This window comes from Epinephelus lanceolatus, chromosome 4, assembly GCF_041903045.1.
Source record: "Epinephelus lanceolatus isolate andai-2023 chromosome 4, ASM4190304v1, whole genome shotgun sequence".
NCBI lineage: Eukaryota > Metazoa > Chordata > Actinopteri > Perciformes > Serranidae > Epinephelus > Epinephelus lanceolatus.
This window is the reverse complement of record NC_135737.1, coordinates 49729118-49792487: the sequence shown is the minus strand read 5'-3', so window position 1 is coordinate 49792487 and position 63370 is coordinate 49729118. Positions and strand designations below refer to the sequence as shown.

The window sequence follows — 63370 nt, the reverse complement described above, 5'->3', positions numbered from 1 at the left end:
GTTATAATCTTTTCAAGAGAAATTAATACCTTTGTTCTGAACAAAGTTTTCATATGTGTAGGGGTTACCTCTATCGCTAAGTACATCTAATACAAAGATTATGTTCCTATCAAACCAGTCTTTCTTGAATATGGATTTGTTTCTGGAAAGTATATGCTGATTGTTCCAAAGTATGCATGAATGTGGAGAGAAATTATGTTTGAAGGCAATCAACCAAGCTTCAAGAGCTTGTTTGTGAAAGTTAGCGAGCTTGAGGGGCAGTTTATCATATTTATAATTACAAGAGAGTAGAAAACTCAGACCGCCACACATATTAAACAACAAATTAGGAATGTAGAACCACTGACAGTTGTTCTTAGCCAAACACTGCTTAATCCAATTAATCTTAAAAATCCTATTAATAGTATGGAAATCTATTGCATTCAATCCCCCATCAGAGTAGATCCTGATGCATGTTTTTCTTTTAATATACTCTGTTTTGTTTTTCCATATGAACTTGAAGAGGAGAGAATCGATTGCTGCACATGTCTTCGGGTCAACATAAAGAGAGATGGCAGGGTATACTAATCTTGAGATACCTTTAGCCTTTGACAATAGTACACGACCTTGAATAGTAAGGTCTCTTTGCAACCAGGAGTTAAAGATTTTTTTTGCTTTTTCTATTTTGGGTAAAAAATTGTTGGAAATTCTATCAGGGGATGATTTAGTTATTGAGATACCAAGATATTTAACTGATTTTTTAACCTCTATACCACTTATTGATGTCTTAGCAGTATCATGTACTGCTAAAATTTTGCATTTACTCTGATTAATTGTAAGACCTAAGGCTTTAGAGAAATTCTTTAATGCCTCTAATATGACTGGGACTTGAATATCATTTTTTTAAAAGAGACAAGTGTCATCAGCTAACTGACTAATAATTAAATTATTCTCACCTATTTTTATGCCTTCAATATCAGTGCAGTGTACAGTGTATAAATTGAGAAGTTCAGCGGTGATTAAGAAAAGAAATGGGGATATTGGGCACCCCTGTCTAATGCCTCGTTTAATATCAAAACGTGGTGAAGTCCCATGAGGTAAAGAGACACTACTGTTAATGTTGTTATATAGATTGTGAACTATTTTTCTGAAATTTCTCCCAAAGCCAAAATGGAGTAAAGCTTCATTTATGAATGGGTGTTCCACAGTATTGAAAGCTTTGTAAAAATCTAAGAAAAGTATAATTGCTTCATTGCTACCCCACTGTAGGCTTATCCAATGTTAAGAAAACGGTTACTCTTCCTGTCTCCTAAGTGGGCGTGGTTAACTCTCCCTCCAATCAGAGCCTGCTCCCCCCCCCACCACCACCACAGTGTTGAACAGAGGCTCTGTGGATGTCTGTGTATGCGGATCGAGAAGCAGGTGGAATGAAAATACATTCTTCCTATTATTGCAGCCTATTGTTGCACAAAGCTTGGGCATTTTTTATTTATTACTAGCGGTAAATAACTGTTTGTAAGCTAACTGTGATTTTACCCCCTGTTTATCAAGATCACAAGATCTCGCGAGAACTTGTTTTGTGAGACGGACAGGGCTCAAACAAAGTTAATTTTCTCTTGATCTGTGCGGATGAAAAATGCAGCTTTAGTGTCAGAATGTTGGTAAGATGTGTGGCTTGTGGAAAATGAACCCAATATTTACTTAAGTGACTACTGGGCGAAAGAATTGACCATAAATTGTGATCACGTTCATTTTCCTCATTGACGACAATACATTCAGAGCTGCCGCAAGTCTCCTACGGGGGCGTGGCGCTGACGTCACTGAATCAGGAAGTGAGCTGAGTGGGGTATCTCGCTTCATCCAGTATCTCTGCTTAAACTGACAATGCTCGCTCATCGCTCCTAGCGCTAGCTCCTGACATTTTTTCCTAGGTGGGAGGGGCTAAACAGCTAGCAAAGTCAGCTAGATAAGATAACTAGCAGTAATTTAAGAGACTTCGGACGAACCCTTGGGACGGACCCTAGACGCCGCATCGAGTGGGTTTGCCCGCTGCTGCGATACGTCAACGTCGCCGCCATATTGGATGTGGCAAGGCTGCGCTGTAAACTAATACAAGTGAATGGACTTAATTTCATAAAGCGCCTTTCTACAAAGAGATTTACGTTAATGCCTCTCGTTTATTCATTCACACACACACTAATATACTTGGGAAACAGTTAGGCGCCAAAACAATGTATTTGATCTTCTCAGATGGCTAAGATAAGAACTTTATTAATCCCACACAGGAGCAATTCACCTTACATCAGCTATAGAGAACAAGGTAGTGCCGGAAAAAATACATCATATATACATATACATATGTACACCAGCACCCTCACACATTGCCCTCATTCCCGTCACACTCGCACCCCGCCCCCCTACCTATACTCATTCAATCCCAAACATGCCATTAACTCAGAACACTGACATTATAACAGTACATTTACTGCAGGGTCGCTACAATGTATATATATATATATATATATATATATATATATATATATTTGATGCATTTTTTCCGGCACTACCTTGTTCTCTATAGCTGATGTATGGTGAATTACTCCTGTGTGGGATCAATAAAGTTCTTATCTTAGCCATCTGAGAAGATCAAATACATTGTTTTGGTGCCTAACTGTTTCCCAAGTATATTAGTGTGTGTGTGAATGAATAAACGAGAGGCATTAACGTAAATCTCTTTGTAGAAAGGCGCTTTATGAAATTAAGTCCATTCACTTGTATTAGTTTACAGCGCAGCCTTGCCACATCCAATATGGCGGCGACGTTGACGTACGGCTCAGCGCTCGATGCGGCGTCTACGTATATGCTGCAAAGTGGCACACCGTTTTTTTGCGCAGGCGCAGTGTATCAACAGTAGGTTCACGCGGGACCTGATGCACACAGCTGAACGGTATGCATTGTTAACACTACAACGGTCTCTGGTCAAGTTCCGGTCAGTCTCCGTGAGGCCTGACGGTTCCGGTTAAAGCTCCCGGTGAACGCTCCGGTTAACCGACAGTTTCTATAGGTAAGCTGAAGCTCTAACGTGCTAACTGTTAGCCGCTAACAACACAAACACAGCGGCCTGCCACGGTCTGACCTTAGCTCAGAGGCTAACTTTAGCGTTAGCTTTAACCATCCACGTAAACGGACCTCAGGTGAGTGTTACCGTTTCACTCCAGCAGTACTGGTTATCAGTGTTTACCTGTCCCTGTTTACCTGTCGGGACTTCCGATGACTCGCAATATAAACGGTAACGAGCTAGCGTTAGCAGCTACTTAGCTCAAAGTTCCCCTGCTGTGATTTAACGCTACCCATGGAAAGTGTTGTTTGTTTGGTTGTGTTCAGTATAAACAAACAGTTTGACTCACAGGTGTGTGACATAAACATGTTGGTGTGTTTTGATAAACATCAGCTCCATGTTGTTTTCGTCATCAGACAGAGCGTTGAGACAACGTTAGAACTGGTTCTGGTTGATATCAAACCTCCACATGTTGTAACTCAGATATTATTGATTATAGATCAGTGATCACAGAATGAATATGATTGAACTGTAAACAGGAAACACAAACATGATGTAAACATAAATAAAACATTGAGCTCATCACTTTATTTCTGTTTTACAATCTGTTTACAACTTTATTGACCACAGTCATATTTACACTCAGACTTTTATCGATCAGATTGGGACCATGTTCCTGACCTCGCCGCTCAGACTCAGACTGAAGCTCAGAGAGATTCATCACATGTCAGATGTGATCAAACTCTGAGTCTAATCCTGAACTCTGACTTGACTTGACACAACATGGGCAGCTGTGTGACGGTATTTACAGAGACTTGGCTGGATAGCACTGTTCCTGATGGGGCTATCGAACTAGCAGGCCGCACTGTCTACTGAGCCGACAGGACTGCAGACTCCGGTAAGAGTAGGGGAGGAGGAGTGTGTATCCATGTAAACAACAACTGGTGTCAGGTCAAAGACGTGGCATGTCTGGTGTCCAAAGCATATTTATAATGTTAAAAATATATAAATATTTCAAAACACTACATTACGTTACTCAGCTCTTCCCTCTTTACTTACTCATATCAGTATTCACTATAAGAAATGAAAATTTAAGGAGCTATTGAGCTCAAAAGTACCAAACTGTCCTTCCTGAGTAATGTCCCCGCTTAAATCTAAGTACAAAAATGTGCCAAAAATGTCAGAAATCTTAATAAAAGCATTAGTTATCTACTGGGGCATAATTGTGATAATGTTTGCAATGACATCTGCAAATATGGTAACAATGCTAAGCTTATTTACATTTTAATGCAAGAAATACTTTTGTCTCCATATTTGGATTTCCATAATGTCCTTCCTGGGTAACAAACATAAAGTGGCTATATATTACCATATTTGGATTTGGATAGTCATGTGACAGAAGTGCAACACACACAGCCGACCCTAACCCTAACCCTAACCCTAACCCACAGCCGACGTACATAAAAGGCTTTTCTCGCTGCGCCGCCATGAGCGCCAGCCGCACTGGAAATAGAGCAATGGGCTGAAGCAGAGCGGCGCTGCGTGTCGGCCGGCGCCAGTGTGGGTTGGTTCATAGAATATAATGGAGGCGGGCGTTGTGACGCGCGGCGTACGGCGGTGGTGTGTGTTGCACTAGACTGTTGCATCAGCCAGAAGATTCTGAAGGACCCCCAAAACACATTACAAGGTCAGAAAGTCTCTCTTAAAATGTTGATATTTTGACCTTTTCGGTCACTGGTGCGATATGTCCTCAAATCATGTGTCTTTCTGGATAACGCTAATAAAACATTTATGATGTTTATATGTTTAAAAACTACCTATTTCATGTGAAATATGACATTAATGTGTTGAAGTTTAAGTTATAGTTTTCCACAGTAGGCCTAGTTAAAGCCTGATTATAAAGGGAAAATTGTTTTTTGGTCCTTCCTGGATAACGATATGTCCTTCCTGGATAACAAAGAGCTTCTGTTACCCAGGACATGTCCTCTGTTATCCAGAGTGGACATGTTTATCAATACAGATTTGTATTAGTATCTGTAGCTTTTTAGGCATTGACTTGATATTGTTATATTATATTAATAACAATATTATGTTTTGTTTTTTTTAACTTTTATGGCATTTGCTGTTATTTATCTTGAATTTATCTGATTCAATGAACACAGGCCATTATCATAGATTTTTGTGAAGTTATTGTCCAAAAATGAACCAATAATAATGCTACAATCTAATATTTATGTTTTTAATAAGGTTTTAGTATAGCTTTTGATGTTTCAGGGTCAGTTTTGTTCTTCCAGATGCAGCTGTCTAATAAAGAGAGGCAGAGACTATACAGGGCCAGGAAGAATGCTGATCAAGCTAGGGCTGAGTATCTTGAGGAAAAGAGAGCAAGGTATTGTGATTTAGTGAAGGCTGATCAGTAAAAAGGAAAAAAAAATATCAAAATAGGTTTATACTCATTACAAAAGGCTTAGATGTTTTAGTTACCCCTCCTGTTATGTTGTGGGTCAAACTGACCCGCTTCAAAGTTTAAGAACACAGAAAACATGTTTTTATTAAATTTTGGAGCATGAAACCATTACTGCTGGACTTGATTAGTGTAATGAACATGTAAATGAAAAATGACTACTGACACGACAGTAATAATGGAGGAACAGTAAAAATATCACATTTCTTGCAAATCGAGACACAAAAGAAGAGAATGACAGCCCAGGAGGCTCTGGAACATATCCTTGATCAGGATAGTGAAGTTGAGGAGGAATTGTCTGAAAATGAAGATGATCTTGAGATCAACTCTGATCATGATGATGAATTTTCAGACCAAGAGAAACATTCATATCAAAAATGCCTCATTTTTGCCAGTGTACTAAGAGAAATCAGTTTGAAAGTTATTTTTTAATGAAAAACAAGTGAATTCTCATGAGTAAACGATGATCTGTAAGGGGTGAAACACTTGATTACATTAAATAATGATTACATTAATGTCAATTGAGCTAACGATAATGTTTATAGAGATAAAAATATCCTTGACCAGGTGTACATAAACATCCTGGGATCATACAAAGCTGCACCATCTCCACACCTCGGAGTATCAGACCACATCTCTCTGATACTGACCTCATTGTATAAACCTGTAGTCTGCAGAACGAGACCAGCTGTAAAGACTGTGCAGGTATGGAGGGAGGGGGCTGCTGCTGCTGTTTTCTCAGGGAGCTGACTTGGAGGAATACACCTCTACTGTCCTGGACTACATTCACTTCTGCACCGAGGCTGTACTGGACACCAAAACCATCAGGGTGTTCCCAAACCAGAAACCCTGGTTGGATAATAACGTGAGGTCTCTGCTCAGGACAAGGGACGCAGCCTTCTGGTCAGGAGACATGCTGGCCTACAGTACTGCCCGGAGGGACCTGAAAAAAGACATCAGAGAGGCCAAGGGCAGGTACGAGCAATGCATTGAGGGTCACTTTGAGAATAACGTCCCCAGGAGCATGTGGAGAGGAATTAAAACCCTAACTGACGACAAGAGCAACACCACACAGGTCAGTAAGAACAGGGACCTTCCGGACACCCTGAACCACTTCTAAGCTCGGTTTGATAAACAGCACCGCGGAGTGAGAGCTGTAAGAACTCAGGCCGAGGAGAAGCAGGCACTCATCCTCCAGCACCATCAGGTGAGGTCTACCCTGAGGAGGATCAACATCACCAAAGCCACTGGACCAGATGGGGTGTCGGGCCGCTCACTGAAGACCTGCACCGACCAGCTGGCAGGGGTGTTCACAGACATCTTTAACCTCTCCTTGCAACAAGCTGCAGTCCCCACCTGCCTCAAATCCACCACCATTATCCCTGTGCCCAAAATGTCCGGTGTCACCTGCCTCAATGACTACCGCCCAGTCGCCCTCACTCCAGTGATCATGAAGTGCTTTGAGAGGATTATACTAGTCCACATCAAAGACAACATCCCTGCAGACCTGGACAGCCACCAATTTGCCTACTGAGCGAACAGATCTATGGAGGATGCTGTTTCCATCGCACTCCACACAGCCCTGACTCACCTGGAGCTTCCAAACACGTACGTGAGGATGTTCTTCGTGGACTTCAGCTCCGCCTTCAACACTATAATCCCCCATAAACTGGTTCATAAACTCACCGGCCTTGGTCTTTCCACCTCACTCTGTTCATGAATTATGGACTTCCTTACCAACAGACCACAGAATGTCAGGATAGGGAACTTGACATCAGCAACCATAATCCTGAACACTGATGCACCACAGGGCTGTGTGCTCAGTCCGACCCTCTTCACTCTCTTCACCCAGGACTGTGCCCCCATCCACCCCTCCACTGTGGTGGGACTCATCAATCAATCAATCAATTTTATTTATAAAGCCCAATATTACAAATCACAATTTGCCTCACAGGGCTTTACAGCATACAACATCCCTCTGTCCTTATGACCCTCACAGCTGATCAGGAAAAACTCCCCAAAAAAACCTTTAAGGGGGAAAAAAAAACGGTAGAAACCTCAGGAAGAGCAACTGAGGAGGGATCCCTCTTCCAGGACAGACAGACGTGCAATAGATGTCGTACAGAACAGATCAGCATAATAAATTAACAGTAATCTGTGTGACACAATGAGACAGAGAGAGAGAGAGAGAGAGATACAGGAAATGACAGTAGCTTACAACAACATTATTGAAAGTAATAATATTATAGTTATAGTTCTGGCTATGTATTAATATCTGACAGTATACATGTGTGATAATAGTCATATGTGTATAATAACAGTAGAAGTATGACTAATGACTAATGATGGCAGCAGCAGCAGGAGGCATCTGGCAGGACCACGGCAGCAGCACAACCACACACGTCACGCTGTCCAGGCACCGCTGTGATATGAGTTAATCTGAGAGACAGTGGAGCACAAAGGCTCCGGAGAAGAAGCCGAGTTAGTGACATCCAGAATGGCCGAGTTAGCAAGATGCAGTAATAGAATACGAGAGAGAGAGAGAGAGAAGGAGAGAAGGTGCCCGGTGTATTATAGGGGGTCCTCCGGCAGACTAGGCCTAAGTCAGCCTAACTAGGGGCTGGTACAGGGCAAGCCTGAGCCAGCCCTAACTATAAGCTTTATCAAAGAGGAAAGTCTTAAGTCTAGTCTTAAATGTGGAGACGGTGTCTGTCTCCCGGACCGTAACAGGAAGATGATTCCACAGGAGAGGAGCCTGATAGCTGAAGGCTCTGGCTCCTGATCTACTTTTGGAGACTTTAGGGACCACGAGTAACCCTGCGTTCTCAGAGCGCAGAGTTCTGGTGGGATAATATGTAGGGATGCACTGAATATTCAGTAACCGAATATATTCGGCCGAATATTGCAAAAAAACACACATTCAGTATTCGGTGGAATAAGTTAAAAGCAAGGCCGAATTATAGTGCCGTGTTTTGATAACGCAATCAAACAGCATGCCGTGACGGGCGGAATAAAATGTAGGCAGTGTGCCGAGCCGCCTGTCACGGCACTCGCATTTGCGACTAAAAATAGTTTTGAGCGAGCAAAATAGGCTTAAATCATTCAGCACGCTTTGCGAGCAGCCTACAGATTTCAATCAGCAGCAGAAATGAAAGGCGAATCCCATCGATTGTGGGTTGAACGGGGGTCGCAGACACAGACAGTAACGTTAATGTATTCCTGTCAAATACGGCGGCCATCGGCTTACCCGGCGATGGAGAAGTCGGTTCCAATAATGTCCTCTTCTTGGTGTCATGACTGCCCAGAAGTACCTGAACAGCCGAGCCAGCCGAACACAGGTATGTGACGTGTCAGAGGAGAAACAAGCCTTTCACATTTCTCTCTTTGTGTCAGTAACGGCCCACAAACCTCACCGCACTTTAGGGACTGTTCTTTACTTATGAAGGGACTTGTCAGGGGAGGAGGGTGGCTGGTTGATTTTTATTTTATTTATTTATTTTATTTTGATCCCCCATATGTTAATCACTTATTGATGCTGTTTTTGAAGTATGAATAAGTCAATAAGTAATTTATTCCATTGAAATATCATTGATGTATTATAGAAAAGTGATTTATCTTTTTATAAATGACAAAAGGCACATCTGCCTCATTTTCGCTGTGGTATCGTGATACTACTCAGAACCATGATATTTTCACTGGTATCGCACAGTGGGTCCCAATTTTGGTACCGTGAGAACACTAATCTGGAGGGGGTTCATCTGCAAAAACTAATGAAAAACTAAACAGTGATATTCGGTATTTGGTACTCGGTATTCGGCCAAGCGTTTAATAATATTCGGCTTCGGCCACAAATTTTCATTTTGGTGCATCCCTGATAATATGGCACTATGAGCTCTCTAAGATATGACGGAGCTGGACCATTTAGAGCTTTATAAGTTAACAGTAGGATTTTAAATTCAATTCTGGATTTTACAGGGAGCCAGTGCAGAGAAGCTAAAACAGGAGAAATATGATCTCGTTTCTTAGTTCCTGTTAGTACACGTGCTGCTGCATTCTGAATTAGCTGGAGAGTTTTTAAGGACTTACTAGAGCTACCTGATAATAGAGAGTTACAGTAATCCAGCCTAGAGGTAACAAAAGCGTGGACCAATTTTTCTGCATCTTTTCGGGTCAGGATAGGCCTAATTTTCACAATATTACGCAGATGAAAAAATGCAGTCTGTGAGGTTTGTTTTAAATGAGAATCAAAAGACAAATCTTGATCAAACGTTACTCCGAGGATTCTTACGGTAGTGCTAGAGGCCAGAGCAATGCCATCTAGAGAAACTGTGTCATCAGATAAAGAGTCTCTGAGTTGTTTGGGGCCAAGAACATTAACGTCAGTTTTGTCTGAATTTAACATCAGGAAATTGGTGCTCATCCAGGTTTTTATGTCTTTAAGGCAGTTATGGAGTTTAGTTAATTGATTACTTTTTTCTGACTTCATCGATAAATACAACTGTGTATCATCCGCATGACAATGGAAATTTACAGAGAGATTTCTAATGATGTTACCTAAAGGAAGCATATATAGAGTAAATAGGATTGGTCCAAGCACAGAACCTTGCGGAACTCCAAAACAAACTTTGGTACGTAAGGATGTTTCATTATGAACGTCAACAAATTGAAAATGATCAGATAAATAAGATTTAAACCAGCTTAGTGCAGAACCTTTTAGGCCAATTAAGTGTTCCAGTCTCTGCAGTAGAATTTGATGGTCAATAGTGTCAAACGCCGCACTAAGATCTAATAAAACAAGTACAGAGACAAGTCCTTTGTCTGAAGCAATCAGAAGGTCATTTGTAATTTTAACTAGTGCTGTCTCAGTGCTATGATGCACTCTAAATCCTGACTGAAATTCCTCAAATAAATTATTATCATGGAGAAAATCACACAGCTGGTCTGTGACTACTTTCTCAAGGATCTTTGACATAAAGGGAAGATTAGATATTGGTCTATAGTTGGCTAACACCTCTGGATCCAGGGTGGGCTTTTTTAGGAGAGGTTTAATTACAGCTACCTTAAAAGACTGTGGTACATAGCCTGTTACTAAGGATATATTGATCATATCTAATATATGAGTGTTAACTAAAGGTAAGACCTCCTTAAGTAGCCTAGTTGGGATGTGTAAGAGACACGTTGATGATTTAGATGAAGAAATCACTGCTGTCAGTTCTTGAAGAGAAATTGGGGAGAAGCAATCTAAATATATATTAGGTTCTACAGCTGTGTTTGAGGTTAGATAGGTACTATCTGAGGACAGGAGGTCATGAATTTTGCCTCTAATAGTTCGAATTTTAAAATCATTACTGCTAAGGGCTAAAGGAATACAAGGCTCAATAGAGCTTTGACTGTCAGTCAGCCTGGCTACAGTGCTGACTGACAGTGACAACAATGAGACCCACTACAGACAGGAGGTCCAACATCTGGCTGAGTGGTGTTTGGACAACAACCTGGTCTTAATCACCACCAAAACAAAAGAGGTCATCATGGACTTCAGGAGGTCCAGGAGGACCACACAGTACCCTCTCTTCATCAATGGAGAAGAGGTGGAAAGGGTGGAGTCCATCAAATTCCTGGGAATCCACATAACGGAGGACTTGATGTGGACACTGAAAACCTCCAGCCTGGTGAAGAGAGCCCAGCAGAGGCTCTACTTTTTACGAAAACTAAAACAGGCTGGTCTACCCCCACAACTATTCATAAACTTCCACAGGAGAACAGCTTTTTCCCCAGAGCTGTAGCCTCCATCACCCCTCCCCTCCCCCCCCCCCCCGCACTTTTTGACAATCAATGACATGGGCTGAATGTGTTATCGTGTGCAATATCTGCAATATTTTAACTCCAAAAATGCACTTTATACAGTTACTGCTCTTATCTATTTATTTTATCTACTACTATTTATTTTATATCATTTATTGCTGCCATTTTATACAGTTTGTGTCCATGTTGTTGCATTGTATTTTTTTAAATTTTTTTTTATTTTTTTTTTTTCAGTTTTTAATACACGTCTTGCCACTGAGAGTGTACCAACTAAATTTCGTTGTGGAAGCACAATGCCAGTAAAACTTCCTTCCTTCCTTCCTTCCTTACCCTGAGCTGGGAACCTCTGAGTATCCGGTTCCAGAACAGCTGATTTGAATTAGTTCAGTCAACTCTGAGTAGGTACACCTTGAGTTAAGCACGTGCACAACCACAATAAAAAGCCATCACCAGTGGAGCCCTGATACCTCGAGTCACCATGGCAACCGGAGAGAAAAAGCGATCAACTTATTTTACATCTGTGGACTTGGAGGTGCTCATGAATGCCTACAGCGAATATGAGCATATATTTCATAAACAAAGTAACAGCACTAAAGCTGCCAAGGAGAGAGAGGCAGCATGGGAAATTTAACAAGCAGGATCTTATTTGACGGGATGCTGGTGGCGTAGTAGTAGTAGTAGGCGTAGTGGGTTCGACTCCAGTCTGTGGCACCTTGCTGCATGTCACTCCCTCTGTCTTTCTCCCCCTTTTACGCTTGAGTCTAATGAAAAACGGTACCGTTCAAACAGATATTCATTGGGTAAAGACAGCACATCTAAACGGGGTCTGAAGTAGGGCTGACCTTCGAATCCATTCATTGACATTTGAAGCTTCGAAGCTCAGAATGAATCTAATTCGAAGCATTTGACGACATAAAAAATTATGGCGAAAACGTAGTTTCTTCCAACACTAGAATTAAGATAAAAATATTCACAAACGAAAAACCACTAATGGTCGGTGATAAGTAGTGTTTAACTTTTCATTGAACACTAAATTCAAACCCTCGGCGCACACTGCAGCACAATCAAACAGATGCGCAACTCAGAGCATCAGAAGTGTCTCTGACACCAGACTCAGGGCGGACCGTTGGAACTGGAAAATGCATATTTTACATCAAAAAAATCTATTTTATCATTATTTTGAGTCACATTGTTGAAAGAATTTAGTCGTCTGTGTTCAAGCAGGGTAATAGCAGGTCTCCATTGTGCGTCAGGCTTTCTATTTCCTTGTCGGAGATTTTTTTCTTTTTTAATTACATGATATATAGGCTATTCTCCCGTAACTCACCAGTAAAAAAAATACCTTTATCCATTTCAAATAACCAGTGGCAATAATATCCATGTTCTCTGATTTACTGTGCAACATTTTTAGGCAATTCATGCAAAAATCAGACTGGATGACTCCTTTACACGGCCTAATGGGGCCGGCCTTTATTTGTCAATCAATCCGAAAAACAATCAATTAAAAACACAAAGTGGAACTGGAACATGAACTCTTATAGGCCTAACACATCTGATGACTGTAGTGTAATATTTACTATAGTGTTCGTACTGTACCTTTAAACTGACCTTTAAAAGATACGTGTTGAAGCAATATAATCTGTGCAACTGACAAATTACACACTGGTTTAATATTTCATGTATTCTTATGACACACACACACTCATTGAGCACTTAAGCATTGTGGTGGAGAAGTACCTAGGACTCACTGTGAATCATTTCTAAAAATAGCATGAGGATGGGTTCAGAAAACACTAGTGGAAAGTTAGGGGAATTGCAGTTTGTCCTGATAATGACCCTAGAGGGGGAAGGACTAAAAAAGTGCTGAGTCAGCAGAAATGTGACACCGATATGGTGGGAAGGACTAAAACTCAGCAGAAATGTGACACCTTTATGATCAGCGCCCAGTGGAAAAGTTTAAGGAAAAGAGATGACTCAGCAGAAATTCTACGATAAAAGAGCGAGCGCAAACAAAGAAATTCCAGCCTTGCTCCGGAGCTTGGCTCATTGAGTTGTGATGTGTTTGTTGCCTGCGAGCACATTAAACTCAGTTGCATCTGATTCTACGTGTCTCCAGTGATTTTTTTGACCTCTGAGTATTTGAGTTTTTGATATCTAATGGAAGACAAAAAGTCCGTTTGAGAAGAGAAGAGCGAGGTCGCGAGCTTTCTGGCACGGCTCAGGACCTTGACTTTTTTTGCTTCCACATGACCTCTTGGACATGTCTGCCAGCTCTGAGTGCGCTCGTTGTCAGTATCGGACTGGTGGGGGTTAGTGTTGCGTTTAAGGCCTCCCACCAAAAAATGGAAAAAAAAAAGAAAAAAAAAGCGCAGAAGCTTAGAATTTTTTTTTTTCACAATCAAATCCCGTGCCATCGAACAAAGCTTCGAAGCTTCAAATTTTTTTTTGGGTCAGCCCTAGTCTGAAGATCCCCTCCCGGCGTAAAGCATTGTGAATTAATTCTGCCTCGATATCAAGATAAGATAAGATACACCTTTATTGATCCCATAATTGAGAAATTCCAGTGTTACAGCAGTCAAGGAAAAAAAGTCAGATTAAAGAATTCAAAATGAAACTTAAACTTAAATAACTAGGCATGCAAATAAGTAAAAAAAAATACAAGAGACGGCGATAAATAACAATAATAATAATAATAATAATAATAATAATAATGAAAATAATAGAATGTGGATAATAATGAGCAGCAGTGAATGAAAATGAGCAAAAAATGAGCAGTGGATAAAGGGAGCACATCTAGTGCAAGTGATTGTATGTGCAAAACAGCAGACAACTGTGGTGTCCATAAAGTGTCCATAGTGTCAATAAAGTGTCCATGGTGTAGTCTAGTGTGAGCAGTGCTGGTTATGTAGCCTGACAGCAGCAGGCAGGAAAGACCTGCGATAGCGTTCCTTCCTTGGGTGAATCAGTCTGTCACTGAAGGAGCGATAGATCGATCACATTTCCTACATACGAACAACCCATGTGTGTCTGCCAGCTTGCTTCAGGCTCAGCAGTAGGGAGGAGACAGGGTGAAGTCAGGGTTTCTTAAAGAAAACCTGTCAGCGAGCAGGTTAGGTTCACAGAGTCAGTTGCCATGGTGATTGACTCAGAGTTTGACTTACCTCTCTGTCTGGAACTGAAAACCCAGAGTTTCCCTCATCTCAGGGTTAACACACTCAGAGTTTTTACTAAACCCTCTTTATGGAATACCCCTTAGCTGTTAGAGCTCACTGTGACGAAATGTTTATTTCACTGACTCCTCCCCTGCATATTCGTTAACAACCACAGAAGAAGAAGAGATGGCGCCGGTGTCAGACAGAGGAGGTGGGAGGAGCAAAGGGAGGGAGCTGTCTCTGGACGACTGTCGTTGTCCGGTGTGTCTGGAGATCTTCATGGAGCCAGTGACGCTGCCCTGCACACACACCTTCTGCAAGGTAACACACACTAACACAGTCACGCACTAACACTAACACACAGAGTAACACACACAGTCCTGCAGTCTTGTTTAATGACAGGTGTGTTTTAAAGGTTGTGATGTCACAGGAAGACGAGGGCTAGGGTTAGGGTAGAGGAGTCCAGGGTGCCACGTTCAGAGAAGAAGAGTGTCAGCCTGGTCAGAGCCAATCTGAGTAGGGCTGGGCGACGTATGGATTTCCACACTGTTTATATTGATATAGGGTCAAATTGGGTTACACAAAGCATCAACAGCCCCGTCCTTCATTAACTCACAGCCCCGCCCTTCATTAACTCACAGCCCCACCCCTCATTAACTCACAGTCCCGCCAGTGTTTCCCATTAATTAACGAAACTTTGGCGGGCCGCCATAGTTTAATTTGACCCGCCATAGTTTCTAAATAAAAGATTTAGGCTGCCGAAAGTATTGACTTCTCATGATATAAATAATATCTCGAATGCCGTAGCGTTTTGTGCCGATGTGCTCAGGCTGTCAGATCCAGCGCTCGCAGTGCGAGCGTTTCACTCGACTAAAAGTACGTGTGTGCGAACTGTAAAAAATATTTAGGGGCACGTGTGCGCATAAAAAAAATCAACCGAAGCAGCCTATATTTTTGTCAATAAAAATATATGATAATCTAACCGCAAATGTTGGAGGAACTCCAGCTGCCTTCCCTCTTCCCTCTTCCCCGTGTGACATGGTTATGGGCGGTTTTCCAAGCCACTGTCGGCACAATGAATATAAGTCCCACTGTCGGCTGGGTGGAAATAAGTCAAAGGGCTCTAGTTTCCCAGTGCAGCGCAGAGTGGCGAACCCCGCACAGAGCTAGTTTCGAGCAGCGCAACCCGAGGCGCGCTCAGTTTGGTAGTTTGGCAGACCGAGGTGCGCTGAGATGGGTGTGGTGGCGCAGCAGGGGGAGGTGTCGACAGATCCAGCTTGGCACAGTGACAGTTTCGTGCCAAAAGGCTTCGCCGAAGGGGCGCTAAAAGCTCGCCAGCTGAAACCAGGTCTACTGTCAACGCAGGGGGGAGCGCAGCCGGTGTAAGCCGAAGTTTGGCTGACCGGCGGACAGCGCACACACGTCACCAAAACCTCACAGGCAGGTTTCCAAAATATCAGGCACATTAACGATGCAATAAATACCCACAAAACCACAATTCAATGCAACTGTCTGCAGTCAGCACATAAATGTATCTCTATATGGACTGTCCTGTCACATCTGATGTCAGATCAAAGGGGATTGGCACCGTTTGGCACGCGTAATGGAAACCCAACCTGATTTGATTAAACAGCTGCAAACTAGTGAGTTCACATCCCTCTCAGCCAACCACAAACAGCCACAGCATCAGATAGGGAGTATATATTCAGCATTTGTCATCTTAGAAAAATCAAAAGAAAGGAAACAGAGTGACACTGCGAGAGAGAAAGAGAGAGCGCGCGCGCACGAGAGAAACGCAACATTGATTTACAATTGTGGTGACCTCCTCCCAGGCTACCTTTGCATCATCAGCCCGTGGAGGTCTGCTCGCAGTTCCGTATATTCGGACACTGCGAGCTTGGACCTCCCGGACCAAAACATCAGTTTCCTCCTGGGAGAAGTTTGGCCGTCTGACGCTGCTGCTCTCTTCTGCAATGGCGAATTGAGTCAACGCTCATTACGACTGCGTGTGGCACATTTAAGGGCGAGGAGAGGGGCTCATTTGATTGGTGTGATGTGTGTAAAACCCACTCCACGCCTTCTCTCCTCCCTCTTTCCGACTTGCGCATGTAGGAGGGACGGAGGTGGGACAGACGAGTAGCTGCGCCAGCACGCGCAGTGTGCCAAACTTGCAAAATCCGCCTGGCCACACCCAGTTGAACAGAACTTGACCATTTAGAGCTTTATAAGTTAACAGTAGGATTTTAAACTCAGTTCTGGATTTTACAGGGAGCCAGTGCAGAGAAGCTAAAACAGGAGAAATATGATCTTGTTTCTTAGTTCCTGTTAGTACACGTGCTGCTGCATTCTGAATTAGCTGGAGAGTTTTTAAGGACTTACTAGAGCTACCTGATAATAGACAGTTACAGTAATCCAGCCTTGAGGTAACAAAAGCATGGACCAATTTTTCTGCATCTTTTCGGGTCAGGATAGGCCTAATTTTCACAATATTACGCAGATGAAAAAATGCAGTCCGTGAGGTCTGTTTTAAATGAGAATTAAAAGACAAATCTTGATCAAATATTACTCCGAGGTTTCTTACGGTAGTGCTAGAGGCCAGAGCAATGCCATCTAGAGAAACTATGTCATCAGATAAAGAGTCTCTGAGTTGTTTGGGGCCAAGAACAATAACTTCAGTTTTGTCTGAATTTAACATCAGGAAATTGGTGCTCATCCAGGTTTTTATGTCTTTAAGGCAGTTATGGAGTTTAGTTAATTGATTACTTTCTTCTGGCGTGGGGATTTTTTCCTGATCAGCTGTGAGGGTCCTAAGGACAGAGGGATGTTGTATGCTGTAAAGCCCTGTGAGGCAAATTTTGATTTGTGATATTGGGCTTTATAAATAAATTTGATTGATTGATTGATCATCATCATCAGGAGTGTTTCCTGTAGTACTGATGGTATCAAATATATTATGGGATGTGCCATCATCAGGAGTGTTTCCTATAGTACTGATGGTATCAGATATATTATGGGATGTATCATCATCAGGAGTGTTTCCTGGAGACGGTCGATAAGGCCACGCTGTGCTGCCCGATGTGCAGGAAGAGAGTTTCCACGTGGGCTCGTCTGAACAGCAGGAACAACACGCTGGTCGACCAGCAGCTGTGGACGCACATCCAGACCGCCTTCCCTCTGCAGTGTCAGCGCCGCCTTAGTGGGCAGGACGCCATCACCGAGGATGACCCTGGAGGTATCAGCACACACACATCCCATAATACTGTTACTATCTGCATATGTGAAGCTTTGTGTTTATTTAGGGTCATTCAATTAAGCTTTATTTATAAAGACCAAAATCACAAAAGACCCTTCATGATTGAAAATAACAAGAGCTGGCGTACCCGGCCCGGAGGGTAACCGGGGCCCCGCCCTGGAGCCAGGCCTGGGGCTGGGGCCCGTGGGCGAGCGCCTGGAGGCCGGGCCTTCGCCCATGGGAAGGAGCCAGAGCTTGTGGAAGAGGTTGAGCGCTACCGGCTAGATATAGTCAGCCTCACCTCGACACATAGTTCCAGCTCTGGAACCCAAGTCCTTGAGAAGGGTTGGACTCTCTTCTTTGCTGGAGTTGCTCCGGGTGAGAGGCAGAGGGCCGGGGTGGGCTTTCTGATAGCCCCCAGTCTCTCTGCCTGTATGTTGGGGTTCAACCTAGTAGACGAAAGGGTTGTGTCCCTGCGCCTTCGGGTCGGGGAACGGGTCCTGACTGCTGTCTGCGCTTATGCGCCGAACAGCAGTTCAGAGTACCCGCCCTCTTTGGAGTCCCTGGACAGTGCCCCGACCGGGGACTCCATTGTTCTGCTGGGGGACTTCAACGCTCACGTGGGCAATGACAGCAGGACCTGGAGGGGCGTGATTGGGAGGAACGGCCTGCCCGATCTGAACCCGAGTGGTGTTCAGTTATTGGACTTCTGTGCGGGTCGCAGTTTGGCCATAACTAACACCATGTTTGAGCATAAGGATGTCCATCGGTGCACGTGGCACCAGGACAGCCTAGGTTGCAGGTCAATGATTGACTTTGTAGTCGTATCATTTGACCTGCGGCCATATGTTCTGGACACTCGGGTGAAGAGAGGAGCAGAGCAGTCAACTGATCACCACCTGGTGGTGAGTTGGATCAGATGGCAGGGGAGGACGCCACGCAGACCAGGCAGACCCAAACGAGCAGTGAGGGTCTGCTGGGAGCGCCTGGCAGAAGAACCAGTCCAGATGATTTCACCTCCCACCTCCGGGAGACCTTCGACCGTGTCCCAAGGGCAGAGGGGGACATTTAGTCCGAATGGGCCTTGTTCCGCTCTGCCATTGTCGAGGCGGCTGTTGCGAGCTGTGGGCACAGTCGCGGTCGCGGCAGTAACCCCCGAACCCACTGGTAAGGGGAGCCGTCAGGCTGAAGAAGGAGGCCTACAGGGCATGGTTGGTCTGTGGGTCTCCAGAAGCAGCTGACGGGTACCAGCGGGCCAAGCGGAGCGCAGCAGCGGCGGTCGTGGAGGCAAAAACTCGGGCATGGGAGGAGTTCGAACGAGATTGCAGGTACAAGCGGCCAAAATGAGTTTCCTCCGCAGGGTGGCTGGGCTCAGCCTTAGAGATAGGGTGAGGAGCTCGGACATCTGCGAGGGACTCGGAGTAGAGCCGCTGCTCCTCCACATCGAGAGGAGCCAGTTGAGGTGGTTCAGGCATCTGGTAAGGATGCCTCCCGGACGCCTCCCTTGGGAGGTGTTTCGGGCATGTTCAACCGGGAGGAGACCTCGGGGCCGCCCCAGGACACGCTGGAGGGATTACATTGCCCGGCTGGCCTGGGAACGCCTCGGGGTTCCCTCGGAAGAGCTGGCGAAAGTGGCTGGGGAGAGGACTGTCTGGGCTTCTTTGCTGAGACTGCTGCCCCCGCGACCCGGACCTGGATAAGCGGAGGACGACGAGTACGAGACGAGCACGAGAAAATCACAAATTACAATGTGACAGAGACACATGGCAATAACAACAACAGCATACAGTGATAATAATAATGTTAATAGTAATAATAATAGAAATAATAATAATAATGATATAGTAATAGTAATGATAATAGTAATAATAATAGTAGTAATAATAGCAAAATATTAATAGTATTAATAATAATAATAGTAATGATAATAATAGTAGTAATAATAATAACAATAGTAATAATGATAGTAATAGTAATGATCATAGTAAAAATAATAGTAATGATAATAGTAATAATTATGATAATGATAATAGTAATAACAGCAATGATAATGATAATAGTAATAATGATGATAATAATAGTAATAACATTAACAATAATAGTAATTATGATAATGATAATAGTAATAACAGTAATAATAATAGTAATAATAATGATAATGAAAATAGTAATAACATTAACAATAATAGTAATAGTTATGATAATGATAATAGTAATAACAGCAATAATAATGATAATGATAATAGTAATAACAGCAATAATAATAGTAATAATTATGATAATGATAATAGTACTAACAGTAATAATAATAGTAATAGTTATGATAATGATAATAGTAATAACAGCAATAATAATGATAATGATAATAGTAATAACATTAATAATAATAGTAATAACAGTAATAATAATAATGATAATGATAATGGTAATAACAGCAATAATAATAGTAATAATAATAATAGTAATAATAATAATGATAATGCTTGACAGTATAAATATTTTATAAATATATTCTTATATGACCGTATATGTGTAGCAGCAGTAGTTGTCATCAGGCAGGACACATCCAGCTGTGATTGGAGGGAACACACAGTGACAGTGGACACAGACTCTCTGGGGGCGGAGCTTAGTGATAGGCAGTAATAAGACATGAATGAAGACAGAGAGAAGCTCCGCCCCCTGACAGACTGAGTCTATATCAGTATCATCACGAGCAGGTTCAGGTTCAGCCTGACTGTGGAGATGGCGTCTGACTGAAACAGGAAGTTGGTTCGTTCAATTTAACCTCATTGATCCTGATGATAAAAGCTGATATCATTAATCTGTTTATTGATTACAGTGACATCATCAGAACCACCAACCAGACACTGTACTCTATGAAACATGACTGTGTGTGTGTGTGTGTGTGTGTGTGTGTGTGTGTAGCGTCTGTGTGTTTTCCCAGAGTCAGTCAGCCTGGAGAGCTCAAGAGAGAATATGAGGACCAGGTGACTAAAGTAAGTTCGGTCTCCTTGTTATAATGATGATGAAGATAATGTCGATGATGATGTCAGTGTTACTGCTGTCACGTTGGTAAACAGGGTGATATTACTGATATTAAGTAAAGTTCAAATAATAAGATATCTGACAGAAGGGTCTCTCTGACAGAAAGGTCTCTCTGACAGAAAGGTCTGTCTGACAGAAATCATACATCATATGATGATTAACGTGGTGATTTACTCTCCTGGTGCTGGGCGACAGATCAGTGTTGATTGTCTTTAATGTACCACTGTGTAACTGAGACAGCTGGTGGCGTGTGTCAGTAAACAGGAAGGAGCTCTATGACATTTGTGGTCGATGATGCTGTGATGTAAACGCTGTGATCAATGTGTAATAAATGTTGTGTGATAAATGTGCAATGAATGTGTTATAAATGTGAGATAAATGTTCTGTGATAAATGTGTGATTAAATGTTGGGTGATGAATGTGTGAAATGTTGTGTGATAAGTGTGAGATAAATGTGTGATAAATGTGTGATTAAATGGTGTGTGATGAATGTGTGATAAATGTGAGATAAATGTTCTGTGATAAATGTGTGATTAAATGTTGGGTGATGAATGTGTGAAATGTGTGATAAGTGTGAGATAAATGTGTGATAAATGTGTGATTAAATGGTGTGTGATGAATGTGTGATAAATGTGAGATAAAAATGTTGGGCGATAAATGTGAGATAAATGTTGTCTGATAAATGTGTGATAAATGCATGATAAATGTGAGATAAAAATGTTGCGCGATAAATGTGAGATAAATGTTGTCTGATAAATGTGAGATAAATGTGTGATAAATGTGAGAAAAATGTTTATCAGTCTGATGAAGATTGGCTCATTAACATAACCGCTGATTGTTGTTTACACTCGTTTATGTTTACTGCTGTCAGCTGACGGAGGAGAAGCGAGCGATGGAGGAGGAGGAGCAGAGGGCCAGTGAGGAGTACATCCGGAGACTGCTGGCTGAGGAGGAGGAGCTTCTGCAGGAGGAGAGGAGGAGGCGTGAAGATGACGAGCGGCTCGCCAGACTGCTGAGTAACCAGCTGGTCAGTGTCTGGACGTTATGACATCACACGTACAACTTGTCACATGACCTCACACAGACGCTCTGAGGATTAGTTTGGCAGTGACGTCATGTCCCAGCGAGGACACAATGAACAGGACACAAACACTCTGGGTCAGAGGTCAAGACTTAACGTTAGAGTCCACCATGGTCGACCTGCTGACGTCCACCGCTCCAGTCAGAGCTCTTAAACACTTCACATTCACATGTTCACATTCACATGTTCACATTCACATGTTCACATTCACATGTTCACATTCACATGTTCACACACTGAACCTTTTTTCCACCATCTCAGCTGCTGAAGACAAAATGTCCGTCTGTAGATCAGTTGTCCCTCATGTCCTCTGAGGGACGCTGTCTGTCCTCACTGTTTAATGTCTAACCCTTCATGTCCTGTGAGGGACACTGTCTGTCCTCACTGTTTAATGTCTAACTCTTCATGTCCTCTGGGGGACGCTGTCTGACTCCACTGTTTAATGTCTAACCCTTCATGTCCTCTGGGGGACACTGTCTTTCCTCACTGTTTAATGTCTAACCCTTCATGTCCTCTGAGGGATGCTGTCTGTCCTCACTGTTTAATGTCTAACCCTTCATGTCCTCTGAGGGATGCTGTCTGTCCTCACTGTTTAATGTCTAACTCTTCATGTCCTCTGAGGGATGCTGTCTGTCCTCACTGTTTAATGTCTAACCCTTCATGTCCTCTGAGGGATGCTGTCTGTCCTCACTGTTTAATGTCTAACCCTTCATGTCCTCTGAGGGATGCTGTCTGTCCTCACTGTTTAATGTCTAACCCTTCATGTCCTCTGAGGGACACTGTCTGTCCTCACTGTTTAATGTCTAACTCTTCATGTCCTCTGAGGGATGCTGTCTGTCCTCACTGTTTAATGTCTAACCCTTCATGTCCTCTGAGGGATGCTGTCTGTCCTCACTGTTTAATGTCTAACCCTTCATGTCCTCTGAGGGACACTGTCTGTCCTCACTGTTTAATGTCTAACCCTTCATGTTCTCTGAGGGATGCTGTCTGACTCCACTGTTTAATGTCTAGCCCTTCATGTCCTCTGAGGGATGCTGTCTGTCCTCACTGTTTAATGTCTAACCCTTCATGTCCTCTGAGGGATGCTGTCTGTCCTCACTGTTTAATGTCTAACCCTTCATGTCCTCTGAGGGACACTGTCTGTCCTCACTGTTTAATGTCTAACCCTTCATGTCCTCTGGAGGATGCTGTCTGTCCTCACTGTTTAATGTCTAACTCTTCATGTCCTCTGAGGGATGCTGTCTGTCCTCACTGTTTAATGTCTAACCCTTCATGTCCTCTGAGGGATGCTGTCTGTCCTCACTGTTTAATGTCTAACCCTTCATGTCCTCTGAGGGATGCTGTCTGACTCCACTGTTTAATGTCTAGCCCTTCATGTTCTCTGAGGGACACTGTCTGTCCTCACTGTTTAATGTCTAACCCTTCATGTCCTCTGAGGGATGCTGTCTGTCCTCACTGTTTAATGTCTAACCCTTCATGTCCTCTGAGGGACGCTGTCTGTCCTCACTGTTTAATGTCTAGCCCTTCATGTCCTCTGAGGGATGCTGTCTGTCCTCACTGTTTAATGTCTAACCCTTCATGTCCTCTGAGGGATGCTGTCTGTCCTCACTGTTTAATGTCTAACCCTTCATGTCCTCTGAGGGACGCTGTCTGTCCTCACTGTTTAATGTCTAACCCTTCATGTCCTCTGAGGGATGCTGTCTGACTCCACTGTTTAATGTCTAGCCCTTCATGTCCTCTGAGGGATGCTGTCTGTCCTCACTGTTTAATGTCTAACCCTTCATGTCCTCTGAGGGATGCTGTCTGTCCTCACTGTTTAATGTCTAACTCTTCATGTTCTCTGAGGGATGCTGTCTGTCCTCACTGTTTAATGTCTAACCCTTCATGTCCTCTGAGGGACACTGTCTGTCCTCACTGTTTAATGTCTAACCCTTCATGTCCTCTGAGGGATGCTGTCTGTCCTCACTGTTTAATGTCTAACCCTTCATGTCCTCTGAGGGATGCTGTCTGTCCTCACTGTTTAATGTCTAACCCTTCATGTCCTCTGAGGGATGCTGTCTGACTCCACTGTTTAATGTCTAGCCCTTCATGTCCTCTGAGGGATGCTGTCTGTCCTCACTGTTTAATGTCTAACCCTTCATGTCCTCTGAGGGACACTGTCTGTCCTCACTGTTTAATGTCTAACCCTTCATGTCCTCTGGAGGATGCTGTCTGACTCCACTGTTTAATGTCCTCCCGCAGAACTCGAATCCCGTCTCCCAGGACAACCTCAGTCCTGCTGACGTCACTCCAGCAAAAAAGAAGAAGAAGAAGGATGTCAGCGGGGGACAGATGGACAAGTATGTCCACCTGAGGACAGACCAGTGATGACGGTGATGGTGATGGTGATGGTGATGGTTTTTTGTGTGTTTCAGGTTCTTGTGTCCTCTTCCCTCCAACAACAGCTCGTCCTCGTTCCTGTCCTCTCGCTGCAGCTTCGTGTCCAACAAGGTCAGTTTGATCCAAATGTGTTTGATCACACGTGTCATAACTGAACACGTCTAAGGACAGAGGGTTAGGGGACAGACAGAGGGTCAGGGGACAGATCGAAGGTCAGAGGATAGAGGCTCAAAGGACAGAGAGAGGGTCAGAGGATAGAGGCTCAAAGGACAGAGAGAGGGTTTGGGGACTTTGGGGACAGACTGAGGACAGACAGAGGGTATGGGGACAGAGGACAGGCAGTGTGGGGACAGACTGAGTACAGACAGGACAGATGGTATGGGGACAGACAGAGGACAGTGTCTTTAGCTGTGGTTGTTGATGTGTCTCCTGTATAAGTAAAGTTGGTCTGAATGTCTGTCTTTCAGGAGAACATAATGGTGTCTCAGGTGGAGCTGCAGGTGGAGCGTCCTCTCCCTAACCTCGACTATTATGGTCCTCAGAGGGACAGATCAGAACCTCCGTCTGTCTCCGTGGACGACCAGCTCCACCCAGGGACACACAGGAGTCACATGACTGGAGACAAGAGGAAGAGCTCTGAGCTGGATATGACAGAGGACGAGAAGGAGACGGTCACCAAACGAGGCTCGCTCCTCCCGCCCTCCCCCTCTTCCTCCTCCTCCTCCTCCTCTCTGCAGGTGGAGGTCCTTCAGGGGGCCTCTGAGTGGGAGGTGGAGCAGCTGAGGAGACGTCAGCAGGAGGAGGACGACCGGCGTCTTGCTCTGCTCCTGCAGAAGGAGTTGGACCAGGAGGAGAAGCAGAGAGCCACCGACCGACGCAAAGACTCCTCCGACCCCTACCTGCTCCGCCCAAACAGCCGGGGGAAGGTGGAGGCCACCTCCTCCTCAAGGACCTCCCCCACCTCCTCCTCTAAGACCTGCTCCACCTCCCCCTCCACAAGGACCTCCACCCCCTCCTCTAAGACCACCTCCTCTACAACGACCCCCACCACCTCCTCTAAGACTTCCTCCGCCTCCTCCTCAAGGACCTCCTCCACCCCCTCCACCTCCTCCTCAAGGACCTCCTCCACCTCCTCCAGCAGAGGCAGCAAACAGGCCACTCTGACTGAGATGTTCTCCAGCCTGATCAGCTGAATCCTCTGTGTCCTCCTGTGTCCCTGCATGTCCCTCTGTCTGTCTGTGTCTGTCCCTCTGTGTGTTTGTCCCTCAGTCTGTCCCTCTGTGTGTCTCTGTCTGTGTGTCTATCTATGTCTCTGTTTGTCCCTCTGTCTGTCTGTCCCTCTGGGTGTCTCCATCTGTCCCCCTGTGTGTCCCTCTGTCCGTCCCTCAGTCCGTCCCTTGGTGTCTGTCCTATTGTGTCGGTCCCTCTGTCTGTCCCTCTGTGTCCCTCTGCCTGTCCATCTGTGTCTCTGTCTGTCCCCTCTCTGTGTCTTTGTCTGTCCCCTCTGTGTTTGTCCCTCTGCCTGTCCATCTGTGTCTCTGTCTGTCCCTCTGCCTGTCCCCTGTGTGTCTGTCCCTCAATCTGTCCTCAGCCTGTTCCTCTGTAAGCAGACACAGACCCGTTAATCAAACCTGTTCTTTATTTTAGTCAAACTGTAACGGAGCTCTTCAGCCCTGCCTTTTTATTACAGTGGAGACACTACGAGGACAAAAGTATGTGGACATCTGAACTGTCCCTCCTGTCTCACATTACAGTTCATGGCGGACATGGTCATGAACTTCATCAACACTGACACTGGTGTGATGTCATTAAACATTTCTGATGGAGCAGTTTTGTGTTGAAACAGAGACAAAGACAAACTGTCCTCATATTGGTGTCCACCAGGGGATGTCTGTGTTTGTCCAAACAGGAAGCAGAGACACTGCGTCCTCTGAAGCTGACACACTTTTTGGTTTAAATGTTTATTTTTTGTAAACAAGTTGTTTCAAATAAAGTTTTGGAGCAGAAAGATTCACTGATGTCACTCTAAGTTTCAGTCCAGGCTGAGCTGAGTCTGTCCTCACAGGTCCTCGCATGTCCTAACAGGTCCTCACATGTCCTCACATGTCCTCACAGGCCCTCGCATGTCCTAACAGGTCCTCACAGGTCCTCGCATGTCCTAACAGGTCCTCACAGGTCCTCACAGGTCCTCGCATGTCCTAACAGGTCCTCACATGTCCTCACAGGTCCTCACATGTCCTCACAGGTCCTCACAGGTCCTCACATCAGGCATGAAAATCACTCACATTTCGGCAAAATTCGCTGTTTTGAACACAAAATAGGTGACCTACGTGAATTAGAACTGTTAGAACATACAGCCTGAGTCCTGCTGTTAGAACATGAAGCCTGGGTCCTGCTGTTAGAACATGAAGCCTGGGTCCTGCTGTTAGAACATACAGCCTGAGTCCTGCTGTTAGAACATGAAGCCTGGGTCCTGCTGTTAGAACATGAAGCCTGGGTCCTGCTGTTAGAACATGAAGCCTGGGTCCTGCTGTTAGAACATACAGCCTGAGTCCTGCTGTTAGAACATGAAGCCTGGGTCCTGCTGTTAGAACATACAGCCTGAGTCCTGCTGTTAGAACATGAAGCCTGGGTCCTGCTGTTAGAACATACAGCCTGGGTCCTGCTGTTAGAACATGAAGCCTGGGTCCTGCTGTTAGAACATACAGCCTGAGTCCTGCTGTTAGAACATGAAGGCTGGGTCCTGCTGTTAGAACATACAGCCTGAGTCCTGCTGTTAGAACATGAAGCCTGGGTCCTGCTGTTAGAACATACAGCCTGAGTCCTGCTGTTAGAACATAAAGCCTGGGTCCTGCTGTTAGAACATACAGCCTGAGTCCTGCTGTTAGAACATGAAGCCTGGGTCCTGCTGTTAGAACATGAAGCCTGAGTCCTGCTGTTAGAACATGAAGCCTGGGTCCTGCTGTTAGAACATGAAGCCTGGGTCCTGCTGTTAGAACATGAAGCCTGAGTCCTGCTGTTAGAACATGAAGGCTGGGTCCTGCTGTTAGAACATACAGCCTGAGTCCTGCTGTTAGAACATGAAGCCTGGGTCCTGCTGTTAGAACATGAAGCCTGAGTCCTGCTGTTAGAACATGAAGCCTGGGTCCTGCTGTTAGAACATGAAGCCTGGGTCCTGCTGTTAGAACATGAAGCCTGAGTCCTGCTGTTAGAACATGAAGGCTGGGTCCTGCTGTTAGAACATACAGCCTGAGTCCTGCTGTTAGAACATGAAGCCTGGGTCCTGCTGTTAGAACATGAAGCCTGAGTCCTGCTGTTAGAACATGAAGCCTGAGTCCTGCTGTTAGAACATGAAGCCTGGGTCCTGCTGTTAGAACATGAAGGCTGGGTCCTGCTGTTAGAACATACAGCCTGAGTCCTGCTGTTAGAACATGAAGCCTGGGTCCTGCTGTTAGAACATACAGCCTGAGTCCTGCTGTTAGAACATAAAGCCTGGGTCCTGCTGTTAGAACATACAGCCTGAGTCCTGCTGTTAGAACATGAAGGCTGGGTCCTGCTGTTAGAACATACAGCCTGAGTCCTGCTGTTAGAACATGAAGCCTGGGTCCTGCTGTTAGAACATGAAGCCTGGGTCCTGCTGTTAGAACATGAAGCCTGAGTCCTGCTGTTAGAACATGAAGCCTGGGTCCTGCTGTTAGAACATGAAGCCTGAGTCCTGCTGTTAGAACATGAAGCCTGGGTCCTGCTGTTAGAACATACAGCCTGAGTCCTGCTGTTAGAACATGAAGCCTGGGTCCTGCTGTTAGAACATGAAGCCTGGGTCCTGCTGTTAGAACATGAAGCCTGGGTCCTGCTGTTAGAACATACAGCCTGAGTCCTGCTGTTAGATCATGAAGCCTGAGTCCTGCTGTTAGAACATACAGCCTGAGTCCTGCTGTTAGAACATGAAGCCTGGGTCCTGCTGTTAGAACATGAAGCCTGGGTCCTGCTGTTAGAACATACAGCCTGAGTCCTGCTGTTAGAACATGAAGCCTGGGTCCTGCTGTTAGAACATGAAGCCTGGGTCCTGCTGTTAGAACATACAGCCTGAGTCCTGCTGTTAGAACATGAAGCCTGGGTCCTGCTGTTAGAACATACAGCCTGAGTCCTGCTGTTAGATCATGAAGCCTGAGTCCTGCTGTTAGAACATACAGCCTGAGTCCTGCTGTTAGAACATGAAGCCTGGGTCCTGCTGTTAGAACATGAAGCCTGGGTCCTGCTGTTAGAACATACAGCCTGAGTCCTGCTGTTAGAACATGAAGCCTGGGTCCTGCTGTTAGAACATGAAGCCTGGGTCCTGCTGTTAGAACATACAGCCTGAGTCCTGCTGTTAGAACATGAAGCCTGGGTCCTGCTGTTAGAACATGAAGCCTGGGTCCTGCTGTTAGAACATGAAGCCTGGGTCCTGCTGTTAGAACATACAGCCTGAGTCCTGCTGTTAGAACATGAAGGCTGGGTCCTGCTGTTAGAACATACAGCCTGAGTCCTGCTGTTAGAACATGAAGCCTGGGTCCTGCTGTTAGAACATACAGCCTGAGTCCTGCTGTTAGAACATAAAGCCTGGGTCCTGCTGTTAGAACATACAGCCTGAGTCCTGCTGTTAGAACATGAAGCCTGGGTCCTGCTGTTAGAACATGAAGCCTGAGTCCTGCTGTTAGAACATGAAGCCTGGGTCCTGCTGTTAGAACATGAAGCCTGGGTCCTGCTGTTAGAACATGAAGCCTGGGTCCTGCTGTTAGAACATGAAGCCTGAGTCCTGCTGTTAGAACATGAAGGCTGGGTCCTGCTGTTAGAACATACAGCCTGAGTCCTGCTGTTAGAACATGAAGCCTGGGTCCTGCTGTTAGAACATGAAGCCTGAGTCCTGCTGTTAGAACATGAAGCCTGAGTCCTGCTGTTAGAACATGAAGCCTGGGTCCTGCTGTTAGAACATGAAGGCTGGGTCCTGCTGTTAGAACATACAGCCTGAGTCCTGCTGTTAGAACATGAAGCCTGGGTCCTGCTGTTAGAACATACAGCCTGAGTCCTGCTGTTAGAACATAAAGCCTGGGTCCTGCTGTTAGAACATACAGCCTGAGTCCTGCTGTTAGAACATGAAGCCTGGGTCCTGCTGTTAGAACATGAAGCCTGAGTCCTGCTGTTAGAACATGAAGCCTGGGTCCTGCTGTTAGAACATGAAGCCTGGGTCCTGCTGTTAGAACATGAAGCCTGAGTCCTGCTGTTAGAACATGAAGGCTGGGTCCTGCTGTTAGAACATACAGCCTGAGTCCTGCTGTTAGAACATGAAGCCTGGGTCCTGCTGTTAGAACATGAAGCCTGAGTCCTGCTGTTAGAACATGAAGCCTGAGTCCTGCTGTTAGAACATGAAGCCTGGGTCCTGCTGTTAGAACATGAAGCCTGAGTCCTGCTGTTAGAACATGAAGCCTGGGTCCTGCTGTTAGAACATACAGCCTGAGTCCTGCTGTTAGAACATGAAGCCTGGGTCCTGCTGTTAGAACATGAAGCCTGGGTCCTGCTGTTAGAACATGAAGCCTGGGTCCTGCTGTTAGAACATACAGCCTGAGTCCTGCTGTTAGATCATGAAGCCTGAGTCCTGCTGTTAGAACATACAGCCTGAGTCCTGCTGTTAGAACATGAAGCCTGGGTCCTGCTGTTAGAACATGAAGCCTGGGTCCTGCTGTTAGAACATACAGCCTGAGTCCTGCTGTTAGAACATGAAGCCTGAGTCCTGCTGTTAGATCATGAAGCCTGGGTCCTGCTGTTAGAACATACAGCCTGGGTCCTGCTGTTAGATCATGAAGCCTGGGTCCTGCTGTTAGAACATACAGCCTGGGTCCTGCTGTTAGAACATGAAGCCTGGGTCCTGCTGTTAGAACATACAGCCTGAGTCCTGCTGTTAGAACATACAGCCTGGGTCCTGCTGTTAGAACATACAGCCTGAGTCCTGCTGTTAGATCATGAAGCCTGGGTCCTGCTGTTAGAACATGAAGCCTGGGTCCTGCTGTTAGAACATGAAGCCTGGGTCCTGCTGTTAGAACATACAGCCTGAGTCCTGCTGTTAGAACATGAAGCCTGGGTCCTGCTGTTAGAACATGAAGCCTGGGTCCTGCTGTTAGAACATGAAGCCTGGGTCCTGCTGTTAGAACATACAGCCTGAGTCCTGCTGTTAGATCATGAAGCCTGAGTCCTGCTGTTAGAACATACAGCCTGAGTCCTGCTGTTAGAACATGAAGCCTGGGTCCTGCTGTTAGAACATGAAGCCTGGGTCCTGCTGTTAGAACATACAGCCTGAGTCCTGCTGTTAGAACATGAAGCCTGAGTCCTGCTGTTAGATCATGAAGCCTGAGTCCTGCTGTTAGATCATGAAGCCTGAGTCCTGCTGTTAGAACATGAAGCCTGGGTCCTGCTGTTAGAACATACAGCCTGAGTCCTGCTGTTAGAACATGAAGGCTGGGTCCTGCTGTTAGAACATACAGCCTGAGTCCTGCTGTTAGAACATGAAGCCTGGGTCCTGCTGTTAGAACATACAGCCTGAGTCCTGCTGTTAGAACATACAGCCTGGGTCCTGCTGTTAGAACATGAAGCCTGGGTCCTGCTGTTAGAACATGAAGCCTGAGTCCTGCTGTTAGAACATGAAGCCTGGGTCCTGCTGTTAGAACATGAAGCCTGGGTCCTGCTGTTAGAACATGAAGCCTGGGTCCTGCTGTTAGAACATACAGCCTGAGTCCTGCTGTTAGAACATGAAGGCTGGGTCCTGCTGTTAGAACATACAGCCTGAGTCCTGCTGTTAGAACATGAAGCCTGGGTCCTGCTGTTAGAACATGAAGCCTGAGTCCTGCTGTTAGAACATGAAGCCTGGGTCCTGCTGTTAGAACATGAAGCCTGGGTCCTGCTGTTAGAACATGAAGCCTGAGTCCTGCTGTTAGAACATGAAGCCTGGGTCCTGCTGTTAGAACATGAAGCCTGGGTCCTGCTGTTAGAACATGAAGCCTGGGTCCTGCTGTTAGAACATACAGCCTGAGTCCTGCTGTTAGAACATGAAGCCTGGGTCCTGCTGTTAGAACATGAAGCCTGGGTCCTGCTGTTAGAACATGAAGCCTGGGTCCTGCTGTTAGAACATACAGCCTGAGTCCTGCTGTTAGATCATGAAGCCTGAGTCCTGCTGTTAGAACATACAGCCTGGGTCCTGCTGTTAGAACATGAAGCCTGGGTCCTGCTGTTAGAACATACAGCCTGAGTCCTGCTGTTAGAACATACAGCCTGGGTCCTGCTGTTAGAACATACAGCCTGAGTCCTGCTGTTAGAACATGAAGCCTGGGTCCTGCTGTTAGAACATGAAGCCTGGGTCCTGCTGTTAGAACATACAGCCTGAGTCCTGCTGTTAGAACATGAAGCCTGGGTCCTGCTGTTAGAACATGAAGCCTGGGTCCTGCTGTTAGAACATGAAGCCTGGGTCCTGCTGTTAGAACATACAGCCTGAGTCCTGCTGTTAGAACATGAAGGCTGGGTCCTGCTGTTAGAACATACAGCCTGGGTCCTGCTGTTAGAACATGAAGCCTTTATGTCTCTCAGTGTCTCTTGATGTCTCTCAGTGTCTCTTCAATCAATCACTCATTCAATCAATTTTATTTATAAAGCCCAATATCACAAATCACAATTTGCGTCACAGGGCTTTACAGCATACGACATCCCTCTGTCCTTATGACCCTCACAGCTGATCAGGAAAAACTCCCCAAAAAACCCTTTAGCGGGGCATGTCTTTGGACTGACGTGCTGACGTATTGCGGTAAGCGAGTTGTGTCATTTCCGGTGTTTCTGTGACAGTGTCTCTGTACTGCTCTGGTGAATTCTGCTAGCCTGCTTTCTCACCTCAGTTGCTTTAACGGTGCTTTAACGTCTACTTCAAGTCATAACCCACACTGGTTCTGTTTAAGCACTTATAGCTCTCCTTCTTTCTACGACTTTCTCGCTAATCTCTTAGCTGTTGTTTGCACGCTCTTAGCCTTGTTAGCTACTTTAGCTTAGCCATGGCTTCTCACTCTGCTCTTTCTTGCTCGGTGTGCCAAATGTTCAGTTATGCCTCTGCCTCCTTTAGCGACAGTGGTAATTGTAATAAGTGTAGCTTATTTGCTGCGTTGGAGGCGAGGCTTAGTGAATTAAAAGCGCGGCTCCGCACCATGGAAAACCATTCAGTAGCTGCGGTAGTTAGCCAGCCCCCTGTAGCCGGTGCGGAGCCACATAGCATAGCCTTAGCCTCTGCTAACTGTCCTCCGGTAACTCCCGTTCAGCCGGGAGGTTGGGTTACGGTTCGCCAGAAGCACAGCTCCAAGCAGAAGCCCACGGCTCACCACCAGCCTGTTCACGTTTCCAACCGCTTTTCCCCACTCAGCGACACACCCGCTGAGGATAAAACTCTGGTTATTGGCAGCTCTATTCTGAGAAACGTGAAGTTAGCAACACCAGCGGCCATAGTCAAATGTATCCCTGGGGCCAGAGCGGGCGACATTGAATCAAATTTAAAACTGCTGGCTAAAGCTAAACGTAGATTCAGTAAGATTGTTATTCACGTCGGCGGCAATGACACCCGGTTACGCCAATTGGAGGTCACTAAAATTAATATTGCCTCGGTGTGTGAATATGCAAAAACGATGTCGGACTACGTAGTTTTCTCTGGACCCCTCCCAAATCTGACCACTGATGACATGTTTAGCCGCATGTCATCATTTAACCGCTGGCTGTCCAGGTGGTGTCCAGCAAACGATGTGGGTTTTGTTAATAATTGGCAAACTTTCTGGGGAAAACCTGGTCTTATTAGGAGAGACGGCATTCATCCCACTTTGGATGGAGCTGCTCTCATTTCTAGGAACCTGGCAAACTTTATTAGTAAATCAAATCCCTGACAACCCAGAGTTGAGACCAGGACAGAGAGTTGCAGTCCTAAATGCCTCTCTGAGCTTCTAGTTCAGTTACCCAGCCATAGTTTTCATAGTTTTATACAAACGGTGTCTGTCCCCCGACCACCTAAATTATTTAAATCTAAAATTAAACAAAGAGGAGTTGTGCATAACAACCTCATAAAAATTAAAACCTCTTCTGTGACAGAAAGACAAAACAGGAGAATTAAATGCGGACTGTTAAATATCAGGTCTCTATCTTCTAAAGCAGTGTTTGTAAACGAATTAATATCAGATAATCATATTGATTTACTCAGTCTCACTGAAACCTGGCTGTGTCAAGATGAATATGTTAGTCTAAATGAGTCCACTCCTCCCAGTCATAATAATACCCACATTCCTCGAGGCAGCGGCCGAGGAGGGGGAGTTGCAGCCATTTTTAACTCTAGTCTGTTAATCAGCCCTAAACCTAAACTAGATTATAATTCATTTGAAAGCCTCGTTCTTAGTCTTTTACATCCGACCTGGAAAACCTCGCAGCCACTTTAATTTGTTATAGTGTACCGTGCTCCTGGCCCGTATTCTGAATTTGTATCTGAATTCTCAGAGTTTTTATCCAGTTTAGTTCTTAAATCAGATAAAGTTATTATTGTAGGCGATTTTAACATTCATGTCGACGTTGATAATGACTCCCTGGCTACCGCGTTTATCTCATTAATAGACTCCATTGGCTTCAGTCAGGGTGTACATGAACCCACTCACTGTTTTAACCATACCCTCGATCTAGTTCTGACGTATGGAATTGAAATTGATAACGTAAAAGTCTTTCCACAGAATCCCTTGCTATCACATCATTATCTGATTACTTTTGATTTCTTTTTACTCGATTACACGCCACTCAGCAACAGTTACTATACTAGATGTTTATCAGATAGTGCTGTCGCAAAATTTAAGGAAAAGATTACTTTGTCGTTAAATTCAATACCAATACCTTCAGTAACAGAGGTTTCTCGTGCCGACTTTAACCTCTCCCAAATTGATCATTTTGTTGATAGCACCGTAGGCTCGCTGCGAACAACACTTGACTCTGTAGCTCCACTTAAAAAGAAGTTAACAAAGCAAAGAAAGTTTGCTCCTTGGTATAACTCTCAAACCCGTAGGTTAAAACAAATATCGCGAAAATTTGAAAGGAATTGGCGATTAACCAAACTGGAAGAATCTCGTTTAATCTGGACAGACAGTCTCAAAACTTATAAGAGGCGCCTCCGCAATGCCAGAGCAAACTATTACTCAGCATTAATAGAAGAAAACAAGAACAACCCCAGGTTTCTTTTCAGCACTGTAGCCAGGCTGACTGAGAGTCAAAGCTCTATTGAGCCTTGTATTCCTTTAGCCCTTAGCAGTAATGATTTTATGAGCTTTTTTAATGACAAAATTCTAACTATTAGAGGCAAAATTCATGACCTCCTGCCCTCAGATGGTAGGCCTACCTATCTAACCTCAAACACAGCTGTAGAACCTAATATACAGTACAGGCCAAAAGTTTGGACACACCTTCTCATTCAATGCGTTTTCTTTATTTTCATGACTATTTACATTGTAGATTCTCACTGAAAGCATCAAAACTATGAATGAACACATGTGGAGTTATGTACTTAACAAAAAAAGGTGAAATAACTGAAAACATGTTTTATATTCTAGTTTCTTCAAAATAGCCACCCTTTGCTCTGATTACTGCTTTGCACACTCTTGGCATTCTCTCCATGAGCTTCAAGAGGTAGTCACCTGAAATGGTTTTCCAACAGTCTTGAAGGAGTTCCCAGAGGTGTTTAGCACTTGTTGGCCCCTTTGCCTTCACTCTGCGGTCCAGCTCACCCCAAACCATCTGGATTGGGTTCAGGTCCGGTGACTGTGGAGGCCAGGTCATCTGCCGCAGCACTCCATCACTCTCCTTCTTGGTCAAATAGCCCTTACACAGCCTGGAGGTGTGTTTGGGGTCATTGTCCTGTTGAAAAATAAATGATCGTCCAACTAAACACAAACCGGATGGGATGGCATGTCGCTGCAGGATGCTGTGGTAGCCATGCTGGTTCAGTGTGCCTTCAATCTTGAATAAATCCCCAACAGTGTCACCAGCAAAACACCCCCACACCATCACACCTCCTCCTCCATGCTTCACAGTGGGAACCAGGCATGTGGAATCCATCCGTTCACCTTTTCTGCGTCTCACAAAGACACGGCGGTTGGAACCAAAGATCTCAAATTTGGACTCATCAGACCAAAGCACAGATTTCCACTGGTCTAATGTCCATTCCTTGTGTTTCTTGGCCCAAACAAATCTCTTCTGCTTGTTGCCTCTCCTTAGCAGTGGTTTCCTAGCAGCTATTTGACCATGAAGGCCTGATTGGCGCAGTCTCCTCTTAACAGTTGTTCTAGAGATGGGTCTGCTGCTAGAACTCTGTGTGGCATTCATCTGGTCTCTGATCTGAGCTGCTGTTAACTTGTGATTTCTGAGGCTGGTGACTCGGATGAACTTATCCTCAGAAGCAGAGGTGACTCTTGGTCTTCCTTTCCTGGGTCGGTCCTCATGTGTGCCAGTTTCGTTGTAGCGCTTGATGGTTTTTGCGACTCCACTTGGGGACACATTTAAAGTTTTTGCAATTTTCCGGACTGACTGACCTTCATTTCTTAAAGTAATGATGGCCACTCGTTTTTCTTTAGTTAGCTGATTGGTTCTTGCCATAATATGAATTTTAACAGTTGTCCAATAGGACTGTCGGCTGTGTATTAACCTGACTTCTGCACAACACAACTGATGGTCCCAACCCCATTGATAAAGCAAGAAATTCCACTAATTAACCCTGATAAGGCACACCTGTGAAGTGGAAACCATTTCAGGTGACTACCTCTTGAAGCTCATGGAGAGAATGCCAAGAGTGTGCAAAGCAGTAATCAGAGCAAAGGGTGGCTATTTTGAAGAAACTAGAATATAAAACATGTTTTCAGTTATTTCACCTTTTTTTGTTAAGTACATAACTCCACATGTGTTCATTCATAGTTTTGATGCCTTCAGTGAGAATCTACAATGTAAATAGTCACGAAAATAAAGAAAACGCATTGAATGAGAAGGTGTGTCCAAACTTTTGGCCTGTACTGTATATTTAGATTGCTTCTCCCCAATTTCTCTTCAAGAATTGACCGCACTGATTTCTTCATCTAAATCATCAACGTGTCTCTTAGACCCCATCCCAACTAGGCTACTTAAGGAGGTCTTTCCTTTAGTTAACACTCATATATTAGATATGATCAATATATCCTCATTAACAGGCTATGTACCACAGTCTTTTAAGGTAGCTGTAATTAAACCTCTCCCAAAAAAGCCCACCCTGGATCCAGAGGTGTTAGCCAACTATAGACCAATATCTAATCTTCCCTTTATGTCAAAGATCCTTGAGAAAGTAGTCGCAGACCAGCTGTGTGATTTTCTCCATGATAATAATTTATTTGAGGAATTTCAGTCAGGATTTAGAGTGCATCATAGCACTGAGACAGCACTAGTTAAAATTACAAATGACCTTCTGATTGCTTCAGACAAAGGACTCGTCTCTCTTCTTGTTTTATTAGATCTTAGTGCGGCGTTTGACACAATTGACCATCAAATTCTACTGCAGAGACTGGATCACTTAATTGGCCTAAAAGGTTCTGCACTAAGCTGGTTTAAATCTTATTTATCTGATCGTTTTCAATTTGTTGACGTTCATAATGAATCATCCTTACGTACCAAAGTTTGTTTTGGAGTTCCGCAAGGTTCTGTGCTCGGACCAATCCTATTTACTCTATATATGCTTCCTTTAGGTAACATCATTAGAAATCACTCTATAAATTTCCATTGTTATGCGGATGATACTCAGTTGTATTTATCGATGAAGCCAGAAGAAAGTAATCAATTAACTAAACTCCATAACTGCCTTAAAGACATAAAAACTTGGATGAGCACCAATTTCCTGATGTTAAATTCAGACAAAACTGAAGTTATTGTTCTTGGCCCCAAACAACTCAGAGACTCTTTATCTGATGACACAGTTTCTCTAGATGGCATTGCTCTGGCCTCTAGCACTACCGTAAGAAACCTCGGAGTAATATTTGATCAAGATTTGTCTTTTAATTCTCATTTAAAACAAACCTCACAGACTGCATTTTTTCATCTGCGTAATATTGTGAAAATTAGGCCTATCCTGACCCGAAAAGATGCAGAAAAATTGGTCCACGCTTTTGTTACCTCAAGGCTGGATTACTGTAACTCTCTATTATCAGGTAGCTCTAGTAAGTCCTTAAAAACTCTCCAGCTAATTCAGAATGCAGCAGCACGTGTACTAACAGGAACTAAGAAACAAGATCATATTTCTCCTGTTTTAGCTTCTCTGCACTGGCTCCCTGTAAAATCCAGAATTGAATTTAAAATCCTACTGTTAACTTATAAAGCTCTAAATGGTCAAGCTCCGTCATATCTTAGAGAGCTCATAGTGCCATATTATCCCACCAGAACACTGCGCTCTGAGAACGCAGGGTTACTCGTGGTCCCTAAAGTCTCCAAAAGTAGATCAGGAGCCAGAGCCTTCAGATATCAGGCTCCTTACTAGAGCTACCTGATAATAGAGAGTTACAGTAATCCAGCCTAGAGGTAACAAAAGCGTGGACCAATTTTTCTGCATCTTTTCGGGTCAGGATAGGCCTAATTTTCACAATATTACGCAGATGAAAAAATGCAGTCCGTGAGGTTTGCTTTAAATGAGAATTAAAAGACAAATCTTGATCAAATATTACTCTGAGGTTTCTTATGGTAGTGCTAGAGGCCAGAGCAATGCCATCTAGAGAAACTATGTCATCAGATAAAGAGTCTCTGAGTTGTTTGGGGCCAAGAACAATAACTTCAGTTTTGTCTGAATTTAACATCAGGAAATTGGTGCTCATCCAAGTTTTTATGTCTTTAAGGCAGTTATGGAGTTTAGTTAATTGATTACTTTCTTCTGGCTTCATCGATAAATACAACTATGTATCATCCGCATAACAATGGAAATTTATAGAGTGATTTCTAATGATGTTACCTAAAGGAAGCATATATAGAGTAAATAGGATTGGTCCGAGCACAGAACCTTGCGGAACTCCAAAACAAACTTTGGTACGTAAGGATGATTCATTATGAACGTCAACAAACTGAAAACGATCAGATAAATAAGATTTAAACCAGCTTAGTGCTGAACCTTTTAGGCCAATTAAGTGATCCAGTCTCTGCAGTAGAATTTGATGGTCAATTGTGTCAAACGCCGCACTAAGATCTAATAAAACAAGAACAGAGACAAGTCCTTTGTCTGAAGCAATCAGAGGGTCATTTGTAATTTTAACTAGTGCTGTCTCAGTGCTATGATGCACTCTAAATCCTGACTGAAATTCCTCAAATAAATTATTATCATGGAGAAAATCACACAGCTGGTCTGCGACTACTTTCTCAAGGATCTTTGACATAAAGGGAAGATTAGATATTGGTCTATAGTTGGCTAACACCTCTGGATCCAGGGTGGGCTTTTTTAGTAGAGGTTTAATTACAGCTACCTTAAAAGACTGTGGTACATAGCCTGTTACTAAGGATATATTGATCATATCTAATATATGAGTGTTAACTGAAGGTAAGACCTCCTTAAGTAGCCTAGTTGGGATGGGGTCTAAGAGACACGTTGATGATTTAGATGAAGAAATCACTGCTGTCAATTCTTGAAGAGAAATTGGGGAGAAGCAATCTAAATATATATTAGGTCTTACAGCTGTGTTTGAGGTTAGATAGGTACTATCTGAGGACAGGAGGTCATGAATTTTGCCTCTAATAGTTAGAATTTTGTCATTAAAAAAGCTCATAAAATCATTACTGCTAAGGGCTAAAGGAATACAAGGCTCAATAGAGCTTTGACTCTCAGTCAGCCTGGCTACAGTGCTGAAAAGAAACCTGGGGTTGTTCTTGTTTTCTTCTATTAATGCTGAGTAATAGTTTGCTCTGGCATTGCGGAGGCCCCTCTTATAAGTTTTTAGACTGTCTGTCCAGATTAAACGAGATTCTTCCAGTTTGGTCAATCGCCAATTCCTTTCAAATTTTCGCGATATTTGTTTTAACTTACGGGTTTGAGAGTTATACCAAGGAGCGAACTTTCTTTGCTTTTTTAACTTCTTTTTAAGAGGAGCTACAGAGTCAAGTGTTGTTCGCAGTGAGCCTTGATGTCTCTTGGTGTCTCTTGATGTCTCTCAGTGTCTCTCGATGTCTCTCAATGTCTCTTGATGTCTCTTGGTGTCTCTTGATGTCTCTCAGTGTCTCTTGATGTCTCTTGGTGTCCTGTCTTTGTCCTGATATAGTCCTTCAGAATGTCTGCAGGTTGACACTCTGAGTGATGATGTAACTTCCTCAGAGGTTCCTGTGGTTTCTCTGAGGTCATGTGACTTTGAAGGAAGTTGACGTCCGTCCTCGTGAATCAGAGGCTTCCTGATTCCTCCATGTTGTGGTTTCTCATGTTGTGGTTTCAGGACGCGTTTGATTGTGACGAGTCATCGTGTTTGTTCTTTCATTTTCAGTGTCGGCGGCTTCTTGCTGAGATTCTTCAGTCCTGACTGTGACTCAGGATCAGAGCAGGTCGGCGGTTAGATCCCAGTCTATTCCAGTCTGCATATCCGTTCATTTCCTGTCTTCCACCAACATTAGACAGACACCAGTTTGCCTACAGGCAGAACAGATCCACAGAAGACACAGTAGCCACCGCCCTCCACGCTGCTCTGTCACATCTGGAGCAGCCAGGTACCTATGTCAGACTGCTGTTTATGGATTTTTCTTCTGCATTTAACACCATCCTCCTACACATGCTGGTGCATAAACTAACAGACCTCGGACTAACAGACTCCATCTGCCATTGGATTCTGGACTTCCTGTCAGACCGCTCCCAGAGGGTCAGGGTAGGCACCCACACCTGCTCCCTGCTCTTCACCTTGTATACGCATGACTGCAGCCCCTCTCACCTGAGCAACACCATCATCAAGTTCGCAGACGACACCACCATAGTCGGACTCATCTCTGGGGGGGACGAGTCTGCCTACCGGGACGAGGTGGAGAGGCTGACAGGATGGTGCAAGGATAACAACTTGGTACTCAACACAGCAAAGACCAAAGAGGTTGTAGCAGACTTCAGGAGGAAGAAAACAGCCATCCAGCCCCTGTTCATCAGTGGGGACTGTGTGGAGAGGGTGGCCTGCTTCAAGTTCCTGGGTGTCACCATCGAGGAGGACCTCACCTGGAGTGCTAACACCACAGCGCTTGTGAAGAAGGCCCAGCAGAGACTTTATTTTCTCAGACTCCTCAGGAAACAACAACTCTCTGAGAGCCCGCAGACAGGAAAGCTCTCCAGAGAGTCATCAACACTGCCCAGAAGATCATCGGCTGCCCTCTCCCCTCACTGGAAGAACTGTACAGTTCCCACTGCCTCAATAAAGCCAGGAACATAGTGAGGGACTCATCTCACCCTGGGCACCCTCTGTTCGAACTGCTGCCATCAGACAGGAGATACAGGACACACAAGTCAACAACAAACAGACTAAAAAACAGTTTTTATCCCAGAGCCATTGTTGCCCTGAATAATGTAATGAAGCTGCTAAGAACTTGCACAACAGCTGCAGGACAGTTGTTTGTGCGTGTGTGTGTGTGTGTGTGTGTAAGATGTATTTTTAGTATTAAGTCTAGTACTTATGTACCTTTATTTATTGCACCATGATTCCACTTAATTTCGTTGTACTCATACAATGACAGTAAAGATTCTATTCTATTCAAGTGTCCTCAGGTAGATCCTGAACGGCTCCTGACAGCTGTGATGTCAGTATGATGTCACTGTGAGTGTTCGCTGTTGTTCATCTGTCCACACTGATCAGCTGATTCAGTCTGTGACATGTTGATGACATCATTATTAAACATATGACACGTGTGCTCAAAACCAACCTGACACTTCATGATCCTCCGACTCAACCTGACCATCAAACATCTGCATCAACAGCTGCCTCCAGATCCTGTACTCAAGTAGAGTACTAAGATTACTGTGTAGAAATACTCAGTTACTCAGTTACATGCCAGAGTCCTGAACATGATCAGAAACATTCAAATATGAGAGGTTCAGTTATCCTCTGCTGAAAATAAAACTCAAACATGTTCACATTAATTATAAAACAATTTAAATGCTGATTCATTTTCTGTCACTTTGTTAATTTTGATTCATCAGCTGAAGTTTTAATTTATTATATAAACTGTTTTTATGTTAAGATCTTCACGTATCACATGAATGTACCGCAGTGACAAGTTCACACTGGACCTGGGGAGAGGACACATTTGACTGTCAGAGCCGTGTTCAAACAGCTGATGGTGTCAGAGGAGGATCATGGGTCATATTTCCCATGAGTCTTTGCTGTGAGTCACAGTGAGAAACTAAAATAAGACGATAGGACTGAAAATAGAGAAAAAGATGAAGTGGACACTCAGAGTCACCACTGGGAGACAGACTGAAGGGGACATGTGGACACTCAGTAGTCACCACTGAGGGACAGGCTGAAGGGGACATGTGGACACTCAGTAGTCACCACTGAGGGACAGGCTGAAGGGGACATGTGGACACTCAGTAGTCACCACTGGGAGACAGACTGAAGGGGACATGTGGACACTCAGTAGTCACCACTGAGGGACAGGCTGAAGGGGACATGTGGACACTCAGTAGTCACTGCTGGGAGACAGACTGAAGGGGACATGTGGACACTCAGAGTGACCGCTGGGAGACAGACTGAAGGGGACATGTGGACACTCAGTAGTCACCACCGAGGGACACACTGAAGGGGACATGTGGACACTGCTGTTTCCTCTCCCCTCACTTGGTTTCCTGGCGTCCTTGGTGGGAGGGACTAAGACGTCAGGAAAAGACACAAGTGAAGGAAACAATGAGACAATTTCAGAGACCTGGGACACACCTACTCTGTCTCCTTAAGCCCCGCCCCCCGAAAAAGTCCAGTCAGCCCTGATTGGTCAGTGTTTATCTTCATGTCTCTGCAGCTGTGACAGAGAACATGTAACACAGGCAGACACATTCCAGCAGGAGGATCATCAGAGATCACCCTCAACGAGATGTCTCCAGCAATGTTAGCATGTAGCTACATGTAGCAGTGTGTGATGTAATGTTCCCCTGATGGTAACATGTAGCTACATGTAGCAGTGTATGTAATGTAATGTTTCCCTGATGTTAGCATGTAGCTACATGTAGCAGTGTGTGATGTAATGTTCCCCTGATGTTAGCATGTAGCTACATGTAGCAGTGTGTGATGTAATGTTCCCCTGATGTTAGCATGTAGCTACACATAGCAGTGTGTGATGTAATGTTCCCCTGATGTTAGCATGTAGCTACATGTAGCAGTGTATGTAATGTAATGTTCCCCTGATGTTAGCATGTAGCTACATGTAGCAGTGTGTGATGTAATGTTCCCCTGATTTTAGCATGTAGCTACACGTAGCAGATGACTGTATAAAGAAATCTGTCATTGCTAACTGAGTATTTGGAACCATCTTATTTATTTATTTTTACCGTTAACATACATTTTTATTTTGTGTTGTTATTCATAGAGACTTTTTATGTTTCATTTTCTTAAGTTTTTTCTCCAAACAGAGCTAAAAACTGGCGGCTCAGGATGCTTCCTCTCTCCATATAAGGCAGTGGGCATGTCCTCCTCCTGGTGTTCCTCCTCTCTCCATATAAGGCAGTGGGCATGTCCTCCTCCTGGTGTTCCTCCTCTCTCCATATAAGGCAGTGTGTGTTTCTGTGTGTGTGTTATAAATGTGTGTGTGTGTGTGTTCCTCAGTCTCAGTCTGAACTGAATCATCGTCTGTCAGCGTCCTCACGGTGAGTGCATTCATGTTTTCATCAACGTATGCTGTAAAGCCCTATGAGGCAAACTGTGATTTGTGATATTGGGCTTTATAAATAAAATTGATTGAAATTGATTGAACACTGTGTGACGGGGTGATTATCGTTATTACTGTTGTTGTTGTTGTTGTTGTTGTCCTGTCTGAGCTCTGAGGGATATTTCAGGTAGGAGGTTCAACAAACTCTGAGTCTAACCCTGAACTCTGTGTTGATTTAGCCTGAGATGAAAATCTGTGAGTTACCGGTTCCAGAACAGTTGATTTGAGTTAGTTCAGCCAACTCTGAGTATGTTCACTCTGAGACTGCGGTCGGAAAGTCCCTCCTATCGTCTATTCCTATCCTATCCTATTCATAAGGACCTAGGAAAAGAGAACCGCAGAGCTGAGAAAATCCAACCACACTTACGCTGGGCTACGTCATCATGCAACGGCGGACGTCGGTGACGTAGTTCGACCGTGGTGAAACTACACTTTAGTTTAGATGGACTACAAAAAGCGCATCTCAGATACTCCGCCCCGTGCCTGCTTACCATGTTGCTTCATGCAGGCTATATAAACATGGACAGCACAGTGAAAAATATGACTTAATTACCAACGTCTGAATTGAATTAAAAAAGATAGATAGGCAGTCACAAAACTGAAACGCTGAAAATGGTTGCTCACACTCACCCTCCTGAAACATTGTGATTATTTATGACAAATGTTCAAGTGTATGCAAGAGAGGCAAATATGTTAGGCTTACAAATCTACTACTGTACATATCATTCTTACGTTGCAAACATGTTGAATTAAAAACATCATCTAAAAAACATTTCATATCCCTTTTTCTTGAAACACAAACTTCTGTGTTAACATGCCAATCAATCATCATCTGTCATTTGCTTAAAATAGTTTAAAAACGACCACAAAACTCAGTAAACACCTTGAAATGTTGACATGATTGTGCCTTGAAGTTATTTTTTATTCTATTTTATTTTTTTAATTGTGTTCATTGGTTTTTCCATTATATTAGTGACAATAACAACACAGAAAAAGGAAACAGAACAAATAACAAGAGCATACATAGGGATGAAGGTGCACCTGTGCAATTAACAGTATATCTTCTGCCTAAATGGACAGGTTTTCTGTGTTTGCTGATGTTCGTATGCAAGAAATGAGTAAACTATTCAATTCACAGAGAGAGCAGAAAGGGAAAGGGGGGGCAGGGTAGAGATGTGGGAGGCTTTATTCTAAAGTGTTTGGGTGAAATTCATTTGTGTAATAGTCTAAAAAGGGCTGCCTCCCGCTGAAGAGCTGCTCCAGCCACACACGTGCCCGTATGAGTGCAGAGATGTCAGCATCTGTGACTGAAGAAAAATTAATTCATGATATTGTTAAAAGCTGGCGATTCAACAACACTCAAATACTGACATGATTAATACACACTGAGCATATCTGACACCACAATATTAACTTGAATTGGGTAATGTTACAACAATAGCGTGACGTTTATAGTTCGCATGGGTTTAACATATTGTTGAGAGTTTGGAACATATCACGTTATGCATATTATCAAGTTATGGCATGAGATGGACAAAGCTTCATGTAACGGTGACTTACATGGTGATCTCCGTGACTTTTCAGTCATGTTGAGAGCCAGTTGTTCTTTTTCTTTACCTTTCATCACTTCTTTCGTTCTTCCTCTACTCCTACTTCTTCGGGTTTATTCATTTGTCTCCGTGAACGGTCAGTCGCTTTAAATATTGCTCCTGCAAAGCATTGTGGGATTAAATTATCTCCTTTCCTATCGCTTAGGAAGGTCCAAATGTATCCTATGTTAAAGGAGATCTGAAAGGAAGCATTGAATCTCCTTTCCTTAGTGTTTAGAGAATTCAAAAAGCTCTTATCATGGCGGCCACTAAAATACTTCTGGGTCATTTCACTCAGCTAGGAACCTTCCTAAACAAAAAGACTTTCCGACCGCAGCCTGAGTTAATCCGACAATAAAAAGCCATCATCAATGGAGCTCCGACTCCACGATTCACCATGGCAACAGGTAAATAAAAGACAGCGCCTCCATTTTAATCCAGTGGATGTAGAGATATTAATGCATGTGTAGCAGACGGTGCACGTTTATCTTTAAAAGAAGAGCCTGAGTCAGAGCGAGGAAAGTGTCAATAAGTTAACCATGAAGTTAATAAAAAAGTTTACTCATCATTTATCAGACTAACATTTCCTTAATGAAGATAAAGTGGTGGAATCTGACTGTGTGTCAGGCTGTAGATACATTACATTATATTAATAATATATAATAATATATTTGTTCAGATTTAATCTGATGGGGAAAAACACAGGAGGCAGAAGATTTAAAACATATAGGCTAGGCTATAGATCAAAGACATAAAGACATGACTGTAAACTCACAGTCTGACCCAGTAATAATATGTTTGGTGATTTGCACTTGAAAAGGCGTTGAGGTTAAAATACAGTAGATTTGAAAATGTTGCACATCTATTTGTATCTTGACTCAACAGCATTCAGTGACTTTATTTCAGCTACAAATGTAGTAAATGTAAAGACAGTGAAATGCTGCACCATTGCTCACTCAGAAATATGAACATATAATCCCCAATATTAGGCTATAGGAATTATGTTCCATCAGTGCGACCAATGACATCAGTGATAGAGATCATTAGTCATTGATACTACGTGTCTAAAGCTTCATACCCATTTTTAACATTTAAATAATTAGACCTACACATTATGTGCAATAAACATTTGGGAGCTGCTCTGACAGACTGACAGTCTGATCCTTGTGCACAGTGTTATAAAAATAATAAATATAAAAAGGACAGAGGTTTGATTCTGAGCTGAGGGTGAATTCTCGTTGTGTAATATTTGAATGTAAAGACAAAAACTGATGTCCAAAGAAATGACTGATGTGCATAAATTCAGCAACTTAAGACAGTCCTGAGTAACAAACTAATATCCAGCAGGATTTAGACTGTGACAGACGGTAAATCTCCGCTAATGAATGCGCTTCGATACAAGCTTTGACGCGGACTGAATGAATGAGGAAATGAAACAGCGTGTAAGAGGGAGGAGACAGAGAAACACTCAGGGTTTATTGAAGGAAACCTGTCAGCGAGCAGGTTATGTTCACAGAGTCTGTTACCATGGTGACTGACTCAGAGTTTCAGTTACCTCTCTTTCTGGAACAGATAACTCAGAGTTTCCCTCATCTCAGAGTTAACACACTCTGCGTTTCCCTCATCTCGGGGTTAACACACTCTGAGTTTCCCTCATCTCGGGGTTAACTTACTCTGAGTTTCCCTCATCTCGGGGTTAACTTACTCTGAGTTTCCCTCATCTCGGGGTTAACACACTCTGCGTTTCCTTCATCTCGGGGTTAACACACTCTGCGTTTCCCTCATCTCGGGGTTAACACACTCAGAGTTTCCCTCATCTCGGGGTTAACACACTCAGAGTTTCCCTCATCTCGGGGTTAACACACTCAGAGTTTCCTTCATCTCGGGGTTAACACACTCAGAGTGTCACTCATCTCAGGGTTAACACACTCTGCGTTTCCCTCATCTCGGGGTTAACACACTCAGAGTTTCCCTCATCTCGGGGTTAACACACTCAGAGTTTCCCTCATCTCGGAGTTAACTTACTCTGAGTGTCCCTCATCTCGGGGTTAACACACTCTGCGTTTCCTTCATCTCGGGGTTAACACACTCAGAGTTTCCCTCATCTCGGGGTTAACACACTCTGCGTTTCCCTCATCTCGGGGTTAACACACTCAGAGTTTCCTTCATCTCGGGGTTAACACACTCAGAGTTTCCCTCATCTCGGGGTTAACACACTCTGCGTTTCCCTCATCTCGGGGTTAACACACTCAGAGTTTCCTTCATCTCGGGGTTAACACACTCTGCGTTTCCTTCATCTCGGGGTTAACACACTCTGCGTTTCCCTCATCTCGGGGTTAACACACTCAGAGTTTCCCTCATCTCGGGGTTAACACACTCTGCGTTTCCCTCATCTCGGGGTTAACACACTCAGAGTTTCCTTCATCTCGGGGTTAACACACTCAGAGTTTCCCTCATCTCGGGGTTAACACACTCAGAGTTTCCTTCATCTCGGGGTTAACACACTCAGAGTTTCCCTCATCTCGGAGTTAACTTACTCTGAGTGTCCCTCATCTCAGGGTTAACACACTCAGAGTTTCCCTCATCTCAGGGTTAACACACTCAGAGTTTCCCTCATCTCAGGGTTAACACACTCTGCGTTTCCCTCATCTCGGGGTTAACACACTCTGAGTTTCCCTCATCTCGGGGTTAACACACTCAGAGTTTCCCTCATCTTGGGGTTAACACACTCTGAGTTTCCCTCATCTCGGGGTTAACTTACTCTGATTTTTCACTACACCCGCTCTCTGGAATACCCCTCAGGAAGCTGCAGAACAAACTTGTCAACAGATGTTTTTCCTTTTTAAATGAATCACATTAAAAGTGTTTTCTGATCTGAAACACTTCATATTTTTAGATGTTTCATTTGATTCAGTCCTAAATGTGTTAAAACATCTGAACGATAGTTTTAAGTGTTTTTAATCAGCAGCTGAAAAAGTTTAATTCATCATGTCTGTGAACACATGAAGGATCTGACTCAGAGTTGAGGTTTGTTTTTTAAGGTTTTAAGGAGAAATTGATTTAAGGTGTTATTGAAACATCTGCTGTGTTCACCTGCTGGACTCTGACTGTTTATCAGAGCTTTTATTCTGAAAGGACACAGAAAATGAGCTGCAGAACAAACAGAGACTAAAGGCTATCACTAAAAACTGTTGCTCACCAGTGGCCCCACTCACTCCTAACGACCGTCGTTCACTAGTGTGACTCACCTGACCCAAACAATGGTCCAGTGAAACTCCACTAACGAAGTATTGTCTTATGAGGGTGGTGGGTGTACACCTCCACAGAGGTTAAAAACCTGAGTCTTACTCCACTGTTTGTCAGACTAGTGAGGACTAGTCAGACCGATGCGTTGAGAACTGATGAAGCCGCCTGGATAAGAGGCGAAACGTCTCCTAGACAAAATCAAAGTCCAGTTGCCTACGATTTAATTGTTGCCAGAATGGAATTGACCTGGATAAATGAGAATATCCACAGACTTATCACTAAAAACTTTTGACGAGTGATCGGTTGCTCTGAGTCTTTGTTTTATTCTGAAGGTTTAACGTGACGACTTCCTGTTTAGATTTTTAACTTTGCTGTGGCAGAAAACATAAAAACATAAAATCATCATGTTCGGTTTCTGATCGATCAATAATTCATTCATTCATTCATTAATCATTTTATGTTTACATTCAGGAAAATTTCATGTGATCACAACTTTAATACATTTAAAACTTTATTATAACATTTAAAATACCCCTTAATTTTTATCTTAATGTTTTAGATAATAGATGTTTCTGTGATTCTGTTTAAATACTTCTGAAATAAACTTGTTGTCAGTGTCATCACATCTTTACCTTACATCAGGTTACCAAACATTTGTTGTTTCTGCAGCAGGAAGTCGAGACATGTTCGTGATGACATCACTACGGCACGATGCGTATGGTGTAAAAACACGTGACTCATTAAAATGTTCACGTCACAACCTAACTAAAGTCCACATTTTTATCACTGACGGGTTAATTAATATTTAATGTTTCTACATTTAAGATGTTTTTATTTGATAAAATCTGATTTTAAAAAAAAACATCAGATTTTTTAATGATTTAAAGACAACGTTTGATCAATAACTTTGATCAGTTAGTTATCGATCGACAGAATCTCACAGTTCAGATTTCAGAGACAGGAAACGTTTGAACATTGTCCAGGAAGTGACATCACAGAAAGTAAAAACACCATCACAGGCTCTGGAGGATGTGTTGTTTAGACAGTTATGACCTGGGGTCTGTTTCACAAAGCAGGTTCAACAGACTCTGAGCCTAACCCTGAACTCTGAGTTGAGTTACTCTGAGATGGGAAACTCTAGGTTACAGGTTTCAGAACAGGTGATTTCAATCGGTTCAATCAACACAGAGTTTGTTCACTCTGAGTTAAGCACGTGCACCACGACTTTAAAAAGCCGTCATCAACGGAGCCCCGATACCACGATTCACCATGGCAACAAGCGTCAAGAAAAGGTCTGCATTTTTTACTCCTCTGGAGTTGGATATTTTAATGCGCTCATACAATGAATTTGAAGCTGTTTTCAGGAAGAAGAGTAACACGGCTGCAGCTGCAAAGGAACGGGAGTCGGCGTGGGAGAAAATTACTGCTCGAGTCAATGCAAAAGTTTAAATGTATTTTATACATTTATGCACTCACAATAATGTTAGGCTGCAGATGTAAACAGGTGGAATGGTGTTAATCCCACCTCATTATTTTTCAAGTGAAAATTGTCTAAAAACAAGTTAGTTTTAGGTGTGATTTGTTTTGACTAGAAATAAGACACATATTCTTGGTATGATTTTGAGTTCTTGCAGTGCGATGCAGTCTGACATTTTGAGACAGTCACTCTACCTGCACATTAATGCTGTGAATGGACTTCATATTCACATAGTCTCCTTCATTTTGTGAAGGAGCAATGATGGGAATGTGGGTTCCATCAGTCCACCCTATCACACCGGGAAATCCTAAAAGAAATTAAAATGACTAATCCCAGTCTGAGGTTGCAGCACCATGTCATTCACTGAATATGATTTATAATCATACATTTGAACTGATTTCTACATCATTCACCTGCAATCCTGTGGAGCTCCTCCTTGATGACCCTCACAGGTTTATGTCCAGGAAACACAACAAAAGAGTTAAATAGACGTTTCAGAGCCAGGGACACTTTTCTCACGGCTCTGCAGACAGTGGCCGCACTGATATTTTCTGCATCTCCGATATTATACAGAAAACTAGAGCAACACAAAGAATCTGGGTAGATGAAAGTGCACGTCCACGGTTGGTGACGTTGGTTATGTCACGACGGATGAGGTTATGGATATAAATGATGGACTGTGATGTGAAACGGTACCGTTCAAAAAGAAAATGTTCTGGAAATGATAATACGTCAATTCTGGGCCTGTGAATAATCTCCTGACGAATGCGTAACTCCCTCCTCAGTAACACTGCCTCTTCGTCCACAGGGTCCTCCAAGAACGGACATGCCATGGTCGAAAACAGTAGATTTAGAACTAGAACACACTTTAGGATCTGACTTTACCTTGAAGACAGATGATCAAACTCGCTGAAACCCGCGCAACACTAAACGAATGAATGAATGAATCACACTGTGTGTGTGGCGTAAGAGGGAGGAGACAGCTAGAAACTCGAGGTTCATTGAAGAAAACCTGCTCCCGACCAGGTTAGGTTCACAGAGTCAGTTGTCATAGTAACTGACACCGAGCTTCAGTTACCTCTCTTTCTGAAACAGGCTGGAGTTACTCTGCTTTCTCTGGTTTAAGTTACCTCCCTTTCTGAAACGGAAAACCCAGAGTTTCCCTCATTTCAGGATTAACAGATGCAGAGTTTCCACTAAACCTGCTTTGTGAAACGGACCCCAGCTTCAATCAAACAAACAAACATTTTGTGTTTGTGTCCGGTTCATGTTTGTTTATCAGAGAGTTCATTTTGGAAATTATCATTGTTGTTGACGTGTTTCTGTGTCGACACGTCTCTGCACCATCAGCTGACTGATCCTCTCACTGATTATTGGTGTCTGTGACGTCTGAAGAACATTAGCATGTAGCCGTTAGCTCGACTGTGAGGGGGTGAAGGGTCAAAGTTCAGGTAACGTCAGATAAGTTCAGTCGATCACAATCGATCAGTTATTGATCAGAAATGATAAAACTGTTGAGACTTAAAGCGTCCTGATTGGTCCTTTAATCTGTCTCCGAGGACATGGAATCTAAAATGTCTTCATGTAGGGACCAGGTTCATCGCTGCGGGGGGGCGGCATCCTCGTCTCTCCGCCGCTGCCATCCCCCCGAGGCTCGAGTAAAAAAGAAAAAACAGTAGAGGAGTGTCAGTGATCAGACGGCGCCGGGTTCACGTCTCCGTCTGTTTCTGATGGCGGAGAACTGTTCTCCTTCTGCTGCTCCCAACCCAGCGTCTCTCCTCATCTCTGTGCAGCAGCCATTTTGTCTCGTCCTCCTCAGTGCCCCATTGGCTGCTCCTCCTGCTTCCTGATTGGTTAAAAGAAAGTTCAAAGGTAACAGGTGTTCACACTGATGAGGTCATCCCTGCTGACAGGAAGAAAATCACAAATCAAGTGGTCTGAGACAAACAATAGGTTTCTGCACCTCACCATGGCTCTGTGTTCAGCCCCTAAAGAATTAGTATCGTGTCGATGTGCATCAACCAGTCAAAGGTGAGCTCAGACCACTGCGTTCCTATTGGCTGTTCTACTGCATATGCGCATTCCCGTGCCGCCGGCAGAAGGGGAGAGCAAGCAGCAATGGCGAACAGTGCACCAGGTGAAATAACTATAACAGGGAGAGCTGAGGCTCAGGAGTATGTGCGGGGCTGCGAGGGAGGGGCTCAGGGCAGAGACGAACGAAACCTGACGTAGATGAGACTCAAAAATCAATCGTTTTCAGGCTTTCTACCTACTGCAGCTTTAAATATAAACATAAACATTAAAGCGTGACTTCCTGTTTGTGACACGGCGCCCTCCTCTGACTCTGTGACCTCTGACGGCCCACAGATGTGTGTGTCGAGGTGTCTGCGGTGTGTCGCCATCTCCCTGGTTCCCATGGCAATGGTCTGCATTGTGTCCAACATCCTGCTGCTGCTTCCTGATCTGAAGATCCACTTCCTGTTGGAGGGTCATGTGACCAGAGAGGCCACCTGGGCCACGGGGCTGTGGGGCTCCGGCGTCCTGGTGAGTCATGTGACGAGTCATCACACTGCGGTGTGTGTTTGACTCACACTGTGTGTGTGTGTGTGTGTGTGTGTGTGGTCACATGTCCTGAGGTGAAGGCACCACGTACAACATGTCCAACTGTCTGATGATCTGAGACGATGGACACTTTGTCTCATTACACTACAATACACTGTGATTATTGATGACATCATCGCTGACTGTCCTCAGGTTCTGATTGGAGCTCGATCCTTCGTCCAGACAAGCAAAACCAGAGGCTGCTGTGCCGTCAGGAGACAGGTCAGCTGATCAAGGACACCTGTCTGTCCCACTGTCCCCAGATGTTGTCTCAGTTGTCTGTCTCTGTCCCCAGATGTTGTCAAAGGTGTCTGTCTCTCTGTCCTCAGATGTTGTCTCAGGTGTCTGTCTCTCTGTCCCCATTGTCTCAGGTGTCTGTCTCTGTCCCCAGATGTTGTCTCAGGTGTCTGTCTCTCTGTCCCCATATGTTGTCTCAGGTGTCTGTCTCTCTGTCCTCAGATGTTGTCTCAGGTGTCTGTCTCTCTGTCCCCAGATGTTGTCTCAGGTGTCTGTCTCTGTCCCCAGATGTTGTCTCAGGTGTCTGTCTCTCTGTCCTCAGATGTTGTCTCAGGTGTCTGTCTCTCTGTCCCCAGATGTTGTCTCAGTTGTCTGTCTCTCTGTCCCCAGATGTTATTTCAGGTGTCTGTCTCTGTCCCCAGATGTTGTCTCAGGTGTCTGTCTCTCTGTCCTCAGATGTTGTCTTAGGTGTCTGTCTCTCTGTCCCCAGATGTTGTTTCAGGTGTCTGTCTCTGTCCCCAGATGTTGTCTTAGGTGTCTGTCTCTCTGTCCTCAGACGTTGTCTCAGGTGTCTGTCTCTCTGTCCCCATTGTCTCAGGTGTCTGTCTCTGTCCCCAGATGTTGTCTCAGGTGTCTGTCTCTGTCCCCAAATGTCGTCTCAGGTGTCTGTCTCTCTGTCCTCAGATGTTGTCTTAGGTGTCTGTCTCTCTGTCCCCAGATGTTGTCTCAGGTGTCTGTCTCTGTCCCCAAATGTCGTCTCAGGTGTCTGTCTCCACATGTTGTCTTAGATGTCTGTCTCTCTGTCCCCAGATGTTGTCTCAGGTGTCTGTGTCTGTCCCCAGATGTTGTCTCAGGTGTCTGTCTCTCTGTCCTCAGATGTTGTCTTAGGTGTCTGTCTCTCTGTCCCCAGATGTTGTTTCAGGTGTCTGTCTCTGTCCCCAGATGTTGTCTTAGGTGTCTGTCTCTCTGTCCTCAGATGTTGTCTCAGGTGTCTGTCTCTCTGTCCCCATTGTCTCAGGTGTCTGTCTCTGTCCCCAGATGTTGTCTCAGGTGTCTGTCTCTGTCCCCAAATGTCGTCTCAGGTGTCTGTCTCCACATGTTGTCTTAGATGTCTGTCTCTCTGTCCCCAGATGTTGTCTCAGGTGTCTGTGTCTGTCCCCAGATGTTGTCTCAGGTGTCTGTTCCTCTGTCCCCAGATGTTGTCTCAGGTGCCTGTTTCTGTCCCCAGATGTTGTCTCAGGTGTCTGTCTCTCTGTCCCCATATGTTGTATCAGGTGTCTGTCCCTCTGTCCCCATATGTTGTCTCAGGTGTCTGTCTCTCTGTCTCCAGATGTTGTCCCAGGTCCTGTACTCCTGTGTCTGTCTCCTTGCTGCTGGTCTCTGTTGTCTCGTCAGTGCCACCGGTCTGTGCCAGGGTCCTCTGTGTTTGTACAACACTACATCCGGTCCGTCCTGGGGTGTCCCCCTGCAGCCCGTCCCTGACCGGTGAGACACACAGAGACAGATAACAGAGGACATGTTGGATGTCCTCAGAGTCTGACAGGTGTCTCTGTCTCAGTCATGCAGGGTATCTGTACAACAGGACTCTGTGGTCCAGCGTCTGTCTCGAGCCGTTGGGTGTCGTCCAGTGGAACGTCGTCCTCTTCAGCATGATGGGCGGAGTCAGTGGACTGCAGACTGTCCTCTGTGCCGCCAACGTTCTCAACTCTCTGCTGGGACTGATCTTGGGACAGGGCGTCTGCCACAACAAGGTCAGTGAGACATCTCTGCTGTCCTCCTGGAGGACGCTGTCAGAGGACATCTCTGGGACAGGTGTGAGACAGTCTCTGTGTGTGTTTCAGGTCAGTCCGGTGTCAGTCTGACAGGAAGTCCCTGATCGCCCCTGGATGATGTCATCGGCGGAACAGAGACTTGTCTCCATGTGAAGTCAGAACACCTTTTATTTTGGCGGGGTCCGCCCACTGTTTCCTGGTTTTCAGGTGCACTGTTGCACTTTAGATAAAAATATAATAATGTCCGTTATGAATGTGGGCGGGGCTTACAGGTGTCCCCACCCCCTGTTATTGATAACACATAGTCTGTCCAGGACTGAGTCACAGACAGGTGTTTGACAATCATCACTTTGATCTGTGTGAAACTGTGGGGACGGTGTGATGTCACAGGTCAGACGCCATGACGAGACACCAGGTCGTCACTCTGCATCATCAGCAGGTCCTTCCCAGGTCCAGGTCCAGGTCTCAGACAGAGGTACAACATGAGCTGATCAGGACACAGACGCAGCGGACGGCGGGGATGAAATACCAAACACTGACTTCCCTTTGACATCACAAGATGTCCAGCAGAGACCAGAGAGACCAGGTCCACCTGTCCACCAGCCCCCTGTCCCCCTGTCCACTGTCCACCTGTCCACCAGCCCCCTGTCCCCCTGTCCACTGTCCACTGTCACCGGCCCCCTGTCCACTGTCCCCCTGTTCTCCTGTCCACTCTTCACCTGTCCACTGTTCCCCTGTTCTCCTGTCCACTGTCCACCTGTCCTCCTGTCCTCTGTCCACCTGTCCACTGTCCACCTGTCCCCCTGTCCACCTGTCCTCTGCCCACCTGTCCTCTATCCACCTGTCCACCTGTCCCTTGTCCACCTGTCCTATGTCCACCTATCCACTGTCCACCTGTCCCCTGTCCGCCTGTCCACCTGTCCACTGTCCACTGAGGTCTGGACAGAGGTGTTCACCGAAGGGCTGGAGAGTGGCACGACCACAGAGTGACCAAAGAGCGGCACAACCAGAGAGTGACCAGAAAGCGCCACAACCGGAGAGCGCCACAACCGGAGAGCGCCATAACCGGAGAGCACCACAACCGGAGAGCGCCATAACCGGAGAGTGCCACGACTGGAGAGCACCACGCCCGGAGAGCACCATGACCGGAAAGCGCTATGACCGGAGAGTGACCAGAGAGCACCACGACGGGAGAGTGCCACGCCCAGAGAGCACCACGACCGGAGAGCGCCATGACCAGAGAGCGACCAGAAAGCACCATGACCGGAGAGTGCCACGACCGGAGAGCGCCATGACCGGAGAGCACCACGACCGGAGAGCAACCAGAGAGCACTACGACTGGAGAGCGCCATGACCGGAGAGCAACCAGAGAGCACCACGCCCCGGAGAGCACCACGCCCCGGAGAGCGCCACGACCAGAGAGTGCCACGACTGGAGAGCGCCAAAACTAGAGAGCGCCACGACCAGATAGCGCCACGACTGGAGAGCGCCAGGACCAGGCCTGGAATTTCATCATTTAAGGGGCAAGGCCACTTGGCCTTTCATTTTGTCAGTTTTTGAGGGCAGCAAGGCCATAAAATAAAACAATGATTTTCAGTCCACGTGCATGATGAATTTAATTTCAGGACTAAGGATGTTTAACGATCTGTGAAATGAATAAATGAAACGAGCTCAAGTAATAATGTGATTTATTTAATAACACTAATAAACCCAATGTGTTTTAAATATAGAACAAGCAGGTTTATGTATTTATAAGCAAACAATCTGTTATGAGTGTACATGATAAACTGATTCACTGAACAAGACTGGCTTACACTTATTTCTGTTGTGTTGTTAGATAGCTAACAAACAAACTACAGTAGGACTATTCAATTACTATTTCAACTGGGCCACATTTCAAAACCAGATCATGTCGATGGGTCACATTGTTAGCAGCCAGCATACATATATATACATATATTTATAGAGGCATGGCCCTCCTCAACATGATGCAGAAACAGACTAAAAAGAGCTGTCAGTGCACAGAAGCATGATAAGTGACATTAACAGTATCTAACAACACACACTATCTCTGGGGTGTTGCTAGCGTAGTGGATAGTGCCGGCACCCCATATACAGAGGTGTTGCCTTGCTGCAGTGATCGCAGGTTCGACTCTGGCTTGTGACCTTTTGCTGCATGTCATCCCCCCACTCTCTCTCACTCCCCCATTTCACTCTCTCCTGTAAATTAAAGGCAAAAGCCCCCCCCCCAAAAAAAACCACACACTATCTCTCTACCACCATCTCTCCTCTCCTCCACACACACACACACACACACACGGTTCCTCACCACGCCTCGTTTTCAAACTGTATGGTTTGACTAAAATGAACAATGACAGCAATATAGTCCACGATGAGCAGCGCTAAAATCAACATGCTTAGTTGTCCCTCCATTGTGACATCACAGTCATCTGATCAGTCAAACTGTTGCTGACAGAGGTCCTGTCTGACCAACAGGACAAGACATGGACTCTGTTTGGGGACTATTTTCATCAGTGGATTAATACACCTGCAGACAGACATGACACACATGAAAACACACGAGGACACATGAAGAAACATGAGGACACATGAGGTCACATGAGGACACATGAAGACACATGAGGACACACGAGGACACATGAAGAAACATAAGGACACATGAAGACATGTGAAAACACACAAGGACACATGAAGAAACATGAGGACACATGAAGGCACACAAGGACATATGAAGACACATGAGGTCACATGAGGACACTTGAAGACACATGAGGACACATGAAGAAACATAAGGACACATGAAGACACACAAGGACACACAAGGACACATGAGGACACATGAAGACACATGAGGACACATGAAGAAACATAAGGACACATGAAGACACACAAGGACACTTGAGGCCACATGAGGACACATGAAAACACACAAGGACACATGAGGCCACATGACACATGAAAACACACAAGGACACATGAAGAAACATAAGGACACATGAAGAAACATAAGGACACATGAGGCCACATGAGGACGCGTGAAGACACATGAAGAAACATAAGGACACATGAGGACACATGAAGACACATGAGGACACATGGGGAAACATAAAGACACATGAGGACACATGTGGAACCATGAGGACACGTGAAGACACACGAGGACACATGAAGACACATGAGGAGACATGAAGAAACATAAGGACACATGAAGGCACATGAGGCCACATTAGGTCACATGAGGACACATGAGGACACATGAAGACACATGAGGTCACATGAAGGCACATGAGGTCACATGAGGACACATGAAGACACATGAGGACACATGAAGGCACATGCGGCCACATGAGGTCACATGAGGACACATGAGGACACATGAAGACACATGAGGACACATGAAGGCACATGGGGCCACATGAGGTCACATGAGGACACATGAAGACACATGAGGACACATGGGGAAACATAAAGACACATGAGGACACATGTGGGGGCGGCTGTGGCTCAGAGGTAGAGCGGGTCGTCCACCAATCGAAAGATCAGAGGTTTGATCCCGGGCTCCTCCAGGCTGCATGTCAAAGTATCCTTGAGCAAGATACTGAACCCCAAATTGCTCCCGATGGCTGTTCCATCGGTGTGTGAGTGTGTAGCAGGTGGCACCTTGTATGGTAGCCTCGGCCACCGGTGTATGAATGTGTGTGTGAATGGGTGAACGTGACTCATAGTGTAAAAAGCGCTTTGAGTGGTCACTAGATGACTAGAAAGGCACTATACAAATGCAGGTCCATTTACCAGGTCCATGTGGAAACATGAGGACACGTGAAGACACACAAGGACACATGAAAACACATGAGGTCACATGAGGACACATGAAGAAACATAAGGACACATGAAGGCACATGAGGCCACATGAGGTCACATGAGGACACATGAGGACACATGAAGACACATGAGGACACATGAAGAAACATAAGGACACATGAAGACACATGAAGACACATGAGGACAAATGAAGACACATGAAGTCACATGAGGACACGAGGACACATAAAGACACATGAGGACACGAGGACACATGAGGACACATGAAATCACACGAGGACACATAAAGACACATGAAGACACATGAGGACACATGAAGACACATGAGAACATATGAAGACAAATGAGGACACATGCAGACAGATGAGGACATATAAAGACACATGAGAACACATAAAGACACATGAGGACACATGAAGACAGATGAGGACACATAAAGACACATGAGGACACATAAAGACACATAAGGACACATGAAGACAGATGAGGACATATAAAGACACATGATGATACATGAAGACATATGAGGACACATGAAGACATGAGAATACATAAAGACACAAGAGGACACATCAAGACACATGAGGATACATAAAGACACATGAGGACACATAAAGATACATGAGGATACATAAAGACACATGAGGATACATAAAGACATATGAGGACACATAAAGACACATGAGGATACATAAAGACAGATGAGGACACATAAAGACACATGAAGATACATAAAGACAGATGAGGACACATAAAGACACATGAGGATACATAAAGACACATGAGGACACATAAAGACACATGAGGACATATAAAGACACATGAGGATACATAAAGACACATGAGGACACATAAAGACACATAAGGACACATGAAGACAGATGAGGACATATAAAGACACATGATGATACATGAAGACATGAGGATACATAAAGACACATGAGGACACATGAAGACATGAGGATACATAAAGACACATGAGGACACATAAAGACACATGAGGATACATAAAGACACATGAGGACACATAAAGATACATGAGGATACATAAAGACACATGAGGACAGATGAAGACACATGAGGATACATAAAGACAGATGAGGACACATAAAGATACATGAGGATACATAAAGACACATGAGGACACATAAAGACACATGAGGATACATAAAGACAGATGAGGACATATAAAGACACATGAGGATACATAAAGACACATGAGGACACATAAAGACACATGAGGATACATGAAGACAGATGAGGACATATAAAGACACATGAGGACACATAAAGACACATGAGGATACATGAAGACAGATGAGGACACATAAAGACACATGAGGATACATAAAGACACACGAGGACACATAAAGACACATGATGACACATGAAGACAGATGAGGACATATAAAGACACATGAGGATACATAAAGACACATGAGGACACATAAAGACACATGAGGACACATAAAGACACATGAGGATACATGAAGACAGATGAGGACATATAAAGACACATGAGAACACATAAAGACACATGAGGATACATAAAGACACATGAGGATACATAAAGACAGATGAAAACACATAAAGACACATGAGGATACATAAAGACACATGAGGACACATAAAGACACATGAGGATACATAAAGACAGATGAGGACACATAAAGATACATGAGGATACATAAAGACACATGAGGACACATAAAGACACATGAGGATACATAAAGACAGATGAGGACATATAAAGACACATGAGGATACATAAAGACACATGAGGACATATAAAGACACATGAGGACACATAAAGACACATGAGGATACATGAAGACAGATGAGGACATATAAAGACACATGAGGATACATAAAGACACACGAGGACACATAAAGACACATGAGGACACATGAAGACAGATGAGGACATATAAAGACACATGAGGATACATAAAGACACATGAGGACACATAAAGACACATGAGGACACATAAAGACACATGAGGATACATGAAGACAGATGAGGACATATAAAGACACATGAGAACACATAAAGACACATGAGGATACATAAAGACACATGAGGACACATAAAGGCAGATGAGGATACATAAAGACAGATGAAAACACATAAAGACACATGAGGATACATGAAGACACATGAGGATACATAAAGACACATGAGGATACATAAAGACACATGAGGACAGATGAAGACACATGAGGATACATGAAGACACATGAGGACACATGAAGACATAAGGATACATAAAGACACATGAGGACACATGAAGACACATGAGATTACATAAAGACACATGAGGACACATAAAGACACATGAGGACAGATGAAGACACATGAGGACACATAACGACACATGAGGACACATAAAGACACATGAGGATACATAAAGACACATGAGGACACATAAAGACACATGAGGATACATGAAGACAGATGAGGACATATAAAGACACATGAGGATACATAAAGACACACGAGGACACATAAAGACACATGAGGACACATGAAGACAGATGAGGACACATAAAGACACATGAGGATACATAAAGACACATGAGGACACATAAAGACACATGAGGACACATAAAGACACATGAGGATACATGAAGACAGATGAGGACATATAAAGACACATGAGAACACATAAAGACACATGAGGATACATAAAGACAGATGAAAACACATAAAGACACATGAGGATACATGAAGACACATGAGGACACATGAAGACATAAGGATACATAAAGACACATGAGGACACATGAAGACACATGAGATTACATAAAGACACATGAGGACACATAAAGACACATGAGGACAGATGAAGACACATGAGGACACATAACGACAGATGAGGACACATAAAGACACATGAGGATACATAAAGACACATGAGGATACATAAAGACACATGAGAACACATGAAGACAGATGAGGACATATAAAGACACATGAGGATACATAAAGACACATGAGGACATATAAAGACACATGAGGACACATAAAGACACATGAGGATACATGAAGACAGATGAGGACATATAAAGACACATGAGGATACATAAAGACACACGAGGACACATAAAGACACATGAGGACACATGAAGACAGATGAGGATACATAAAGACACATGAGGACATATAAAGACACATGAGGACACATAAAGACACATGAGGATACATGAAGACAGATGAGGACATATAAAGACACATGAGGATACATAAAGACACACGAGGACACATAAAGACACATGAGGATACATGAAGACAGATGAGGACATATAAAGACACATGAGGATACATAAAGACACACGAGGACACATAAAGACACATGAGGACACATGAAGACAGATGAGGACATATAAAGACACATGAGGATACATAAAGACACATGAGGACATATAAAGACACATGAGGACACATAAAGACACATGAGGATACATGAAGACAGATGAGGACATATAAAGACACATGAGAACACATAAAGACACATGAGGATACATAAAGACAGATGAAAACACATAAAGACACATGAGGATACATGAAGACACATGAGGACACATAAAGACAGATGAAAACACATAAAGACACATGAGGATACATGAAGACACATGAGGACACATGAAGACATAAGGATACATAAAGACACATGAGGACACATGAAGACACATGAGATTACATAAAGACACATGAGGACACATAAAGACACATGAGGACAGATGAAGACACATGAGGACACATAACGACAGATGAGGACACATAAAGACACATGAGGATACATAAAGACACATGAGGACACATAAAGACACATGAGGATACATGAAGACAGATGAGGACATATAAAGACACATGAGGATACATAAAGACACACGAGGACACATAAAGACACATGAGGACACATGAAGACAGATGAGGACATATAAAGACACATGAGGATACATAAAGACACATGAGAACACATAAAGACACATGAGGACACATAAAGACACATGAGGATACATGAAGACAGATGAGGACACATGAAGACATAAGGATACATAAAGACACATGAAGACACATGAGATTACATAAAGACACATGAGGACACATAAAGACACATGAGGACAGATGAAGACACATGAGGACACATAACGACAGATGAGGACACATAAAGATACATGAGGATACATAAAGACACATGAGGACACATAAAGACACATGAGGATACATGAAGACAGATGAGGACATATAAAGACACATGAGGATACATAAAGACACACGAGGACAGATGAAGACACATGAGGACACATGAAGACAGATGAGGACATATAAAGACACATGAGGATACATAAAGACACATGATGACACATAAAGACACATGAGGATACATAAAGACACATGAGAACACATAAAGACACATGAGAACACATAAAGACACATGAGGATACATAAAGACACATGAGGATACATAAAGACACATGAGAACACATAAAGACACATGAGGATACATAAAGACACATGAGGATACATAAAGACACATGAGGATACATAAAGACAGATGAGGACATATAAAGACACATGAGGATACATGAAGACAGATGAGGACATATAAAGACACATGAGAACACATAAAGACACATGAGGATACATAAAGACACATGAGGATACATAAAGACAGATGAAAACACATAAAGACACATGAGGACACATGAAGACATAAGGATACATAAAGACACATGAGGACACATGAAGACACATGAGATTACATAAAGACACATGAGGACACATAAAGACACATGAGGACAGATGAAGACACATGAGGACACATAACGACAGATGAGGACACATAAAGACACATGAGAACACATGAAGACACATGAGGACACATAACGACACATGAGGACACATAAATACACATGAGAATACATAAAGACACATGAAGACACGAGGACACATGATGACACATGAAGACACGAGGACACATGATGACACATGAAGACACGAGGACACATGATGACACATGAAGACACGAGGACACATGATAAACCTACACCTGTTTATATTCAAACATTTTCATTAACGTCAGTTTAATGACTTCACTTTCTGTTGTTTCTTTATGGTTCTCACCTCTGTGTTGTTGTTATAGGAGTGAAGGACGTCTTGTGGAGACAGAGACAAAGACAGGTGAGACACCGTGAGGACAGACAGACAGATATTTGTCTGCAGTCTCTGTGTCCTCTCCTCATCTGTCTTCAGGTCCAACAGTTCATCAATGTTCACCTCCTCCGGCATCTCATCCTCCTGAGGACACATGAGAGACATGAGGACACATGAGACACATGAGACACATGAGGACACATGAGATGTCAGTGTCCCTCGTTAACATCCAAATATTAATGATGATAATGATGATGCTGGGGGCGGAGTCTTTCTGAGGGTTCAGACAGTGAGACACTGA

General features: G+C 44.2%; 2 protein-coding genes across 3 annotated transcripts; both read left to right on the top strand.

Moving 5' to 3' along the window:
- Positions 1-2866: 2866 nt before the first annotated feature.
- On the top strand, positions 2867-26200 carry rnf168 (ring finger protein 168). Of its 2 annotated transcripts, XM_078167458.1 has the most exons (9): positions 2881-3043; positions 3699-3935; positions 14631-14776; positions 17486-17687; positions 20613-20683; positions 21604-21759; positions 24055-24152; positions 24228-24303; positions 24660-26200. In XM_078167458.1, exons 3-9 carry the CDS (start codon positions 14642-14644, stop codon positions 25383-25385), a joined length of 1464 nt encoding a protein of 487 aa, XP_078023584.1. In that variant the 5' UTR covers positions 2881-3043; positions 3699-3935; positions 14631-14641; the 3' UTR covers positions 25386-26200. The 2 variants fall into 2 exon arrangements, with proteins under 2 accessions (XP_033487310.2, XP_078023584.1); XM_033631419.2 differs by lacking the exon at positions 3699-3935 and having other exon boundaries at positions 2867-3043.
- Positions 26201-51825: 25625 nt separating this feature from the next.
- LOC117259263 (transmembrane 4 L6 family member 1) lies at positions 51826-54243 on the top strand. Its single transcript, XM_078167457.1, has 5 exons — positions 51826-52002; positions 52213-52281; positions 53627-53781; positions 53855-54047; positions 54138-54243. Exons 1-5 carry the CDS (start codon positions 51826-51828, stop codon positions 54156-54158), a joined length of 615 nt encoding a protein of 204 aa, XP_078023583.1. The 3' UTR covers positions 54159-54243.
- Positions 54244-63370: the final 9127 nt, after the last annotated feature.

Bases quoted from the DNA above. Each gene is read 5' to 3' on its own strand.
- rnf168 (XM_033631419.2), top strand. From the start codon at position 14,642: ATGGCGCCGGTGTCAGACAGAGGAGGTGGGAGGAGCAAAGGGAGGGAG. The intron at 24,153-24,227 runs GTATGTCCACCT...TGTGTGTTTCAG, and splicing joins AGCGGGGGACAGATGGACAA to GTTCTTGTGTCCTCTTCCCT. The intron at 24,304-24,659 runs GTCAGTTTGATC...TCTGTCTTTCAG, and splicing joins GCAGCTTCGTGTCCAACAAG to GAGAACATAATGGTGTCTCA.
- LOC117259263 (XM_078167457.1), top strand. From the start codon at position 51,826: ATGTGTGTGTCGAGGTGTCTGCGGTGTGTCGCCATCTCCCTGGTTCCC. The intron at 52,282-53,626 runs GTCAGCTGATCA...CTCTGTCTCCAG, and splicing joins GCTGTGCCGTCAGGAGACAG to ATGTTGTCCCAGGTCCTGTA. The intron at 54,048-54,137 runs GTCAGTGAGACA...TGTGTGTTTCAG, and splicing joins AGGGCGTCTGCCACAACAAG to GTCAGTCCGGTGTCAGTCTG.